This window comes from Schistocerca americana, chromosome 5 (assembly GCF_021461395.2).
Source record: "Schistocerca americana isolate TAMUIC-IGC-003095 chromosome 5, iqSchAmer2.1, whole genome shotgun sequence".
In the NCBI taxonomy this organism is placed as follows: Eukaryota; Metazoa; Arthropoda; class Insecta; order Orthoptera; family Acrididae; genus Schistocerca; species Schistocerca americana.
Genome location: NC_060123.1, coordinates 554,729,273 through 554,801,361, shown reverse-complemented (window position 1 = coordinate 554,801,361; position 72,089 = coordinate 554,729,273). Strand labels below are relative to the sequence as shown.

At 42.8% G+C, this 72,089-nt stretch overlaps 1 protein-coding gene across 1 annotated transcript; it reads right to left on the bottom strand.

Annotated features, from left to right (window-relative positions):
• Positions 1 to 28,281: 28,281 nt before the first annotated feature.
• Positions 28,282 to 64,767, bottom strand: LOC124616525 (atherin-like). Its single transcript, XM_047144840.1, has 2 exons — positions 64,524 to 64,767; positions 28,282 to 28,415 (listed from the first exon to the last, which is right to left on the bottom strand). The coding sequence occupies exons 1-2, from the start codon at positions 64,765 to 64,767 to the stop codon at positions 28,282 to 28,284; spliced, it is 378 nt and encodes a 125-aa protein (XP_047000796.1).
• Between the last annotated feature and the right edge of the window lie 7,322 nt (positions 64,768 to 72,089).

Genomic DNA, 72,089 nt, shown 5'->3' with positions numbered 1-72,089 from the left:
TTGTACAACTAAGCTCTAACAGCGGATGTTCGACGTGGTGACGGAAACCTTCTGTATTGTAGGAAAAAAGCACACGATACACGTGGGACGAACCGCATTCAGCACCATCCGTAACATGGCGGCCTGCAAAGTTAGTTTACTCCTATGTGAGGAGACAATGGAAATATGGAACTGAACCTGATGTAAGGCTGTGATAAGCCGAAAGGTGCCACAACAAATAAATATCATATCCATATTACACCAGGACTATACACCCTTTCTAGCAACAGAAAACGAGAATCAAACGTTGATTATTGCACACTGTATTTCCTACGCGATAGAAGCGCACATTTCAACAGAAGGCAACTGAATGGAGCTGAATCCATTTTCGAAATCTACGTAATGATCGTAATTAGAAAATGGGACGAAATTCCACAAAAGATGATCACACGTTCGCGACATCGCAATTCCGAAAGGAAAAAGGCTGGAATGTGGCATAGCCTGGCCATTCGGTGTAAACCATCTGTACTCTTCTGGCTGTTTAATTCTGACACAGGAAGTCAGGTATAAGGTGCCTGCTACTGCATTATTACAGTTTATCAACTCTTAAGTGTTAATTTTTGAACATTTATTTGCGCAAAAGATATTTATAATGTTCATAAGATGTAACACTGAGTACTATGCGAGTTTCATGAAAGAATGAGCTACATGAAAATTTAAATCCGGGTAACTGAAATTCCTGAGTTAAACGTTGTTCTCCTACACATACACTACCGGTATGTCATCAAAACTATCCTGCCGACAGTTGATGAGATTCGTAATGTGTAATAGGCAGACATCCATCCAGACTATCACGCAGGAATTCCAAACTGCATCAGGATACACTGTAAGTAGTATGAAAGTTAGGCGGGAGTTGAGAAAACTTGGATTTCAAGGTCGAGCGGCTGCTCCTAAGCCACACATCACGCCGGTAAATGCGAAACGACGCCTCGCTTGGTGTAAGGAGCGTAAACATTGGACGATTGAACAGTTGAGAAACGTTGTGTGGAATAACGAATCACGACACACAATGTGGCGATCCGATTTCAGGGTGTGGGTACTACGAATGACCGGTGAACTTCATCTGCCAGCGTGTGTAGTGCCAAGGGTAAAATTCGGAGGCGGTAGTGTTATAGCGTGGTCATGTTTTTCATTAAGGGCGCTTGCACCCCTTGATGTTTTGCGTGACACTATCACAGCACAGGCTTAAATTGATGTTTTAAGCACCTTCTTGCTTCCCACTGTTTAAGAGAAATTGGGGGATGGCGATTGCATCTTTCAACACGATCGAGCTCCTGTTCATAATTCACGGACTGTGGCCGAGTGGTTACACAACAATAACATCTCTGTAATGGACTGATCGGCACAGAGTCCTGATCTGAATCCTATGTAACGCCTTTGGGATGTTTTATAACGCCAAATTTGTGCCAGGCCCTTACCGACCGACATCGATACCTCTCCTCAGTGCAGCACTCCGTGAAGAATGGGCTGCCATTCCACAAGAAACCCTCCAGCACCTGACTGAACGTATGCCTGCGAGAGTGGAGGCTGTCATGAACGCTAAGGGCCATACTGAATTCCAGCATTATCTATGGAGGGTGCCACGAACCTGTAAGTCATTTTCAGCCAGGTGACCGGATATTTATGATCACAAAGTGTACATATAACCTGCTCTGTGTTAACTTCAGCCGGCCGGAGTGGCCGTGCGGTTCTAGGCGCTACAGTCTGGAGCCGAACGACCGCTACGGTCGCAGGTTCGAATCCTGCCTCGGGCATGGATGTGTGTGGAGTCCTTAGGTTAGTTAGGTTTAATTAGTTCTAAGTTCTAGGCGACTGATGACCTCAGAAGTTAAGTCGCATAGTCCTCAGAGCCATTTTTTGTTAACTTCAGGGTGATGGTGAGCTCAGCTCGAGGGCACCGAACTTTTTTTGATTTATTCATAGGTAAATGGCGAAATGAAACCATAAACTTTCAATTATTCCTTTTGAGTTATCACTTATTATTCACAATTTCTGTTTGGTATCAACTGTTATCAGGCAAAGTTACCATCGATTGCACCGCATCATTTCACTGTGTTCATCATTTTGTTAAAATAAAACTTCCTCGATAAGTTTCACTTCTGCAACACTGCTTTATAATTCGTAAACCTCACTCTCACGATCGACCCTCTCGCCTGCCTGTTCTTGCGTCCGCACTCCAGCGTTTAGTGCCCTGGAAAGGTATAATCTACTTGCACTGCATGGGTTCGTATGATCTGGCGAAGAGTACAATATTGTTTCAAAAAATTTCCTTTCCTTGCGACTGCTTTTCCTTATCAGATTTCTACGTAATAATGGGATTGGGTTGAGGATGGGTTTATTTGCCTATCCAACAGCTTTAGTTATTCGTTAGTTAACAAACTGTAGTGTGGCATCGACGTTTTCCGAAGATATAGCCATTTACGTATCCACTCCCCCCCCCCCCCCCCAAAAAAAAAAAAGAGAAAAGTTCTTGCTCCCTGACCCTACATAACGCAATAAAGAACATATAACTTGAATCACTTTAACCTCAAAGAATATTGTTTAAAGACATAACTACTATCCACACTTCCCAGGCTCATTGTAACGAGTAACGATCCTATGGAATCCCACTTATTTTATAAGCCTGTTATTTTGTATTAACCACATTGTGTATAGTTTTCTTCTGTCGTCCATTTTATGTAAAAAACCTTAATCTGTGTATAGGGAAGAAATTTTCTTCTTTATACTGCTTTTTGCCTAACAAATTGAGATGCATAGAAATTAAAATTTATAGATAGATATTTATTTCATATGTAATTTTTAACATTAACTTTTATTATGAACGAACGTATAGGTAACGGTAAAGACTAACTGACGTGCCTAGCAGGCACAGGACGCCGTTCCTATCACTCCACTGTAAGTTTTGCAAGTGTTAGGTTGTTGTTTCTGGTCTATGCTCCTATGTTGTTTAACCTCTTGGTTTTCCTGGCGATTTTTGACGTACTTGTCAGAGTTATGTTTAACCTTTACTTCAGATGGTATGTATTCGTCTTTCAAAAATAATTGTTATGCAGATGTATTGCAACTGATACGTTGCAGTTACAGTCCCACAATGTAACTCTAACATTTTGCAAAGATAAATGAAAACTATATCTATTCAAAAAGGCAGATAAAAATTCACTTCGTGCCTTCCTGAGAGACAGTCTCCAATCCTTCCAAATTAACAATGTAAATATAGACCAGATATGACTTGAATTCAAAGAAATAGAGAGATTTACACCAAATAAACTATCAAACGACGGAGCTGATCCACCCTGGTAATCAAAACGAGTCAGAATACTGTTGTAGAAACAACGAAAAACCCATACCAATTTTAAACGAACGCTAAATCTGCAAGACTGCCGATGTTTCACAGAAGCACGAAATTCAGGCCAGACTTCAACGCCAGACGCTCATAATAGTTTCCACAGCAAAACTTTGTCTCTAAACCTAGCAGAAAATCCAAATCGATCCTGATCATATTTAAAATATGCTAGCGGCAAGAAAGAGTCAATGCCTTCTCTGTGCGATAGCAATGAACTTACTATCGAGGACAGTGCTGCCAAAGCAGAGTTACTAAACACAACCTTCCCAAATTCCTTCACCAAAGAAGAAGTAAATATTCCAGAATCGGAATCAAGAACAGCCGCAACCATGAGTAACTTAAAAGCAGATATCCCCGGAGCAGTGAAGGAAATTAGATTACTATATAAAAGAAAGTCTTCCATTCCAGATTGTATACCAATTAAGGTCCTTTCAGAGTATGCTGATGCAATAGCTAAATACGTAACAATCAAATACAACCACTCGCTCGACGAAAGATGGACTGAAAAGTTGCACAGGTCACACCAATAGTCAAGAAAGGGTGATCCACTAAATTACAGGCCCATATCATTAACGTCGATATGCAGCAAGATGTTCGCATATTCTGAATTGCCTCGACGAGAACAGTCCATTGATACACAGTCATCACGGATTAGGAAATATCGTTCTTGTGAAACACAGCTGCCTCTTTAGTCTCACGAAGTTTTGAGTACTATTAACAACAAATTTGGAATTGATACTACACTCCTGGAAATGGAAAAAAGAACACATTGACACCGGTGTGTCAGACCCACCATACTTGCTCCGGACACTGCGATAGGGCTGTACAAGCAATGATCACACGCACGGCACAGCGGACACACCAGGGACCGCGGTGTTGGCCGTCGAATGGCGCTAGCTGCGCAGCAGTTGTGCACCGCCGCCGTCAGTGTCAGCCAGTTTGCCATGGCATACGGAGCTCCATCGCAGTCTTTAACACTGGTAGCATGCCGCGACAGCGTGGACGTGAACCGTATGTGCAGTTGACGGACTTTGAGCGAGGGCGTATAGTGGGCATGCGGGAGGCCGGGTGGACGTACCGCCGAATTGCTCAACACGTGGGGCGTGAGGTCTCCACAGTACATCGATGTTGTCGCCAGTGGTCGGCGGAAGGTGCACGTGCCCGTCGACCTGGGACCGGACCGCAGCGACGCACGGATGCACGCCAAGACCGTAGGATCCTACGCAGTGTCGTAGGGGACCGCACCGCCACTTCCCAGCAAATTAGGGACACTGTTGCTCCTGGGGTATCGGCGAGGACCATTCGCAACCGTCTCCATGAAGCTGGGCTACGGTCCCGCACACCGTTAGGCCGTCTTCCGCTCACGCCCCAACATCGTGCAGCCCGCCTCCAGTGGTGTCGCGACAGGCGTGAATGGAGGGACGAATGGAGACGTGTCGTCTTCAGCGATGAGAGTCGCTTCTGCCTTGGTGCCAATGATGGTCGTATGCGTGTTTGGCGCCGTGCAGGTGAGCGCCACAATCAGGACTGCATAAGACCGAGGCACACAGGGCCAACACCCGGCATCATGGTGTGGGGAGCGATCTCCTACACTAGCCGTACACCACTGGTGATCGTCGAGGGGACACTGAATAGTGCACGGTACATCCAAACCGTCATCGAACCCATCGTTCTACCATTCCTAGACCGGCAATGGAACTTGCTGTTCCAACAGGACAATGCACGTCCGCATGTATCCCGTGCCACCCAACGTGCTCTAGAAGGTGTAAGTCAACTACCCTGGCCAGCAAGATCTCCGGATCTGTCCCCCATTGAGCATGTTTGGGACTGGATGAAGCGTCGTCTCACGCGGTCTGCACGTCCAGCACGAACGCTGGTCCAACTGAGGCGCCAGGTGGAAATGGCATGGCAAGCCGTTCCACAGGACTACATCCAGCATCTCCACGATCGTCTCCATGGGAGAATAGCAGTCTGCATTGCTGCGAAAGGTGGATATACACTGTACTAGTGCCGACATTGTGCATGCTCTGTTGCCTGTGTCTATGTGCCTGTGGTTCTGTCAGTGTGATCATGTGATGTATCTGACCCCAGGAATGTGTCAATAAAGTTTCCCCTTCCTGGGACAATGAATTCACGGTGTTCTTATTTCAATTTCCAGGAGTGTATATTTATAGATTTTCATCAGGCTTTTGACACTGTACCTCACAAACGGCTCGTAGTCAAATTGCGTGCTTGTAGATTATCGTTTCCGTTATGTGACTGGTTTCGTGGTTTTTGTGTCAGAGAGGTCACAGTTAGTAGTAATTGACAGAAAGTCTTCGGGTAAAACAGAAGTGATTTCTGGCGTTCCCTGAAGTAATATTGTAAGCCTTCTACTTTTCTTTATCTATACAAACGATTTAGGAAACAGCCTGGGAGTAGTTGGTCAAAGATGGTACGACCCCACTCCCCATTGTTGCGAAATTTAGTCAAGATGGCGGATCCAAGTTGGCGGCGATAGATACAGTAACATCGCAATGACATCACGGTTGGAAGTTTAAATTTTGGCGGAAAGATAGGTCAATTGTGCTACCTCCACTAACCTAACCCCCTCCCCTCCCCCTACCCTCCCCTCTCCTCTCCAATCCCCCAGAAAATGGCAGGAAGTTCAAATTCCATCACGACAATGCAACACACCATGACTACCTCCACTAACCTAAGAAAATAGCGGGAAAATAGGTCACTTTGGCTACATCCAATAACCAAAGTCATCTGACCACCAGCTCTTCCTAGGAATTGGTGGCAAAAGCACTCAGCCTGTGCTGGATAGGATGGATGTAAGTCTTCATTTTGCAGGCAGTCTTTAAGCAATTTGTGGCAATACCACCATCCAGTGTGTCCACCATGAGGTCTGGAGTCCAACTGACCTAGTGCGCAGTACTGCCACCTGAGGGCACTGTCGTCCCATTGCGGTCTAGTGAATCATATTTCTGGCACTCTCATATCTCGAAAAGTGTCACCTTTCTCAAATCTATTTGCTACAGTAAGGTTCCAACGTCGGTTTAGGTAGTACCTATGCATCTTGCCAGTACCGCCATTTCCACAGCTTTATGCATGTGATCATTACAATTTAAGAGAAAGCTGTATCTACCACCTTCTGCAACCCGTGTAGAAAAAGGCTATGCTGAGTTAGTGCGACAGGACTATATTTTGACCATTTGATGGAAATGGTAACATGTGTGTAAAAAGCAAGCAAGCAAGCATATAGGTCGGGGCTAGAAGCAGTGATGCTCTTGTGCCAAGGGGAACCAACCCAGCCTTTGTATAACAGTCTTTGTGCTATATGTGCGAGTGTCTGGTGGTTGCTACTGCGTGTCCTGTCGTGAGGGATATATAGATTCAGCACATCAATAGGCTTATGGGGAATGAAAAAAAATTTTTACATTGAAAATTATTTATGCTATAGATATTGAGATTCGTTCCAGACCCACTGCTGTAAAGAGGTGACATATCCAGTACATTGGTCTGTGTCAGACTGCGGCAGCAATCCTAATATTTAATTGCAGTTACACTGATAAATATATGTCTGGTTCCCAGTATTCTTCTGGATCTGGATATGACCGTAGAAAGTGTAGCAGCAAGCAAGCATGCCATCCTTTGTACAGCAGTTCAGAGAGTCCTAGAAAGCTTATGGCTTAAGACGATTTAGCTCATGGCTTGCCCTGGGAGGGTGAATAGTTTTGCATTGAGTTGCCTTCAGGACCGTGGTTACATGTATACTCTGTCGAAATTTGAGAATCTTCAATACAACGAGTGTTTGTGCTGGGAGTATTGGTAGTGTTCTCCCGGGTTGTGCAGTCGTCCACAGCCAGCTGGCCTCTCCCTATGGTTGACACACTCTTCTGCAGCTGCGGTCATGGGCCACGCTTATAGTGGTAGTTTCCTCCATTGGTGCTGTACAGCAGCATGGTGAATACATGGGACGTATGTGACGTTCTGTAGATCACTTTATCAAGTTTTAACTGTAAGTGCAATATGGTGATCTGTACAAAATAATGTTTTGCCACTGAAAGTCTCATCTGCAGAAAAAAAAGTCGGACAGAGCTTCGACACCAGCAGCATCAGTAATTTGGCAGATAAATTCTTTAAGAGCCAATAAGAATGCTCCATTCATTCGAAAGACATCTACACCTACATCTACATCTACATTTATACTCCGCAAGCCACCCAACGGTGTGTGGCGGAGGGCACTTTACGTGCCACTGTCATTACCTCCCTTTCCTGTTCCAGTCGCGTATGGTTCGCGGGAAGAACGACTGTCTGAAAGCCTCCGTGCGCGCTCTAATCTCTCTAATTTTTGTGCTGGGGCATATGAGCCTCTACATGACGGTGAGAATGTTTGTATTTCAGAGATGTTTATTGAAAGCAGGAAGGGTAACACGTGATGGATGGGGTGCCACGATAGGACTGCAAGGAAGAATGCAATTGGTGTTATTCTAGGCTATTTTCGTAAAGAGGTTCTGTTAGGACTAGAATTTCCATGCAGACAAACTAAGACATCACGAAAACCTCTACAAAAAGCGACCGTTAACTACTTCTGCAACACTTTAAAATTTCCGAGAGGTCGACATCTCTTATTTTACATAGCCATGTGACGTCCGTATAACATTGAGAACCGTTTAGATGGTGAGTCACCACACGAGGATTTCGTGGCAAAGCATCAGCCATGCTTGGCTGGTAAACAAGTGCATGGCTAGATGCAGTTTGCATGTCCAGTTAGGATCGCTAGGAACATTGCACGCTGTGCTATTCTGGGAAGCATTGGAACAGATTTCTATAGCGTGACCTGTGATGTCAGTGTCCATAGTTAGACAGGTTTCACGCCAGAAGCGGTAAACATGCGCTTGCGGCTCAGAGGTTCACTTGGCTCTCACTGACATAGACATGTGACATTAGTATAACACTCGAAGAACTCTAACTGTAGACACGACTTTCACCTGCTTGCTATAAGCAGAATTGACGTCACAGTGATGACTCACGCTCTGGTGCTGGCTTGCATCCAGCGGTGGCTTGTAGCAGTGTCAACGCGTGATTGCGTTGGAGCAGTTCATGGTTGACAGTAGTTAGAAAGCGTTTTTTATGTGCGATGAGTGTTTGTGCGGTGCATTATTTTTGGCTGCTTAAGCATTATGAGCATGTTTGCATAGCATTACACATGCATTATCTTTTGGCAATTTACGTTTTCGTGCCTGCACATGAGTGTACTGAATTATTTCGGTGATTTACAAGTAGTTTGCAGATCTGTATGCTGTGTAGTGCATAATTTCGGTAATTTAGAAGTTGTTTGAGTGTCTGTACATCAGTGTACTGCACTATTTCGGTGATTTACGAGTAGTGTGCAAGTCTGGATGCTGTGTACTATATTATTTCGGTAATTTACAAGTTGTTTGCGTGTTTTTACATCAGTGTACTGCATTATTTCGACAGTTTATGAGTAACTTCCTGGCAGATTAAAACTGTGTGCCGGACTGGGACTCGAACTCGGGACCTTTAGCCTTTCGCGGGCAAGTGCTCTAACGACTGAGCTACCCAAGCATGACTCACCCCCGTCCTCACAGCTTTACTTCCGTCAGTACCTCGTCTCCTGCCTTCCAAACTTTACAGAAGCTCTCCTGCGAAACTTTCAGAACTACCACTCCTGAAAGAAAGGAGTGGTAATTCTGAAAGTTTCGCAGGAGAGCTTCTGTAAAGTTTGGAAGGCAGGAGACGAGGTACTGACAGAAGTAAAGCTGTGAGGACGGGGCGTGAGTCGTGCTTGGGTAGCTCAGTCGTTAGAGCACTTGCCCGCGAAAGGCAAATGGTCTCGGGTTCGAGTCCCAGTCCGGCACACAGTTTTAATCTGCCAGGAAGTTTCATATCAGCGCGCACTCTGCTGCAGAGTGAAAATCTCATTCTGGAGTTTATGAGTAGTTTTGCAGGTCTGTAAACTGTATATTGGGACCCCAAGTATGTCAGAGTGAGTGTTTCGTATTGGTATAATAAATAAACTATGTGAAATTCATCCCTAAATAAAATGTTCCAAAAATAAATAAACTACATTCCTTCCTCTATCCAGCAGCCCAACGCTGGCTGAGTCCTTCTCCTGCCGTTTTCCCCCAGACCGCCATCTTGGATTACGTCATGGGAGGGATGACAGCGCCCTCTAGTGTACTGTGTACTACATCAGTTGGACTCCAGGCCTCATGGTGGACACACTAGATGGTTGTGCTGCCTCAAATTGTTTAAATAAACACTGCATGCTAAAAAAGACTAATGTCGATCCTATCTAGCAGCCCAGCACAGGCAGAGTCCTTTTCCCAACAATTTCCCTATCCCAGACTGCCATTGGATGACAGTGCCCTCTGGGAACAGTACTGTGCAGTAGGTCAGTTGGACTCCAGACCTCATGGTGGACACGTTGGATGGCGGTACTGCCTCAAATTGTTTAAATAAAGACTGCATGGAAAATAAAGACTTATGCCCAACCTATCCAGCACAGTCTGAGTCCCTTTCCCACCAATTCCCAGGAATAGATGGCGGTCGGATGACTTAGGTTAGTGGAGGCAGCCCAAGTGGCCTATTTTCCCGACATTTTCTTAGGTTAGTGGAGGTAGATGTGGTCTGTTGTATTGTCCTGATTATATTTGAACTTCCCACCATTTTCTGGGCGAGGGGAGGAGAGGGGGATGTTAGGGGGTTAGGTTATCGGAGGTAGCCCAATTGACCTATCTTCCTGCCAAAATTTGAGCTTCCAGCAATTACATCATTGCGACGTTGCCACATCTATCACCGCCATCTTGGATTGGCCATCATGAATAAATTTGGCAACAATGGAGAGTGGGGCTGTATGAACTTCGTCCCACTAATTCTGGGCAGGCGTCTTAGGTCGTTTGTAGATGATGCTGTCATCATAAATTGCAAAATGATTTAGAAAAGGTGCATGTGGTGTGAAAATTGGTAAATGACCCTAAATAATGAGAAGTTTTGTAAATTGACTACATAACGATAACAGAGAGCAGATTTTAATCTGTGAGATATTTCCACAGGCAGATGTGGACCTTGACCATAATTAATTGGTTGTGGACTGCAGATTAAAAAGGAATAAATTTCAGAGTAATAGAAAATTAAGGATTTAAGACCTGGGTGAATTGATGGAACTAAACGTGTTGACAGTTTCATATCGACCAGTATGCAAGTATTTATTTAGGCAGGGGAAACCAGTAGTATGGAAGATGAATGGGTTGCTTTGAGAAATGAAGAACTGAAAGCAGCAGTGATGCGAAAAACAAGGCCCGCTAGAAATCCCTGGCTAATACAAGAGACTGTGAATTTAAATAACAAAGGGAGTAGATATAAACATGTAGCAAATGAATCAGGCAAAAACGAATACAGATGTCTGAAATATGGCGTAGCAGAAAGGTGGAGTGGGATTGACTAGAGGAGACGTGCAAAGCAGAAGAAACATGCTTGACGATGAGAAACACAGCTGCCACCTTTAGTAAAATTAAAAAGACTTTTGGAGATATAAGAGTCTACCGTATGAACATTAAGAGTTCAGTTGATAAGCCAGTAATAAGAAGAGTACCGAAGGCTTAATATGAGAAGAATATACGAGTATAGACAGACTATTCAAAGGAAACAAATGTGATGACAGTATTATAGTAAGAGTGGTGGAAGTATTTGAAGATACGAGTAAAATGGGAGAGATCACACTGTGAGCAGGATTTGACAGATCATGAAAGAAAATACCTACGTCGAAACAAAGCCTCTGGCGTAGACGACACTCCGTGAGACTATTGACATCCTTGGGAGAGCAAGCTATGAAAAGACTTTTCCACATGGTATACAGGGCAAATAAGACAGGCGTAAGAATATCAACTTTCAAAAGAAAGTGACACCACACATTCCTAAAAGACAAGTGTTAATAGGTGTGAACGCACCGATACTATCGATTTAATAAGCCATGGTGAGAGATTACTGACATGAGTTAGCTACAGAAAGAACTGGGTGAAGTTGAGAAGATACTACCATAATACGATACTTAAAAAAACTATTAGTTTTGATTTTGTGCTGTTGTGCACTTACCCGTGCTTTGCATTTGAACAAAATATTTCTATGTACATGAAGATTGTGTATTCGTGTAAGAAGTTTAAAACACCTACAGATATCAACATCTACATTTATACTCTGCAAACCACTGTGAAGTGCGTGAGAGACGGTGCTTCCCATTGCGTAAGTTATTAGGGGATTATCCGTTCCACTCACGCATAGAGCGCGGGAAGAATGATTGCTTACACGCCTCATATTGCACTGTAATAGGTCTTAGCGATCCCTAATGAACCCACACTCCTAGACTGGAGTATATTTCTAGATTCATCGTCTAAATTTGGTTGTAGAAACTTTATAAGCACTTTCTGTAGGGATACTTTGCGTCCATTTTTAAGCGTCTGCAAGTTCTCTTCATTGAGCATGTCCGTGACGTTCCCCATCGGTCAAACAAACCTGTGATCATCCTTGGTGCGCTTCTCTGAATATGGTCAATATCCAATATCCCCTTTTAGTCATATTTGGAAAGGGTACTACATACCTTAAAAATATTCTTGTGTGGATTGCAAGAGTGGTTTGTAAGCAGTCTCCTTTGTAGACTGTTTGTACTTCCCTAGTATTCTCTCAACGAACCGCACTGCGCCACCGGCTTTACCTGCTGCTGAGTCTACGTGATCGTTCCATTTCATATGCCTTCAAACTGTTACGACCAGACATCTGTATAGTTGATCGTAGTTGTCCAATTCCAACCGTGACTCACTGATATATTAATCATAGGATACCAGCTTTTTTCTTTTTGTGACGTGCTAAATTTTATATTACCGAATATTTAAATCCAGTTATTAGCCTTCGAAAAATTAAAAAAAATTCATCAAGATCTGACTACGCCTTCAGAGCTTTTCTCAGACAGTACATTGTTATGATTTACCGTATTATATGCAAAGGGCATGAAGTTACCATTAATGTTGTATGCGGAGACACTCCATTCAAGATAACATGCCATGTGCTCCCCAGCAAGAAATCCTCAATCAAGTCATATGTCTCACTTCATACTCTATACGGCCTTCCTTTCTATAATAGGCGTATATGTGGTACTGAGTGCAATGCCTTCCGTCAATCAAGAAACACTGCAAATACGTGACCCATAGGATTATGAATGTCATGTAAGAAAGTCGCAAGTTGAGTTTCACATGGTCGATGTTTTCGGAATCCATGCTGCTTGACATGGAGGAGGTCTTTCAGTTCAAGATGCCTCATTACATTTGAGCTTCTTAATATGTAGCACTGTAACCTACGTATCACTGTAAACTATGTAATACTCTGCGACAGAGAAAAACTTCGAAATATGTGTAAATATATATATATATAAGTCACTATGTGAAGCGGTAGGAAAGCAGTCTAGTGTGTGTTGTGACCAGGAGAGACTACTTACGTTTGGCTGTGGGACAAGGCTCATCAACCTAGTTCACTTTATTATACAAAAGAATAGAATATTTATTAACTTCGACACACGTTTTTGCCACAGGAATACAGTACAACTACAGCTGTCGTTGACAGAAAATATTACTTCAAGCGATAATTATCAAGAGTTCTCCTGAAGTGCAATGTTCATGATTTTCAACTCTGCAAGTTCATCTGAAACTTTAACTACTTGTTTTCCCTAGGTGATGATGTAGACTGCTGTGGCTGAGGTGTCAAACTGGGCAGAGCTCTTGCAGGCTCATCATTATATGGACCTGGCTGTGAGGGCGCTGCTATTGTAGAGGGGGAGGCTGGGTCTTCTGGAGCATCTCCCATCCATAGCTGCGGATTGCAGCGAGGCCTCGCTAATGTCCGTAGTATCGATTTACGTTACTGGCTTTGGTGTGTCATCTAGGTTCCCAGGACAATATCACAGAGTGAGGTGAAGAAAGTGATTATTGTCATATGTAAATAAGAGAATTGTAGTGCATTGTAGCAACTAGAATACTTTAGGAGGGGTCGAGCAGATACTACAACACACACACACACACACACACACACACACACATTATTAGTAATTTATTAATACTTGAAGATGGTAAATATTTAACTTTGGAAACAATTAGTGTCCAAACAGGTGACATGTTTTTAATCCTAATGTGAAATCTGCAACACTGGAACAGTGAAGAGACACGTTTGCTAAGTTGAGTATATTTGATGCATAGAACACATTATGTAGTTAAAGTATAGATGTACTGAATTGTTTAAAGTCGTGCCCTATCTTATCACAAAGTAATTCTGATAGTTATTATGGGTGGACAGTAAATGTAGTGTGACTAGGGCCTCCATTCGCGTAGACCGTTCGACAGGTGAAAGTCTTTCAATTTGACGCCACTTCGACGACTTCACTCACATTTAAGAATTCATCATTGAGAACAACATTTTCACATCAGACTACAAGTGTGTTCAACGTGACACAAAGTTCTGAATACGAAACTAGATCTCTGCTAAGACGGTACTGTCGTCATTAACTATGATTACTAGTGGGGCTATTACATAGAGACTGGCTGGTTGTACAGGGACTGGGATGAGAAGCACTGTGCTCGGACATAAATAACTTCACGGATGCAGCAGCATGAACAAACACTTGGGGGCTTGTCTACGCCAATGTCTCCGATTCGTTACCATTATCAGCCACCATTCTTTGCTTGAGACCTTGTTATGTGGATAACACAACAGGAATGACATGTTTACGGTAGCAGATTTGTGGGCTGGGTTTTCAGGGCATGGTGCACACTGTGAAATTAAAGGCCGCAGAGATCACAGTGGTTCTCTTTATGAATTATCTCCGAAAACAATAATGTGATAGCTACAGCACTGGAACAGTGAACAGACAGGTCTGCTAAGTTGACTATTTTTGATCCGTAGAACAGATTGTGTAGTTAAAGAATAAATTTACTGGAGTGCATAAAGTCGTGGCCTATCTTATCACATAGTAATTCTGACAGCTAAGATGGCTAGACAGTGAAGTAAAGGGTTTGCTGAGTGACACACATGTGGTTTACATTGCTAACTGCTATGGGCTGCCAACATGAGATGATGATGCACCATTACCCACAGCTAAGTGTACCTTCACAGAACAATGCGCCTCTTAGGAAGTTCTCCTCTCGTACATTGGTTTGAGAAAGACTTGTTGTATCGTTAATAGTAGTTCAGTAACAAACTAAGACCACACATTATACTCCCACAATTCACCATCTGTAATCAGACTGTCAATCATTCACAGTTCTCTAAGTCGTCTACATATTAATGAACTTTGAAACAAAGATAGCAAACACATATGTGTCGACATGCAACTATTGTACAACAGATATGACATATTAATGAACTTTGAGACAAAGATAGCAAACACGCAATAGCTAGACAAAAACTGTCAGATCTGCTGTACAATAGTTGCATATGTCGACAAGTATATAATATTTACCGACATGTATAACTACTTATTCCTTTATAATGAGTACAATGCCGAAAGTAGTGGCGGTGATATTACAGAGAACCAAGTAATAATTTGATTTAATATTTTCAGGTAACAGTAAAATTAACGAAGTTCAGTGTACTCTTTTTATTAATGTAATGTATATATTCACAGGGATTTATTAAGTTTCATGCAAATTTACCAGGGTCATTAGTTTCATAATTTGTTTTAAATCTTACATAACACATTATCTCATTAAGGAAATTTATTTTCTCTCTTACTCAAGTTGTTAATTGGACAGAGAGGAATTAGAGAACTGAGTGAGCAATATCACTACGGAAATAAATTGCTATTAGAAATAAACTGTTTAGCATATATTTTTCTGAGCACATAATTTCTGAATATAGTGCATTGCAGATTTAGCTTAAAAGAAATTGTTTCATGATGAACCCAGCATACCACTGAAACCAGTGTAGAACCAAGAAGGTACCGAGTAACGTATTTTACTGATATATTGTCTAATTAAAATCACTGATATTTGAAGTGAATACCTCCTGTATATCAGAGAGAAGATAAAAATAGTTACCCAAGAACTGTCGAAAATGTATTTATTCCACTTTGCAACATATGAAGTGGAAACCTGGGATACCAAAGAAATTTTTTGAGCCTAACTTAGAGATAAGCAAACACTTTGGGAAATGGAAATATGAAATTTCAGAAATAGACCAAAATGTTAAACACAAGATATCTGCAAAATAATGTAAGTTAGAAAATGGTGTAAATGAAACGTTACGACATGTGAATAAAATACAGAATCCCAAGCTGTTGAACCCATATAAGGAAAAAAAATGAAATAAAAACTTATCGTGATCAGATTTAGTAGGAACAATGAGACAGAAGCGGAGGAAATTAAAGAGATTACCTCTAAGATGGAGAACAGGGTCAGAAATTTAGTAAAGATATTTTGAAACAAAAATATCGCAGACTCATCTGTGGTAATTCATGTAAGAGTTGTCAGTGACTTTAATAGTATTATTTTTGACCCAAAGGGATAAGTGCACCCACTCTCTTTTATACACAATTCAAGACGCAATTTTACTTCAGAAGGAAATCAGAAAGATAAATTTAGGATTGCACGTGCTTGCTCAAACGAGAGAGAGTTTGAATTGGGGAGAATGTGCATCAGAAAGACTTGAGTCTTTTCAGGATTTTGCCTCAGGGTTTCTAGATGAGAACTGGTCTACATAAAATCAAAGTGATGCAATAGAATCATTTAAGAAGGAACTTCGGTATGATAAGAGAATTGAAAAGGCTATGGAAGATTACTGTGAATGGACAACAAGTAAATTAAAAATATTTGGGCAGCCTATATGGTGAAAGGGATGATATAGAGTAGCTACTAGGAAAACTGTCTTCCAGTAAGAGATTTGGGTTAATAGGACATGATTATTGTATTAAATATTTCCTAAATAGGGAGCTGGATGTAGGTGGGTGGCAAACATATTGTTCACTTCATTAAAATAGTAATTCTAAATGGTGTCAAGAGAACAGGGATCTGACAAATAGAGTGAATCAAATAAACATGAGAGGTAGAGAAGGAATAGGTAAAACAAATTTTAGAGATAATATTGGAGGGCATTACAGAAGTAAGAGGCTCAAGTTGTAAACAGACAGCTGGAACAGTAAAGGCCAGTGCTCAGGATGATCAAATTTTCAGCTCAGTCAATGCTAAAAGTTTCCATGATGAAATAGGAAACCTAGTTAATTGTAGTAGTGATGTTACTTCTGGTGGTAGAGTATGCAGAAGTCAGGACCTAATGCCTGAAGGTGATGTGCCTGAATTTAGTCGTAGAAGTAATGTGGAATCATGTGAGTCACACACGGAAATGTTTTCTCAAATGTATGATAGTGCTAGAGAATATGAGGAGCAGCAAGGTATGGGCAAAAGGGAAAGATAAATCGTAAAGATCGTAAAGTAAAAAGGATAACAGTAATGTAGGAAAAAGGTAGATTGAAAAGTAAAAGTGATAACAGTAATTAAAGGTATTAATTACAACAACTTTGATAAAGACGATGAAGGCAGAACCCAATGATTGCATTTTTTACAGTTTGGAGGTAAAATTTAGGAAGAAGAAGAAAAATTTTGAAAATGGTTAAGAGGACAACTACCACAAAGTCTCTGAAAATGAAATAGCTGTGAAGAAGAAAGATAACGTTTTCATCATTGGTATAGAAGAGTTGTGACAAATTGCAAGGAGAGAGAAATAGGTTTACATGCAATTCTAACAGACTCAGAAAGAGATATTTATCCAGGAATGGGTAGTACCAATTGGACCTAGTACCAATTGGACCCAAAGTGACACTGAGCAAGAAATATAAATGAAAGTAGATGGGTTTGATGAGACTGGAACTGGATAACTTCTTGTGAAAACTAGCATATACGGTGGAAATACCGCTAGTGAAATTGCTGAATTTTCACATTTTTTGTGGAGTTATGTGAAGGAATGTAATGATGTAAGGGACTTACCAGTACCTGAAATAGTGTACTGGGTGTTACTGGCAAACTGAGTAAAATCATTAAGTGTTAGATACTCTCAGAATCTGAATGTAGGGGCATACGTTTTGTACATAATTTTTGTCGTCGTTGGGTTAGTGTGAATGTCATTCTGGGTATGATTTAGTCAAGCCAGAGGTTAATTGTAAGGATATTTTTGTAAATATTGAGTGAAAAAAGACAAATGTGATTGTAAATTTTGATGATTTGTAGTGGATAATGGTCACTTATTGAGACATTTCCATGTAAATGTAATGCCAGTAGGAACTTATTTCTAGGTTTTAGGGATGAAATTGGAATATTACTGTGATAAAGATGAGATTAGCTTTGTAGAAGGGGTTACGAATCAATTGTCTAAGGTTTACAGATCAAGCAGGCACCAGGAAGAAGAAATGAAAGAAGGATTTGGGGTAAGTAGCGAAATATTTTCTGACATGGTGGATAAAGTTAAGTATTTAGAGTGTAAAATGCATGTAAAGGAATATAAGTGTTTCTTAGTGAATCCTAAAGTTGTACTGCTTGTACAAAGAAAGACAGTGTACAAATAAATTGAGAGTATTGTGGAATGTGGAGTTATAGAGAGAAGTAAGAATGAATCTGACAACCCTTTGATTTTTGTAGGTAAATCAAGTTGTAATGTAAGAGTCGTCATAGTTGCTATGATGTTGCATATGAAAGTGAAGAAAGAAAATGAACGCCCAGAAGAAATATTGGAAAAGTACTACAAAGTGGATCACGTCACGTCTCTTGATCTGACAGCTGGCTATTGGAAGGTGCTGCTTGCCAAATAAGATCGAAATTACGCATTATTTTTAATAAACACGAAGTGCTACAGGAATATTGTTGTCCATTTTGGTTTCGATATTGATGAGTCAGTATGTATTCCAGCACAAGACCATGTTTACAGCCAGAGTTGAGCTAAAAATATATATGTCTTCCAATTACCACATAATCTTCAATTTTAAGAAAAACAGGTGTTACATTTATACTCAAAAAGTCTGAGTTTGTTAAAAATGAGATAAAATTTCTGGTTGAAACTGTCTCCACAGCTGGTATGAAAGCTGATCCTGAGAAGAAGAAAAAGCAGTAAAGGTGGTTTATACAACAAAAATTGAAATCAGTCGAAATCCCTTTTAGGTTTGTGTATTTTTATAGGAACTTGGAGTCTGGAAAAGTTTTTAAGAACGAGTTATTGAGTCCTTAAGTAGTTTTCGCCTGGCCAGACAAAAGACAAGAAGCTTTGGACAAATTATGGGAGGATTTAAGATAAGAGAGAATTCTACATTACTCTGTCTTCAGCTGACCATTTTGTTGCAGGAGACATTCAACAATGGGTGGACTACAGTAATGTGGCGGAACTGTAGCAGACTTTTAAGGATGAAAAGAAAGTAGATCATACAATAATAGCTTCGCTAGCGGATCTATATTATGTGTGGCTTAGCAAGAAATATTTGTGATAGTTTGAAGAATCCAGAAATTCAGAATTTACCTATGGTGAAATGACCATGGAGTCCATACGTATCAGAAAGAAAATTAGACTCATAGTGGACAGTTAATGAGATGGGTGTTGTTTTTACAGCAATTTCAATTTGAAATCAAACATGTTAAGCGTGCAGAGAAGAAAGTACCACATGAATTATCTGGGCTGATAATAGGAGAACATGATACAGCAGGACATCACAGTGACAAGGAGCAAATAAAATTGTTTTATGTCAAAGAAGTTAAGGGAGAGAAGAAAATTGACATTATGTGTATAAACTTTAGAAATCATAAGAATCAGGGTGAAGTATAGAACATGATAAAAGAGAACTTGAGTAGAAGAAATAGTGATAAGAGATTGATAAAATATTACAGAATCTATGATGGGATATTCTTATGCATACCAATGGAAATTCAGGAGACAGGTTAGTGTGTCAGCAAAAGGAATGCACAGATCAAAGAACTGATTACATTTATTTAATTTTATGTATGGGTCTGAAGCAGTAAGTGAAAATTGTACCGAGGGTGGGAGCTGAACCCAGCTCTCCTGCTTACAAGGCAGATGCGTTAGCCACTAAGCTACCTTGGCACAGTTGTTCACACAACTGCACGGATTACCCTGGCATGTCTACCTCCTCAATCCAAAATCTCACTGCCGAATTTAAAGTAGAAATTCCCCCTTACACATGAGCAGATTTAACGAGGCTCTACATATTCAGGGGCAGCACCTCAGCATCGACGTAAATGGAGGATCTAGCATGAAACACAGGTGCAAATGAAATGGCACAATTTTATAGACTTTACTGGTCTCATACAGATACGATTTTAGTATATATGTCTTATTACAGAACATGGAGAGCCTTGTTAAGTCTAAGAATTTGGATCGAGGAAGGACGCATGCCAAGGTAATCCATGCAGTTGGGGAAACGTCCCTACCATGGTGGCTTAATGGCTAACGTACATACCTAGTAAGCAGGAAACCTGCATTGAATTTCTGGCTTTTGTACAAATTTTCACTCGCCGCTTCAGTCTATGTACATAAAATCGTATCTGTATGAGGCCAGTAAAGCCTCTGAAATTGTGTCATTCTATTCTTTTGAGTTTTGGAGTTGCAGATACAAAAAAATGTGTGCAGAAATTGACATAACACATAGTTTTTGATAACACGGTAAAGAAGGTGAATGACCATAAGAAATGTGTAATAAATATGGAAGAGTTAATAAAGTCAATGGACTTTTCACACAGAATTATAGGTTAAATGATTTGATGGAATTACTGGCTGTTGACTTTTGCTCCTTTCATCAAACACCTCAGGAGGATTTGTCTACATTTTTGTAGTGTTGGAGGTATTTTCCAAACCTACAAAGTTTTAATATTTCCAGAAGGTAACTGATAAAGCAGTTCTGAATAATCTAGAAAGTTTGGAAAACCTAAACCCATTATGTACTTAGCTGGATCGCAATTCACATATAAAAACGAAAGATCAGTCCTGCCAATCAGACAGTAAAATGATATGTATTTCAACTAATCATCCAGTAGAGAATCGAGTAGCACGTAATTAGATGGAAACTGGTAAACTGTGTCACTCATAGTTCATGTCGAAATGCTGTAGAAAACACTGAGGGCGTCATGAACGACGTAGTTCATCATGTAGCATGGTTTATCCTTACCAAATTATAAAAGATGAGTGACCTTCAAGTTTTGTCGAAGAGAAAATATCTTTCCCACAAAGAAGGGAGTTAAGCTGGGATGAGAAAATGAAAACAACGTTAGAGATGGGAGAAAAGAAACTGCTGGAGAAGAAGAAACGATGTGACAATAAAATAAAATACACTGACACTATGGTGGGACAGTTATTATTTCGGTAAAGACACATAGAATTTCAAAGAAATCAGTGTTAGGAAATCAGAGTTTTGTAAGTGTACAATGGTTCTTTTGAGATTACTCGTGTACCTCACGAGAATTCGTACCTTCTACTCTATCCTAAATTTGCCCTTAAACTGTGCGTGACCTAAACCCATATAAGTTGAACATAGAATGAAGAATAACTAAATATGATGAGTGGGATATAGATTGCCTACCAGAGTTGGAATCAAGGAGGAGGAACAAACAGAGGTACTGCATTTTGTTTTGAAGGTATAAATGTAAAAATTTTTATATAAAGTTTGCAAGGTAACTGAGGCCAGATGATGAGTCGATAAGTATGTAATGTGTTAACATTTCCTTTTTTAAATATTTCTGAAATCTTCAAATGGAGGACTAATTCTGGAAAAGTAACAGTAAAAGTAAAGTAATTATATTTTAGATGAAATTAGGATTAGTAAGAAGCTGCAATATACAATTAATTATGTAGGTTAGTCATAAGGAACAAGCCAAGAAACTGACTGTTGTTTTTGTTTTATAATTCAAACAGGACCAGACAGAAAGAGAAAGGTGGTATATGAGACTACACAGATACGTAGGAAGAAAGTTATACGTGAAGACTAAAAAATGTAAAAATTGTGGCCATATGTACAATCTTAATTAAGTTATTTTCCTTATGCTAGTGTAATGTAAATGAAGTTGTTGTTTTCTTTCTCCGTTTCATAGCCTAGAATATTTGATTTGCATTGTTGCTACAACAATTTTGGAATTTAATACATATGAGAAGTTTATCCTTCTGCTTGCTCACCGTAATGATTTTTGTAAATAATTCTGTGTGAAAGTTCTGTTGGTGACTACAATATCGAAGATATGTTGGAATGCAAGATCACGTGAAGTTAGCAAAAAAAAAAAATATTTCTCTTGTGCTGGTGACATTTTCTTATGAGAGTTTCTCGAGAAAACCACATGATAAAATTGGTGTACATGTGAAGATACTACAATCCCATACATCTTTTTTCAATTTTTTCCTTTTTCTTTTTGTGAATTGCAATAGTGCAGATTTTGTGTTTCTTTGTAATTATGTTCTGTAAATGTCATGACGGAAATATAATTTTTATTTTGTGCTGTAGTATGTTTACACATTCATTAATGTATTGTCAATGCTTAACAAAATACATTTATGTGAAAAAGGGTGTATTCATAAAAAGTTTAAAAGTTTGATATACCGTAAGTCAGACGAGCTTTGAAATGGATCGATATTTTGCTATGTGAGCGGTAACAGAGCAGTCTGGAGTTTAGCAGAGGGACCAATATTTGTTTTGTGTAAGCTAAGAGATGACGTGCTTATATTGTTATAGTAGCTTTGTAGACTGTGTTTTCGGTGTATAGTGCAGACTGTGACGTTAAATGCCTCATAAATCAGAGTGATTCACGTTATAAATTATTATCTTAGTAAATAACAGAATGAAAGCTACGACACTGGATCAGTAAAGAGATGGGTTTGCTAAGATGACTGTTTTCAGTGAGTAGCACGGACAATGAAGTTGAGCTATAAATGTAAAGAAGTGTTTCTGTCCAGGCCTATCATTTTACGAAGTAAATTTGAAAGCGATGTTGACTGGCCAGAGGGGTAAGGGTTCTCTAATTGGTCTACTTTTTGACAGTGTGCATGTATTGTGCTTTTCATCATAAACGAATTGCCAGGAAAATAATCTGAGAGCCTACAACGTTCTATCAGTAGTGACAAATTTTTATTAAGTGCTTTGATGACAGTAGTCATTATTTATTTCTGTGTAAAGCGATTTGGTATACACAGCTAGCTACAGATAATTCTATCACCGAGGGGGTTGTAAATAGCGGACTTGCTACTGCATCGCTGTACAAGAGGACAGTTACTGAGGTCGTTCTTGTGTTTCTTCACCGGACACTGCGACTGTTGGGATGCTCTCCAGGTCTCCTCCAGCACAAAAAAAACCGTAGTTTGATAGATTTACACGACCTCTTATTGTTGTTTCCTACGCTACGTAAATTAAATTCCAGATATTTTGAACCTTCTTTCAAGTATCTCAAAAAGATAAACCTGGAAGATAATGTCTTTTATTAAAAGATGTTTCGTAGCAATGCATTATAAATTTCTGATTATTTTAATTTTTGACACTGCTTTCACTCTTGTAATATTTACGTGCGTTACATATTTATCTGTAAGGTAACACACTTTTCATTCTACGTATTCTTCCTCTTTTATTACAAATAAGCTTGTATTTGCAGGTCATAATCAATTTTTTATCCCTCATCGAAGCGTGCGCTGACGTCAAGTTTCCTGGCAGATTAATACTGTTTGACGGTCCGGGACTCGAAACTGGTACCTTTGCCATTCACAGGCAAGTTCTTTGTCAACTGAGGTATCGATGCATGACTCGTGACCCGTCCTCACAGCTTCACTTTCGTCAGTGCCTCATCTCCTACCTTCCAAACTTCACGGAAGTTCTCCTGCGGAACTTGCATGACTAGTACATCCGGAACAACGGATATTACGGAGATATGGGTTAGCCACAGTCAGAGGGATGTTCCCAGAATGAATTTGGCATCCTGCAGCTGAGTGTGTGCTGATAAAAGCCTTTGTGGCAGACTAAAACTGTGTGTCCGTCGCGACTCGAACCCAGAACCTTTGAGATTCGTGGTAAAACGCAGTTTTGAAAACAGGGACTACAGAAGAATGCTGAAGGTTGGTTGGGTTATCGAATAGTTAATCAGGTAGTACCGAATGAACTTGAGAGAAAATAACTTTACGGCGTAACTGGACTAAGAGAAGGGCTAGTACAATAGCACACATCCTCTGATATCATCGACTTGACAAGGGAAGTAAGTCTGGGGAAAAAATTAGAGAAAGATCCCGAGACTTGACAAAACTAAGCATGTTGAATTGATTTAGGCTGCAGCAGTGGATCAAACCTGTCTCTGGAATGAAAACTAAGGCAACAAAGTATGTCACACCACATTAGACAGCATCCATAAAATAAACTTTTATAGAACATATGCTCAACACGAAGTAACTTATTAATGAACTTTAATGCAACACTGATGTATCTAATACTTAGCGTATTTGTAAAAATCAAGATCAGTTGGTAAAAATTCGAATTTACGTCTACAGCATAAAAAGAGTTAAGTCATTCCTCACTGAACAATTAGATTTAGCCAGTCACGAATATTACCAATTCGAAACACTACCTGTGACAAGACAGCACTACATAATGGAACTCCGAAACAATAAAATTGAAAGAATGACCTTAATTTTGTGATGGAAGAACAAGTTATATTTTTAGCTAATTATTGGTACACTATGTATATGAACGCTGTGAAGAAACTAATGTGCCATAGTGATGTGCAGTGGTTCATACATTTTGGTAAGATAATAAGCTCGAGAAATGCTACTTTCATTTGTCTGACACCTTTTTTTTATATTTTTGTACATTGTATCTGTTTTTATGTCGTGCTCTTTCTATGTCGTTTTGCAAAGTTTGACACGTATTTTTTGAAATCCGAACGCATTGTTCCGTGAACACTGCTATCTGTTGATGAAGCGAAATACGTAAACAATCATGAACAGGTATTAGGTCGATTGTGGCGTAAATACCTCTTGCGATACAACAAAGTACAAATAAATGGTGCTGAGGGTGTTAATTATACTGCGAATTCTACATCTACATTGATATTTCGCAAGTAGTACTCGGAGCATGGTGGAGGTTACCTTGTCCAACTACTAGTCATTTCCTCTTCTGTTTAACTCGGAAATGGAGCGAGAGAAAGACGACTGTCTGTAAACGTCTGTACGACACCCAGTTCCTGTTCTCTTGTATTACCGGTTTCTGAGCGATGTGTACGATTGTGGCAATAAAACCGTTTTGGAGACTTTCGAAAATGCCGGTTCCCGTAACTTTTTCAACAGTGTTTCGCGTTCCCTCCAGGAATTCCCATTTCAGTTGACGGATCATTTGCGGTATAGTCGCGTGTTGATCGAATCTACTTGTACCAAATCTAACAACACGCTCCTGAATTGCCTCAATATCCACATTTAATATTACCTAGAGGGAAAACCTAGCACTCAAGCAATACTAAAGAATGAACGGCACAGTATTCTAAGTGTTTTATACGTGGTCTCCGTTATAGGCAACTACACCTTCCTAGAATTCTCGCAATAAACAGACGTCAGCTATCCGCCTTCACTACTACCGGACATATAAGATCGCTACATTTCATAAAATAGTTTGACTCTTACATAGAAGATTACAGCAACCAGCCCCTTTTCACAATGCTATTTATTTACTTCAACTGCGCCGTTACCGGTTTCGAACCGAAGCATTAATCTTCAGACGACTATATCACGTTTTTCATTAGCTTTCGTCTTTCGTTTCCCCAACTGACGAAATTTCCTTGGGGTGGTGGCGCCCTACACCAAAACATGTTTATTTACTTCCACAATGCGTTTCGAAGATTTAAACTCCATCACGATGTGGATTATATGCATTAATGTGTACGTGTTGGGATGCGACTTCGGGATAGCTTGCGCCAATGTCCAGTGCATATAAAAAAAGAGGCACAATTTCAGAATGTTACGGCGTAAAACGAAGCGCCGGCACGCCAGTCAGAAGCGATAGCGCAGAGAGGGCTCTAAAGAAGACGTCAGCCAGTTTGCACGCTGACCGACACCTCTCCAGGCCGGCCGGTGTGGCCAAGCGGTTAAAGGCGCTACAGTCTGGAACCGCGTGGCCGCTACGGTCGCAGGTTCGAATCCTGCCTCGTGCATGGATGTGTGTGATGTCCTTAGGTTAGTTAGGTTTAAGTAGTTCTAAGTTCTAGGGGACTGATGACCTTAGAAGTTAAGTCCCATAGTGCTCAGAGCCATTTGAACCATTTGACCCCTCTCCAGGACGACAACGCGACGGCAGCGACCTCTATGCGAAGACGATATAAGGGCCGCTCCAATTGGTCGCGGGCCCAGTTCTAGAAGCATCAACATTAGGCATTTCAAGACGAGCGTATTACGAATTGTATACACTGAATACAAGTCGTCCTTTGCTTGCGACACCTCTATGTTATTGCCAGAGTTAAGTATTGTCGTTGTTCATTTTGTAATAAAACTCTTGAATGCGATTTGCTTGAATTGCTCTCTAGCGATCCGAGAAAGCAGGTTTCTTAGACACTCCAAGTTCGACGAGTAGGCAGGATTCAACACTGAATACGGCTCTTTGGTGAGTGTTTCAATAAAGATTCAAAATGGTTCAAATGACTCTGAGCACTATGGGACTGAACTTCTGAGGTCATCACTCCCCTAGAACTTAGAACTACTTAAACCTAACTAACCTAAGGACATCACACACATCCATGCGTGAGGCAGGATTCGAACCTGCAGCCGTAGTGGCAGCGCGGTTCCGGACTGAAGAGCCTAGAACCGCTCGACCACAGCGGCCTGCAATAAAGATTGAATGTAAATGGAGATATTAAAGTAAAATTTTTAGAATAGAATGTTTCCAGCGTTCACAGGCTACTTTATAATACATCACAACAGAGCAAGGAGCCTGGGACCACTAGAGATATTCTATTTTAGTTATTTTACTTTCATATTTACCTTCACTTTCAGTCTTCATTGAAGAGCCACGTTCTGAAATAGTGTTTTGTATTTCTCCATTAGATAGTGCAACAGGCTACCCCAACTTGTCACACACGCATGTGGTACACTACTGGCCATGAAAATTGCTACACCAAGAAGAAATGCAGATGATAAACGGGTATTCATTGGACAAATATATTATACTAGAACTGACATGTGATTACATCTTCATGCAATTTTGGCGCATAGATCCTGAAAAATCAGTACCCAGAACAACTACCTCTGGCCGTAATAACGGCCTTGATACGCCTGGGCATTGAGTCAAACAGAGCTTGGCTGGCGTGTACAGGTACAGCTGCCCATGCAGCTTCAACACGATACTACAGTTCATCAAGAGTAGTGACTGGCGTATTGTGACGAGCCAGTTGCTCGGCCACCAGTAACCAGACGTTTTCAATTGTTGAGAGATCTGGAGAATGAGCTGGCCAGGGCAGCACTCGAACATTTTCATCATCCAGAAAGACCCGTACAGGACCTGCAACATACGGTCGTGCATTATCCTGCTGAAATGTAGGGTTTTGCAGGGATCGAATGAAGGGTAGAGGCACGGTCGTAACACATCTGAAATGTAACGTTCTCCGTTCAAAGTGCCGTCAATGCAAACAAGAGGTGACACAGACGTGTAACCAATGGCACCCCATACCATCACGCCGGGTGATACGCCAGTATGGTAATGAGAAATACACGCTTCCAATGTGCGTTCACCGCGATGTCGCCAAACACGGGTGCTACCATTATGATGATGTAAACAGAACCTGGATTCATCCGAAAAAATGACGTTTTGACATTCGTACACCCAGGTTCGTCGTTGAGTACACCATCGCAGGCGCTCTTGTCTGTGATGCAGCGTCAAGGGTAACCGCAGCCATGGTCTCCGATCTGATAGTCCATGCTGCTGCAAATGTCGTCGAACTGTTCGTGCAGATGGTTGTTGTCTTGCAAACGTCCCCATCTGTTGACTCAGGGATCGAGACGTGGCTAAACGATCCATTACAGCCATGTGGATAAGATGCCTGTCATCTCAGCTGCTAGTGCTACGAGGCCGTTGGGATCCAGCACGGCGTTCCGTATTAGCCTCATGAACCCACTGATACTACATTCTGCTAACAGTCATTGGATCTCGACCAACGCGAGCAGGAATGTCGCGATACGATAAACCGCAATCGAGATTGGCTACAATTCGACCTTTATCAAAGTCGGAAACGTGATGGTACGCATTTCTCCTCCTTACACGAGGCATCACAATAACGTTTACCAGGCAACGCCGGTCAACTGCTGTTTGAGTATGAGGAATCGGTTGGAAGCTTTCCTCATGTCAGTACGTTGTAGGTGTCGCCACCGGAGCCAACCTTGTGTGAATGCTCTGAAAAGCTAACCATTTGATTATCACAGTATCTTCTTCGTGTCAGTTAAATTTCGCGCCTGTAGCACGTCATCTTCGTGGTGTAGCAATATTAATGGCCAGTAGTGTATATTAATACAGATATCTGTAGCCGATGATGGACGTTTAAACTTTCGAAACGCGTTCAGGATATATACTGTGAATGGTAAAAGTAAATTTATTGTTTCATTTGATATTAATGATACGATGAAAATGGAAGTTTAAGCAGCGGAACAGTACTAATCAGACTCAAATAATCGGCGCTGAACAATTCCGGGACACGTTGCGCGCCCACGCAACCTGGAAGAGCAGCCGGTGTTGTGCGAAGTCCATTCGACTCTCTGGCGGCGCACTTTGCACTGAATAGGTGTGGGAGTGCCGGCAGAGACAGGCATTAGTGCATTAGTTACTAAATAGCGACTGAAAAGTGTACGCGTCCGTTACCAGACAGTGATCAAGGGCGCGGTGGAGGGGTGCGGGCGGCGGCGGCGGCGGCGGCGGCGGCAGCGGCGGCGGATGGCGTCGACCGCGCAACCCAATCAGCGGCGCGAGTTTGGCGCGGCGACACGGGTTCTCCATCAGGTGCGGCTGTATGCAGCCTCGCGCTAATTATTTCAGTCGGGCTGGCCCGGCACGGCCCCATCCGAACGCCGTTCCCGGCCGCGTGGGTGCAGCCGGCAGCGCCGCCCTCTGCGGGCGGTCGCCGCTCGGCGGCGCGACCCGCCGGCCGACACAAATCACCCATCGCTGGCCCGCATTATTTAGGGCCGCTGGACGAGGTGCTCCGGCTGGCCGTCACAGTCACAGCTTCGTATTATTCTTGATTTTTCCGTACTCAAAACTGCTACAGCGACTACGCCATCGATCGTTTCTACATCCATCACCATACATCTACATCTACATCTACATCTACATGGATACTCTGCGAATCACATGTAAGTGCCTGGCAGAGGGTTTATCGAACCATCTTCACAATTCTCTATTATTCCAATCTCCTATAGCGCGCGGAAAGAATGAACACCTGTATCTTTCCCTACGAGCTCAGATTTCCCTTGTTTTATCGTGCTGATCGTTCCTCCCTATGTAGGTCGGTCTCAACAAAATATTGTCGCATTCCGACGAGAAAGTTGCTGAATGCAATTTCGTGAGAAGATTCCGTCGCAAAGGAAAACGCGTTTCTTTTAATGATGTCCAGCCCAAATCGTGTATCATTTCTCTGACACTCTCACCCATATTTCGCGATAATACAAAACGTGCTGCCCTTCTGGTAAGGATAGCACACAGCGCAGCAGTATTCTAAAAGAGAGCGGACAAGCGTAGAGTAGGCAGTCTCCTTAGTAGGTATGTTACATTTTCTAAGTGTCCTGCCAATAAAACGCAGTCTTTGGTTAGCCTTCCCTACAACATTTTCTGTGTGTTCCTTCCAATTTAAGTTGTTCGTAATTGTAATCCCCAGGTGTAACTCTTCAGGCTTTCCCGGCGATCTAATGACATCTTGGGTTGTCGGGTGTTCTGCCGGATATCAGCGTCGTACTTGCACGATATTTCGGTCACGTAGCTCGAGACCTTCATCAGGTCGCACCTGATGAAGGTCTCGAGCTACGTGACCGAAATATCGTGCAAGTACGACGCTGATATCCGGCAGAACACCCGACAACCCAAGATGTAACACCCAGGTATTTAGTTGAATTTACCGCTTTTAGATTACACTGATCTATCGTGTAACGGAAGTTTAACGAGTTCCTTTTACCGCTCATGCGGATGGCCTAACACTTTTCGTTATTTACAGTCAACTTCCAACTTTCGCACCATTCACATATCTTTTCTAAATCGGTTTGCAATTTGTTTTGATCTTCTGATGACTTTATTAGTCGATAAACGACAGTGTCATCTGCAAACAGCCTAAGACGGCTGCTCAGATTGTCTCAGAAATAGTTTATACCGGGTGTTACAAAAAGGTACGGCCAAACATTATGGAAATATACCTCACACACAAAGAAAGAAAATATGTTAAGTGGACATGCGTCCGGAAACGCTTACTTTCCATGTTAGAGCTCATTTTATTACTTCTCTTCAAATCACATTAATCATGGAGTGGAAACACACAGCAACAGAACGTACCAGCGTGACTTCAAACACTTTGTTACAGGAATTGTTCGAAATGTCCTCCGTTAGCGAGGATACATGCATCCATCCTCCGTCGCATGGAATCCCTGATGCGCTGATGCAGCCCTGGAGAATGGCGTATTGTATCACAGCCGTCCACAATACGAGCACGAAGAGTGTCTACGTTTGGTACCGGGATTGCGTAGACAATAGCTTTCAAACGCCCCCATAAATGAAAGTCAAGAGGGTTTCGGTCAGGAGAGCGTGGAGGCCATGGAATTGTTCCGCCTCTACCAATCCATCGATCACCCAATCTGTTGTTGAGAAGCGTACGAACACTTCGACCGAAATGTGCAGGAGCTCCATCGTGCATGAACCACATATTGTGTCGTACTTGTAAAGGCACATGTTCTAGCAGCACAGGTAGAGTATCCCGTATGAAGTCATGGCGGTGAATCGAGGAAGTACAGTACATACTGACGAAACTAAAATGGGCTCTAACATGGAAATTAAGCGTTTCCGGACACATGTCCACATAACATCTTTTCTTTATTTGTGTGTGAGGAATGTTTCCTGAAAGTTTGGCCGTAGCTTTTTGTAACACCCTGTATAGATAAGGAACAGCAAAGGGCCTATAACACTACCTTGGGAAACGCCAGAAATCGCTTTTGTTTTACTCGATGACTTTCCATCAATTACTACGAACTGTGGCCTCTCTGACAGGAAATCGCAAATCCAGTCACATAACTGACACGATATTCCATAAGCACGCAATTTCGCTACGAGCCGCTTGTGTGGTACAGGGTCAAAAGCCTTCCGGAAATCCAGGAATACGGTATCGATCTGAAATCCCTTGTCTAAAGCACTCAGCACTTCATGTGAATGAAGAGCTAGTTGTGTTTAAGAGGAACGATGTTTTCTAAACCCACGTTTGACTGTGTGTCAATAGACCGTTTACTTCGAGGTAATTCATAACGTTCGAACACAATATATGTTCTAAAATCCTGCTGGATATCGACGTTAACGATATTGGCCTGTAATTTAGTGGATTACTCCTACTACCTTTCTTGAATATTGGTGTGACCTGTGCAACTTTCCAATCTTTGGGTTCGGATCTTTCGTCGAGCGAACGGTTGTATATGATTGTTAAGTTTGGGACTAATGCATCAGCATACTCCGAAAGGAATCTAATTGGTACACACTGAAATCTTGTTGCTGTGATGTGGTCTTCAGTGCGAAAATAGTTTTATGCCGTTCTACAACCAGTTGAATCGTACACAAGACTGCGTATCCTAATGACTACTGTACTCTCTATCCACCTAATCTTCATCACTCTCCCGCAGTATTACATTTCAAAAGCTTCAGTTCTCCTATTGTCTTAAATGATGATCATGGACGTATCATTTCCATACCAGACTACACTCCAGACAAGCACCATCAGAATAGTCTTCGTGACAATTAAATTTATAAATTAAATTATATTGCTCCAGAAACCTTTACAAGTCCCAGACATGTATGAAGTATAGCTATAGACTAAAGCGACGAATGAAAATTTGTGCTAGGACCGGAATTCGAGGCCAGGTGTCATGCTCACTAGGGAGATGCGCGAACCGCTACGCCACCCTGCACGGACTACCCTACCATGCCTCCCTCCTCAATCCAAATTCCCGTTGACGCATCAGCCCACTTGGTATTCCGCCTAACCAGAACAACACGGCAGAAGCTCTCCAGCTGTATTGAAATAGCACCTCAACATCGAACTAAATGGACGAACCAGCCTGAGGTCCTGGCATTTATCCATAACATATATTTGGGACTTGAAAAGGTAACCGCGCTGCCGCTACGGTCGCTGGCTCGAATCCTGCCTGGAGCGCGGATGTGTGTGGTGTCCTTAGGTTAGTTAGGTTTAAGTAGTTCTGAGTCTAGGGGACTGATGACCTCAGATGTCCCATAGTGCTTAGAGCCATTTAAATTTTTGAACATCGGTCTCCACCATCATCCACGAACCCTAGCTACAACTATACTTTACAGCATTATTAGTCTGCACTGTATATTACACTACTGGCTATTAAAATTGCTACACCACGAAGATGACGTGCTACAGGGGCGAAATTTAACCGACAGGAAGAAGATGCTGTGATATGCAAATGGTTAGCTTTTCAGAGCATTCACACAAGGTCTGCGCCGGTGGCGACACCTACAACTTGCTGGCATGAGGAAAGTTTCCAACCGATTTCTCATACACAAACAGCAGTTGATCGGCGTTGCCTGGTGAAACGGTGTTGTGATGCCTCGTGTATGGAGGAGAAATGCGTACCATCACGTTTCCGACTTTGATAAAGGTCGAATTATAGCCTATCGCGATTGCGGTATATCGTATCGCGACATTGCTGCTCGCATTGGTCGAGATCCAATGACTGTTGGCAGAATATGGAGCCGATGGGTTCAGGAGGGTAATAGGGAACGCCGTACTGGATCGCAACGTTCTCGTATAACTAGCAGTCGAGATGACAGGCATCTTATCCACATGGCTGTAACGGATCGTGCAGCCACGTCTCGATCCCTGAGTCAACAGATGGGGAAGTTTGCAAGACAACAACCGTCTGCATGAACAGTTCGACGACGTTTGCAGCAGCATGGACTATCAGCTCGGAGACCATGGCTGCGGTTACCCTTGACGCTGCATTACAGACAGGAGCGCCTGCGATGGTGTACTCAACGAGGAGCCTGGGTGCACAAACGGCAAAACGTCATTTTTTCGGATGAACCCATGTTCTGTTTACAGCATCATGATGGTCGCATCCGTGTTTGGCGACATCGCGGTGAACGCACATTGGAAGCGTGTATTCGTCATCGCCATACTGGCGTATCACCCGGCGTGATGGTATGGGGTGCCACTGGTTACACGTCCCGGTCACCTCTCGTTCGCATTGACGGCACTTTGAACGTTACATTTCAGATGTGTCACGACCCATGATTCTACCTTTCATTCGATCCCTGCGAAACCCTTCATTTCAGCAGGATAATGCACGACCGCATGTTGCAGGTCCTGTACGGGCCTTTCTGGATACAGAAAATGTTCGACTGCTGCCCTGGCCAGCACATTCTCCAGATCTCACACCAACTGAAAACGTCTGGTCTATGGTGGCCGAGCAACTGGCTCGTCACAATACGCCAGTCACTACTCTTGATGGACTGTAGTATCGTGTTGAAGCTGCATGTGCAGCTGTACCTGTACACGCCATCCAAGCTCTGTTTGACTCAATGCCCAGAGGTGGTTATTCTTGGTACTGATTTTTCAGGATCTATGCACCAAAATTGCGTGAAAATGTAATCACATGTCAGTTCTAGTATAATATGTTTGTCCAATGAATACCCGTTTATCATCTGCATCTCTGCTGGGTGTAGCAATTTTAATGGTCAGTAGTGTAGTTCTAAGTCTTGGGGATTGATGACCTCAGATGTTAAGTCCCATAGTGCTTAGAGCGATTTGAATTTTTGAACATCGGTCTCCACCATCATCCACGAATACAAGCTAGAACTACACTTTACAGCGTTATTAGTCTGCACTGTATATTACTTACAGTATGCAGCTCTAGAGAGACGTGTGTACTCACCGCATAACGAACTTCTCTCCAGCTGCTATCGTTACGAAAGTCTCTAGATCTGCGTCGGCAAGGGAATACCAACATTAGGGAATATTTGTCTCTTTCTCGCCGTGTTTCGTGAGCAACAGTTTTATTTTAATGGCTCCGTGTTCAGAGGCGGAAGATGTCGCACTCGACACACATGTATTTTCATAGACACAAAACGTATTTGAAGTTATAAGTTATATTTCATTTCACGGAGGTAGTGGTGTCAAAACCGACGAGGATTTTCCAGCCAGAAAGGTTCGTAATTGGGTTCTTAATCGCCCTGTTAATAATTTCAGAGCCCTCATCAGGATCAGCGTCATCCACAAGCTGAAAAAAAACCTCCAATTTAATTATTCCCGATTACATTCCTTGTCTGTAGATGCTTTGCAGCATGTGGATTTTGTAGCTGTTTCGTTATTATGCACTGATATTCAGAACTGCCTGAAACATCTATAACCAAACTTTTGTCCAATAACCCCACATCACTGTCATTTTGTGTTGCTGTGACTAGGCAGTTAAAGTGGCCTTGTTTGCAGATGTTAAAGATAATTGCTGAAGCGATGCAGCTACATTTGAAAACACAAATCCAGATTTGACGTTAATGGTATCTTGCCTTAAGTTACATAAACTGTTATTCAATTTTTTCGTGTAGTATGTCACATTATCTTTCTCTGAGTCTACTTTCAATGTATCATTTTCACAGAACACGCCTAAGTCTGTGAGCTGTAAGGAAATACTGAGCCACTGCAGGCGCTTCAGTCCGGACCGCACGACGGCTACAGTCGCAGGTTCGAATCCTGCCTCGGGCATGGATGTGTGTGATGTCGTTAGGTTAGTTAGGTTTAAGTAGTTCTAAGTTCAAGGAGACTGATGACCTCAGATGTTATGTTCCATAGTGCTCAGAGCCATTTGAACTTTTTTTTTTTTTTTTTTTTTTGTTGAGCCATTGCTTCTTCTGATTTTCCATAACGTTTTTTTTTTTTTTTCATTATTTATCTGTGTTAACCGGATGATCTTCCCCGACGCCATAGTGGTGAAGACAGCCTAAGGAAATCTCACATCAAATGTGTGGGACTATTTGAAACACGGGGTAAAACATAATAATAAGCCTCCATGGAATGTGGCAACTGTACATCTACAACTGCATCCACATGCCTCTTCGGAAAACCACTGTGAAGTACATAGCAGAGGGTACTTTCGATTTTTCTACTTAATAGGTCATATTCCCTTTCCATTCAAGTACGGAGCGCAGGAGAAACAAAAACGTAAACGCCTGTGAGCGCGCTATAATTAGTTTAATCTTATTTTCATGACCCCTACGCGAGTGATATGTACGTTGATGCGACATATCGTAGATTCGTCACTTAAAGTTGATTCTATAAATTTTGTAAGCAGACATTCACGAACTGGTAGCGTATATCTTTATGCGGTTGCCAGTTCAGTTCTTTCAGCGTAGCCATGACGCTCATCCAGTGATCAGACATCTACATCTAGCTCTACTGTAAATCAATGTCAGTGATATGCGGCCGTAGTTCAGCGGATCACTCTTTTCTCGTTTCTCGGATATTGATGTGACTTGCGCAACTTTCCAGTGTGTGAGAACGGATTTTTCGACGAGCGAGTGGTTTTATATGTTGCTAAGTGTGGAGCTATTGTATCGGCAAACTGTGAAAGGAACCCAATTTGTATACAGCCTTGGCCGGAGGCCTTGTCTTTATTAAGTGGTTTAAGCTGCTTCGCCGCACCAAGTGTATATACTTCTAACTTACTAATTTTGACAGTTGTTCTTGATTCGAATTCTGGAACATTTATACCGTCTCCTTTGATGAAAGACTTTCGGAAAACGAGAATTTAGTAACTCTGCTTTAGTGGAATAGTCGTCACTAAAATAACCATTGTTTTCGCGCAGTGAAGGTATTGATTGCGTCTTGCCGTTGATGTACTTTACGTATGACCAGAATCTGTTTGGGTTTTATGCCAAATTTCGAGACTGAGTTTTGTTGTGAAAATCATTAAAATCATTTCGCATTGAAGTTCATGCTAAGTTTCAAGCTTGTGTAAATTTAAGGCACTCTTAGGTGTTTCGCGTTCTTTTAAATTTGGCATGCTTTTTTTCGTTACTTCTGCAACAGTGTCCTGACTTATTTTGTGTACCATGCGACATCAGCACCATCTGTTACTAATTTAAAAAATAGCTCTGACCACTATGGGACTTAACACCTGAGGTTATCAGTCCCCTAGAACTTAGAACTACTTAAACCTAACTAACCTAAGGATATCACACGCATCCATGCCCGAGTCAGGATTCGAACCTGCGACCGTAGCAGGCGCGCGGTTCCAGACTGAAGCGCCTAGAACTTCTCGGACACCGCGGCCGGCGTTATTAATTTATTTGGTATATACCTTTCTATTGTCGTCGATACTATTTCTTCGGATTCAGGCCACATTTCGTCTATCCTTATATTCTTGCATAGTCAGATTGAAAGGAGTGGAGACTGTCTCTTAAGGATGCACCAGTCAAATGTTTTTCTGCTTCTTAAATAGAGGTATTATCGATTATTTTTGGATGTTACGGTGTTTACTCGCTACAATAACCATGAAGTCACTAATCCCTTATCCGTCATGAGTCTCTATATTTGCTCAGGACTGCTAAGAGGCCAAGTTTGTTGTCGCAACCATTTCACTTCGAGTGGGCTCAATAATTAACAGTTCATAGTAACATCCTAAGAGAGCATTCAGTACGATTTCGGAAGACGTTTTTTTGCCTACAACCGACTTGAAACATGCATTTCCGCCAACATACCGATGGAAGACTGGTCCATGAACTACTGTTGGATGACTGACTTTTTTATATGAGACAAGTTTTCTTTGAGCTGTTCAGCAACTGTATCATCTGAGTTGGGGTGCCGGTAAAAGAAACCAATTATTAGTTTTTTCTGGTTGTCAAGTCTGTACCTGTACTAGCTCAAAGGAAATATGTACGTCAATTTAACTACAAGGTAAACCACTTCCGACAGCAGTAAACACTCCACTACCAATTGTATTTAATTTATCCTTACTGAAGGTCGTTCTGTCTCTTATCAAAATTTCAGCTGAACTTTTTTTTTGGCATTACCGAGCTTTCCGTACCTGTAAGATTTGAGCTACAGTGCTTTCCATTAGTGTCTGGAGCTCTGGTTCTTTCCCAACACAGCTACAACAATTTACAACCACAATTGTTGCTATACTCAGCTTCCTGTGTTTCCCTTCATCCTTTTAGACTGAAGCGCTGTCTGTAGTTTCCTGGGATTCTCTAACATAAGAAACTGTCCAGCTTCCTCCACACAACTCCCACTACCCCTGTAGTCACTTGCTATGTGTGGCTGACCCCTGACCTATTAAGTGGAACCGCAAAACCCACCACCACATGGCTCAAGTCAAGGAATTTGCAGCCCTCACGGTCGCAGAGCCATCTAAGCCTCTGATTCCACTTGTCTCTGCACCAAGGGACGACAGTCGAATCTGCTACAGACGGTGAGCTTCACCTTCATCTCCGAAGCAAGACAGGAAGTCCTTACATGAGCTTGCAACCTGAAAGCAGGGAGACTCCCTTAGACCCAAAGGAACACACGTTGTTAGCACCAACATGAACCATCGCCTGCAGTTCCCTGCGCCCCCTCCATGGCATCCGGAAGTAGCGTTTCCCAGTACGCACACGGAGTTCGCGCTCGATTCCTTCGTCTCTTTCGTAGCAGCATCCCTAAATGGCCCCCTTACGCTCTTAGCGTTGGAGCTCTTAACTACCAGTAATCTAGCCATTTGTAAACGCCCGGGCCCTACTGACCGAGGGGCTTCCGCTGGAACAGGGCTAGGGACTGCATCTCGCTCAGGGCCTTTGTCAAAAGCGCCCGAAACCTCTCTGTCAGAGGAACTCTGGAGGTCCTCTGATCGTCCCCCTGGGAAGTATTTCGCTGCCTGCCACTCTTCGGAGCGCCCTTCCACTCGACCACAAGCGAGAGGTGAACCTCAGTGTGGGCAGTAGCCAGGGCGATGACAGTAGTGGACCGATCAGGGAACATGTCGGACGTTTTGGACGTCCCTCAGATCCCCAAGTCCAGTCCCCCACAGCGGGTCCATTGGCAAAAGTCTCAAGCTGTATGACCAGAGCCAACACTGTCTGCAGCTGTGAGCGAAGCGCCACCATCTCAACTAGCATATGACAAAAACAGCAATCACTGTCCCATACATAGTCTAGACAGTAACCTTAAAAATAAACTACGTTGCTCCTGTCTGAAGTTCGCAAAAGTAAGTCACAAACGAATGGAGTACTCGTCTGATCTGCTACAGGAACGTAAGCAGCTGTCTCACTGATCGTCTAGCAGTCACTGAGCTGTTCTAACCAAAATAAAGAAACAAAAACCTGTACAATACGATGGTCGATACAAGTTTCGGTACTTTACCCTAATTAAAAACTAAACTAAAATCCGTCCGAACAGGCCTTGGAAGACCTGACAGTGCCAAATGAAATGAGTGTACGGCACTGTGGGCCGGGAGTCCCCCATTCGGGGAACTTCGGCCGCCGAGGGCAAATACCTATTGTATTCGACGCGACATTGGGCGACTTGCACGTCGGAGATGGGTATGAAATGATGATGAGGACAATACAACACCCAGTTCCTAAGCGGAGAAAATCTCCTGCCCAGCCGGGAATCGAACCCGGGCCCCTTACCGAGGCGTTCCGCCGCGCTAACCACTCAGCTAACGGTGGCGGACCGACAGTAAGAGTCGTCCCCCATGTCATCCACAGCCGATAGGCGTCAGTGGATGCAGATATGGAGGGACAATTGGTGAGGACACCGCTGTTCCAATCGTTATCACTTTTCGTGACCAGAACTGCTACCTCTCAATCCAATAGTTCATCAACTGATGTAATTTGTCCAGTGTACTTGTTGTTATTGTTGTGGTCTTCAGTCCAAAGACTTGCTTGATGCATCTACTTTATCCTGGGCAAGCCTCGTCGTCTTCAAATAAGTACTGCAACCTACATCCCTCTGATTCTGCGTACTGAATTTGTCTCCCTCTATGATTTTTAACCCACACGCTTCTCTCCAGTACTAAATTGGTAATCTACTTTGGGTCTTCGGATCAATACCTCAATGCCACGTCTTGTAGGCGATGACATCTCGATCGGCGAATGATTCAAGTCCAGGAAGGGAAGCGTTTTCACAACGAACGATGGCTACGGTAAACCAAGAACTACCAGAATTTCCAGTAGCGACGTCCAAAGTAAAATTAATTCTGCAGCCACGGAAGGAAATAGGTCCATTTAATATAACAGCTTGAGCTGTTCCGTTACCCCCAAGTTAATTCTCGACACTAATAATAAGTTTGTAGACAGGCATGCGGTGGCGGCGTTGACGATACACTCGTCGACGAGGCATAGTGCTTCAATGCTGTTGCAGATAGAGCTCACAGCGGAATGGTTCCGCTGGCGTGCACTGCCCGCTTATACAGGGTGTTACAAAAAGGTACGGCCAAACTTTCAGCAAACATTCCTCACACACAAAGAAAGAAAATATGTTATGTGGATATGTGTCCGGAAACGCTTAGTTTACATGTTAGAGCTCATTTTATTACTTCTCTTCAAATCACATTAATCATGGAATGGAAACACACAGCAACAGAACGTACCAGCGTGACTTCAAACACTTTGTTACAGGAATTGTTCGAAATTTCCTCCGTTAGCGAGGATACATGCATCTACCCTCCGTCGCATTGAATCCCTCATGCGCTGATGCAGCCCTGGAGAATGGCATATTGTATCACAGCCGTCCACAATACAAGCACGAAGAGTCTCTACATTTGGTACCTGGGCCGCGTAAACAAGAGCTTTCAAATGCCCCCATAAATGAAAGTCAAGAGGGTTTCGGTCAGGAGAGCGTGGAGGCCATGGAATTGGTCCGCCTCTACCAATCCATCGATCACCCAAACTGTTGTTGAGAAGCGTACGAACACTTCGACTGAAATGTGCAGGAGCTCCATCGAGCATGAACCACATATGTGTCGTACTTGTAAAGGCACATGTTCTAGCAGCACAGGTAGAGTATCCCGTATGAAATCATGATAACGTGCTCCATTGAGCGTAGGTGGAAGAACATGGGGCACAATCAAGACATCACCAACAATACCTGCCCAAACGTTCACAGAAAATCTATGTTGATGACGTGTTTGCACAATTGCGTGCGGATTCTCGTCAGCCCACACATGTTGATTGTGAAAATTTTCAATTTGATCACGTTAGAATGAAGCTTCATCCGTAAAGAGAACATTTGCACTGAAATGAGGATTGACACATTGTTGGATGAACCATTCGCAGAAGTGTACCCGTGGAGGCCAATCAGCTGCTGATAGTGCCTGCACACGCTGTACATGGTACGGAAACAACTGGTTCTCCCGTAGTACTCTCCATACAGTGACGTGGTCAACGTTACCTTGTACAGCAGCAAATTCTCTGACCCTGACATTAGGGTTATCGTCAACTACACGAAGAATTGCCTCGTCCATTGCAGGTGTCCTCGTCGTTCTAGGTCTTCCCTAGTCGCGGGTCATAGGCTGGAATGTTCGTGCTCCCTAAGACGCCGATCAATTGCTTCGAACGTCTTCCTGTCGGGACACCTTCATTCTGGAAATCTGTCTCGATACAAACGTACCGCCCCACGGCTATTGCCCCGTGCTAATCCATACATCAAATTGGTATCTGCCAACTCCGCATTTGTAAACATGGCACTGACTGCAAAACCACGTTCGTGATGAACACTAACCTGTTGATGTTACGTACTGATGTGCTTGATGCTAGTACTGTAGAGCAATGAGTCGCATGTCAACACAAGCACCGAAGTCAACATTACCTTCCTTCAATTGGGCCAACTGGCGGTGAATCGAGGAAGTACAGTACGTAATGACGAAACTAAAATGAGCTCTAACATGGAAATTAAGCGTTTCCGGACACATGTCCACATAACACCTTTTCTTTATTTGTGTGTGAGGAATGTTTCCTGAAAGTTTGGCCGTACCTTTTTGTAACACCCTGTATAGGAGACGAATCTGTGTTACAAACCGATCCCTTCTTTTAGTTAGGATGTACTACAAATTTCTCATCTCCTCAATTCTATTCAGACCCTCCTCATTAGTTACGTGATCTACCCATCTAATCTTCAGAATTCTTCTGTAGCAGCCTTATCATTGTCATATTCTATAAGGCAGCGACGGAAAATACAGTTAACATTATAATATTCAATATTTAGTGGCTAGCGCATGTGGAGAAAGCCCAGGTAGTAACACAGTAATGAGCTTCGCGTCGCTGTACGTGAATCACGGGCCCGAGAGACGGCGTGTCCGCTTCCGCGTAGCGATTATTTACTCGTCAGGCCAGGCAGGGGTCCTCCTTGGCTGGGATCGCCTCCATGGCAACGAACGCGGCCCCGGCTGCTCCCTCCTACTCCTCCTCCTCCTCCTCCTACAGTCGCCCACCTGCTGCAGTCCCCGCAGCCACTGTGCGCCGGGCTGGCGGAAGCGGACGCGGACGGACGCAGACGCGGTAACGAGCCCGCTGGACGCGCCGCCAAGGCCGCACTCGGCCGAGCAGAAAATAATAGGCGTCTGTCTCCGGCGGGGCCCCTAAGAGGTAATATTTAAACTAGCTGCCCGCTGCCCGCTGCTCGCGGATCGAGAGCGCCGCGCTGCGCTCGTCCCAGGCCTGCCGGCCGGCCCACCGCCTCTTGTGCCTCCCTCGTCTGGAGGAAATAATAATGTTTGTTGTTATCTGGCGTGTGTGCGCGTGTGTGAGCGGGAGCGCCGCCGGACGCTGGCCGGCCGAGTAAATTGGCTGTGTCGTCTCGTCTCTTCCCGTCTCTTCCGTCTCTTCCCGTCTCTCCTCGGCCCTTCTCGTCCGGACGGCTGCCCGGCTTGCGACCTCACCTGCGAGATGCTACGACCTGTACAGTCGCGCACTGGCAACCTGTGGCACACCGATTCTCTCTTCTCGTATCTCCACCTGAGTGTACGTGTAACGTCACACTCGCACCTCCACAAAATTTGTGTTGATGAATATAATACGTTCGTCACGATATTATACACTATCTTATTCAAATGGTTCAAATGGCTCTGAGAACTATGGGACTTAACTTCTAAGGTCATCAGTCCCCTAGAACTTAGAACCACTTAAACCTAACTAACCTAAGGGCATCACACACATCCATGCCCGAGGCAGGATTCGAACCTGCGACCGTAGCGGTCGCGCGGTTCCAGACTGAAGCGCCTAGAACCGCTCGGCTACTCCGGCCGTCCACTAACTTATTGAAAATATCCTTACAGCGCTTGGTGGACATTACGCTGGAGAGCCAAAGAAAGAGGTACATCTTCCTATTACAGTGTAGGACACCCGTGAGCACGCAGAAGTGCCCAACATGACGTGACATGGACTCGACTGATGTCTGAAGTAGTGCTTGAGGCAGCTACCGGCACCATGAATCCTGTAGGACTGTCCATAAATCTGTAAGAATACGAGGGTGGAGATCTCTTCCCAGCAGCACGTTGCAAGGCATCCTAGATATGCTCAATAATGTTCATGTATGGGGAGTTCGGTGGGCTGGCCTTGGTGGCCGAGCGGTTCTAGGCGCTACAGTCTGGTACCGCGCGACCACTACGGCCGCAGGTTCGAATCCTGCCTCGGGCATGGATGTGTGTGATGTCCTTAGGTTACTTAGGTTTAAGTAGTTCTAAGTTATGGGGGACTGATGACCTCAGCAGTGGTCAGAGCCATTTGGACCGTTGGAGTTTGGTGGCCAGCGGAGGTGGTTAATCTCAGAAGATTGTTCCCGGAGCCCCTCTATAGCAATTTTAGGAGTATGGGGGCCACTCTGTAGCAATTCTAGACATGTGGGGTGTCGCATTATCCTGCTGGAATCGCCCAAGTCAGTCGGAATGCACAATGGGCATGAATGGATGCAACTGATCAGACATGACGATTACGAATTTGTTACCTGTCAGAGTCGTACCTAGATGTCTCAGGGGTTATATATCACGTTAACTGTCCACGTCCCACACCATTACAGAGCCTTAACCAGCTTGAACAGTTCCCTGCTGATATGCTGGGTCCATGGATTCATGAGGTTGTCTCCATACTCGTACACATTCATCCACTGGATATAATTTGAAACGAGACTCGTCCGACCAGGCAACACGTTTTCAGTCATCAACAGTCCAGTGTCGGTGTTGACGAGCGAGGCGTAAAGCTTTGTGCTATGCAGTCATCAAGAGTACACGAGTGGGCCTTCTCCAAAAGCCCATATCGATGATGTATCATTGAATGGTTCGCACGCTGACACTAACTGATGGCCCAACGTTGTAATCTGCAGTAATTTACGGAAGGGTTGCATTTCTGTCAGACTGAACGATTCTCTTCAGTCATCGCTGGTCCCGTTCTTGCAGAATCTTTTTCCGGTCGCAGCGTTATCGTGGATTTGATGTTTTACCGGATTCCTGATATTCACGGTATACTCGTGAAACTGGTCCGCAGCACGTGGTCTCGCGGTTGCGTTCTCGCTTCCCGAGCACGGAGTCCCGGGTTCGATTCCCGGCGGGGTCAGGCATTTTCACCTGCCTCGAGATGACTGGGTGTTTGTGTTGTCCTCATCATTTCATCATCATTCATGAAAGTGGCGAGATTGGACTGAGCAAAGATCGGGAATTTGTACGGCCGCTGATAACCGCGCTGTTGAGCCCACCACGAACCAATCATCATCATCGTGAAACGGTCGTACTTCATTTCTACCTCGGAGGTGCTGTGTCCCATCGCTCGTGCGCCGACTGTAACACCACGTTCAAACTCATTAAATCTTGATAACCTGCCATTGTAACAACAGTAACCGATCTAACAACTGCGCCAGTCAATCGTTGTCCTATATAGGCTTCGCCGACTGCAGCGCCGTATTCTATCTGTTTAAATATCTCTGTGTTTGAATGCGCATGATTGTTAACAAACGATTGCCTCACAGATGCTGCCTTACGACAAAGTGCATTGTCATGCTGAAAAGCTCACCGGTCAAAAAATTAGTTATCTCTGAAGAAATCATTACAAACATCATGTAATACTGCGTAATATCGCCCCTGGACTACATAAACGCCTGTTTCGGCTTAGAAAACTGTACTGGTTGTTCACATTACGAACAGTGCAATTAATTAAGACTCCTGAATTAAGATTCTTTAAAGACGTACATAAAAATGTACACAAAATTATTAATCATTCAACGTAATGGTATTTAAAAACAATATCGATTTATTATATATGTATATATATATATATATATATATATATATATATATATATATATATATACTTTGCTCTATGTTAAAAATAATAATAGTTGTGAAACAGTGGCATAATCAACTACTCTGCTCTTGATCTTGAATGAGGATAGACGTGAGACACATTGTATGTGTACTTATGTTCCAGTTTGTTTAAATATATGTGTTTATTCGCTATAAAATTCTTTGTTTGTGTATCTTTAGCGTCCCGGCATGTTAGGAAACAAATAATTTATTTTTGCAGAATATCAGAACGCGCAATGCAGCGCGGCGGTATGAGTGATTTCTGTCGGTCATTTGCGCGGTAGCAACATCTTATTTGAACATTGACAGTATTAAATGGCTCAGAGCCGCTGCAATAACTTACAGAATTTGGATTTTAATTATTTAATTTCAGTGTAATTTTAATTTATTTGCAAAGATTAATAGTGGTTTTCATTAAGTTCTTGTGGTTTACCCATAATGGCTATCTTTTAACTCAACTGCGTAAATTCCCAGTAATTTACTTACTCCGAAACGATAAGTTAGAAATATGCTACACAATAATATTTTTCTACGCGAACACATGACAATAAAGCACTATCAATTTAAACGGAACTGCGGTGCAGGAAGAACTTGAGATGTTTTGTTAACAGACGAGCTAGTACTTTGCTTCACATCGCTCTTTACGTATTTCATACAACGGGCATTAAACGTTGAAATAATATTTTCATGCAAAAGACCGTGTAATATGTCCGTGATAAGTTATATTGTCGCTTCAGTGTATGTTGTGTCTTTTGATATATATGTACATGTGCCTACAAACCACAGAGTTTAATGAACGACACGTCTACACACAATTAAAGCACACCACTTGACATACAGAACGGAACACAACATACCATTTAAAAAACAACATAAAATGAAAACGCAAGGTTGTGCATGTATATCACCTCTGGGTTGACCGTTCGTTGAGAGATTGAACGCACAGTCCCACCAAATCGCGGGGTTGCTGATGTCGCGTTTTACTCTGTGTTCCTGCATGTCCCACAGATTTTATATGAGATTCAAGTCAGATGATTCTTCAGGCCAATCGTAATATAGTGGGGAGTGTTCAGAAAATCAGTCACATGTTCTTCCAGCCCGATGAACTTTGCTGTTGCCGTCTTTATGTGCCTGTGTTAAAAATGGTCTCTTGCGAGGTGACCGACTCAAAATCTTCATTGCATGCGGGTCCCGTCGCAATGTTCTTTGTCTAAAAAGTGAAGATCGACCTTCACTCACTGCGTGCAGTGATTCCTGTCGTGTTTGGAAGCGATTTTGATTCACAAACCGTGAAACGCGTCTCCGGTCCCTCTGTGTCTTAATTTTTTTCCGATTAAATTTCTGACGTTTTGTTTCGTGGCTACGCGTGTTATACCATTGCTTGTAGAAATGTTGGACATTCCGCCGCGAAACGCCACGTAATTCACACACAGTGTTGCCGTGGAGACGGCCGAAAAGGGTTGCCCCTTCTTTGGTACTCTATAAAGACCTCACTTTTATCCGTGTTTCAGTGTACCGTACGGCTGAAAAATATATGTCTCACTGGTCGCTACAGCCTTATGGTCACGTACAAGCAGTGTGCGCTTGGTTGAGCACGTAACTCCATGGCAGCACCAAATGTAAAGACTTAACGATTCATCTATGCGTGCGCACCAGGGTAAATAATCTTTTATCCGGTGAGTTTGTAGTCGTCGTCTCCGAACTGTTTCTCTACTGCAAGCAGTACGCGATGCTGAAATAAGTGCTCATGGCCTCCCGAATTTAGAGTTTTCTTAAGTTTGATAATGAAGCTCAAAGCCGGCCGGGGTGGCCGAGCGTTTCTAGGCGCTACAGTCTGGAAAAGCGCGACCGCTACGGTCGCAGGTTCGAATCCTGCCTCGGGCATGGATGTGTGTGATGTCCTTTTGTTAGTTAGGTTTAAGTAGTTCTAAGTTCTAGGGGACTGATGACAGCAGAAGTTAAGCCCATAGTGCTCAGAGCCATTTGAACCATTTTTGAAGCTCAAAATTAGGAAATAACTGTATACTCACTAACAAATGCTCTCGCTCATCATGATGCACAGTTAGTTAGAATAAATGAGATAGTACCTTCCAGTATAGTTTCTGCTCAGTGGAAATCTCTTTGAGTAGTTAAAGACTCCAGATGAAATGTTTTAAGAATAGTTTGCAAGAAATCACTTGGAATGAAATTTATAAAAACAATATGCTGATATAAAATTTAACCTATTCCATAATGAATCATATCATTATCTTCAGCATTAGTTAATCAGAAAGGACATTAAAAGGCTATATAAAAACCCATGGATAATTACACGGATTAGAGCAGCCTGTGAAAGGAAAAGGGGACTGTATTGATGGTAAGAACAAGTAAAGATCCTGTAATATTCGTATTATAAAAAAACTACTCAACATTGCTAAGGAAAGTTATGGTATAAGGAGGTTATGTCAGAAATCAGTAACTGTCAAAAGCTTTCTCTAGATCTACGAATACTATGAACGTGGGTTTACCTTTCTATACCCGATTTTCTAATATACTGTAAGTCCCTATATTGCCGTATTGTGGGTTCCTATAGACCTGAGGAACACAAACTAATCTTCCTCGAGGTCGGTTTCTATTGGGTGTTTCCATTCTTGTACAAATAATTCTTGTCAGTATATTGTAACCACTACTAATTAAACTTATGGTTCGGCAGCATTCACACCTGCCAGTTGCTTAAACTGGTGGTTCGGTAATATTCGCACCTGTTAGTACCGGCATTCTTAGAAACTGAAATTATTTCCCTCTTACTGAAGTATCAGATATTTCGCATGCCTCCTATGCACACCAGGTGGAGTAATTTTGTTACGGCTGGCTCTCCAAGGATCGCAATAATTCTGAGAGACTGTGGTATACTCCACGAGACTTTTTCCGCTTGGTGTTTTAGCGCTCTGACAAAGTCATCTCGCGGTATCGTATTTCCCATTTATCTTCAGATACTTCCTCTTCTCTTTCTTCAATATTAACCTGAACTTTGACAAAATTCTCTCCAGCTTCTAGCCTCGTAAAGAGAGAATTCTATCTGTACATATCGCCGTGAAACCTCCTGTGTTATCCAGGGTTTTTTGCTACGCCTTATCTGAAACTTTTTCCCTTATGTAGGCTCTCTTCCGCCTTCCATTTTTCCCTTCTTTGCTTTCTTTTGGCTTGCTAGCTGTTGATATGCGTACGTTACTTCTCCATTCGCCAAAAGTATCTTTCATGTTTCCTATAGGCGTCATCCATCTTTCCGCTAGATGATGCATGCTTCTACAGCCTTGCATTTGTCATCTAGCCATTCCTGCTTAGCTTTATTGTACATTCTTTCAGTCTTATTTTCTAGACGTCTGTGTCCACCTTCACGTGCTCCATTTGCTGCATTTTTATATTTCCTCCTTTCCTCAATTGTATTCAGTACCTCCTGTGTTATCCAGGGTTTTTTGCTACGCCTTATCTTCTTATCCCATGGATCCTTCTCTGTTTCCTCTCCCACAGTCCACCCATTCGTCTTCTGTTTTATTCCTTTCATCTACATCAGTCTTACGTTGCCTAATAATTCCCTTACGTCACTGAACAACGTCTCGTTCCTTCAATTTATTCAGATACCATCTTCTTAATTTCCTACCTTTTTGCACTCTGTGTATATTACACGTATAAAGTATCCGTGGAAAATCTTTATGAGCACTAGCTCTAATCACTGTATATATGATATATATAGATTTTTTTCTTTTAACACAGATGAACTGTGGATGGGTTCAAATCGAATGAAACCGATGGTAAAAATAAGGTGACAAGTGCATCATTGCAGTGGATGATGCAGCTCTGCACACACATATTGATCGATACACAAGACTGGGTGGCTATCGATTCCCTCACATGTCAGCATTTCTTGATCCTCTTTATTTTATCTTCGTTTTTATTTTAGTCGAATGTTAAATGGGATGTGTTAAGCTTACATGAGAAATACTTACACTTAATCTTTGGAGTGGCCGAGCGGTTGTAGGCTCTACAGTTTGGAACCGCGCGACGCTACTGTCTCAGGTTCGAACCCTGCCTCGGGGCATGGATGTGCGTGATGTCCTCAGGCTAGTGAGGTTTAAGTAGTTCTAAGTTCTAGGGGACTGATGACCTCAGAAGATAAGTCCCATAGTTGGGGTTGGGTTGTTTGGGGAAGGAGACCAGACAGCGAGGTCATCGGTCTCATCGGATTAGAGAAGGATGGGGAAGGAAGACGGCCATGCCCTTTCAAAGGAACCATCCTGGCATTTGACTGGAGCGATTTAGGGAAATCACGGAAAACCCAAAGTCCCATAGTGCTCAGACCCATTTGAACTTAATCTTTACAGTGGCGATATATGGTTTTATTTACTATTCGCGAATAATATCCGTTTAAGAATAAGCTAGCCATGTAAAGTGAGACAACAGTTAATTTTCAGTGTCCACATTGCGTACTGTAACGTCAGAACATAATGTTTCCGTCACGTATTCTCTGCATTCGATTTAAGCTTGAACTAATATAGTATCAGACGATTAAGCACTTCCTGTCACAAGCTTCCAATATGTCCCCACCGTTTTCTATCAGAAACTAACAACCGCTAATGGAAACTCCATATTTTCCGGAAGATATGATTCCCATTAACTTATTAGCTGTTAAGTAATAAGCCCTTCGCTTTCTTCCACTTCTTACCTGCGTAATTGTTTCTGCAAAAATTATATACTCGTAGTTTAACTATAGTGAAGCACACATGTGTATAGTTATAATTACCATCTCTAATACCTGTCTTTGCAAAATTTTATTTTAAAACTTTGCTTTTTGACATACCTCGATTTTAGAAAAGGACTGCATTTACTTTTACTGAGATGAGTGTTAGATTACGCTAATATTTTTACGAAGCGGAGGTACAACAGATGCACTTTGACATGTCGTGGAACTGAACTTATTGCCTAAGAGCAAACTTTAAGCGTTTTAATTAAAGTTAACACGATAGAAAATCTTAACCATGTCGAAGTCATTGCAACGCTGAATAAAGTGACTTAAAGATTATTTTTTCCTTCAGACCTATGTAGCAAATGTAAGTGACTAACTTTATTCTTCTTTACAAATAAACGCCTGACATTACATGAAATAAACAGAGTAAAATTAGTGAACAGAAAGTCCTGAAAATAGGCAAATGCGAGGAAACCTTTTACTATTACATCTTAAAGAACAGATTCTCAAATAAAACTTCATCATCACTCTGTTACAAATTCAAGTAAACAGGTCGTAGGAAAACAGCTGGTTTTCAGATGCAGAATATATTTGTTTGAAGGGTCAGAAAAGGCTGTGTGTAGTGATCAAGTAGCGTCACTACGGATCAGGAACAGATCATGTACAACAGTGTGAGCTTGGAATATGCTGAATAGTTTAAAACTGAGATAAGCGGAAGGAGCCTTAGGTGCTGGAGAATGTGTTGGACTTTTAGGTAAGTACTCGTCGCTCGTAGCAGTCAATGTGCTTTAATGTGCCCGTTGCTCCATTCGCGTAGTCTGTATAGCCTGCATATATTTTGTTTTTGGTTTTTCTTAAATCGAATTTTTATGTTGTTCATAAATTGCAACAACTTCTAAACTTCTGACGCAAATTAAGGCCACAGAAGTAAAATACCAGTTTTCATAGCTGTAGCATTAACAATGCTTTAGTAGCTCTTTAATAATGATTTACTTCAAAGACAACTTCCACTCACTACTTTAGCGCTTAGTGATTGAATTTCCAAAAGTGCTGAAACACGTATTTCTCCTTTTTTTTCACTTCGAACGTAGACGTCAGATACCAATTTTCATGGAGTTTGCTTTAAAAATACTACAGTTGTTCTTTAATAATGATTTATTTAAAAAAATTTCAATAACGTTCCCCCAGAAGGGCAAAAATTTCCAAAAATGCTGAAGCATGTGTATCTTATTTGAGACCGATGAAACAAATACCAGTTTTCGTAGATCTAGTTTCAAAATTGCCTTAATACCGACATATTTTCAAAAACCTTTCGTCCCACATTTCGCCCTGTAGGGGTGGAATTTGGAAAAATCCTTTCTTAAACAAAGCCTACCTACAGTATAAGGTCAACACGTACTCCGAATTTCAAGTTTCACTTCTTAGGGTTTGCGCTGAGGGATAATGAGTCAATCGGGAGGTTGCCTTATACATATGAAACTTTATTCAATTCAGTAAGTGTAGTTTGTATTTCAGAACAAAATTCAGTCGTTAACAGCAAATATAATTTTATTTAGCTTTAACGGTTCCGATAAATTAATTTGTCATCTTCAGAAGCTTAGTATTGGTTTGGCAGATGTAAGTATCTTCTTCATAGAAGCATAATGCCATTATATGTCCAAAAATATATGTATTGTATGTGATTATTGTAAACTCAGATTGACTGTTTACGGTAGGTGAACAAAATCTATGTACTTGTCAAGCTGTTGTGCTAGTACTGTAAATGGTCAGTCAGAGCTTGCAATAACCACATTCAATATGTATATATTTGGACATGTCATGGCATAATGCTTCTATGAAGAATATATTTACATCTACTAAACCAATACTAAGCTATTGAAGAAAGCAAATTAATTTGTTGAAATAAAATTACATTCGCAATTGAGGACTGAATTTTGTTGTGCAATGTATAACTCTTTTATGATTCAGTCGGTAGAGCGTCATAAACGAAACGCAAAGATACGCTTTCGAGACCCGTCCCAGCTGAGTATTTCAGTATTTCAGGAGGGTCAAAATTTGCCAAGGTTCGGGCAACGAGTTAAAGCTATTTTCGACATGACGACAATATTTTACCTAGATATACAAGGTCTCCCAAATCGTTGGGGTCAACGTTGAGCAGATGGTAGAGAATCCTAAAAATTCTAGTTTGAGATGATGGAACAAATGGTCGGAAACGAATATTTAGTATTTGTTGACAAGAATGTACTACATTTCATGCCATGAGTTCAGTGTTACGACCAATAGTTTCACTGTAAGCATTGCAACGGCTCATAAAATCTTACCACACTCTCTCAGATGTTTCTTTTGGTCGTTGTACGGGACAGGCGCTTAGGACTACAGCAGTCACTTTCTCCACAGTGTCCACTGGGATTTCACACACAAATTACTTAAAGTAACTCTAGAGAATGAGTCTAGTGAGGCATTGCTTGTGATCTGAGACGAGTGTGGTAAACGGATTTTCGTCGCTACGCCCGTAACTACAGCTACACCATTACGTTTGAAAGACGCCACAGCGATTAACGATATAACTTTACTCGTAAGGTCCTCGGTACTGCAGTACTGCGCTGGACAGTCTTGGACACAAAGGAACTCTTCGTTCGAAATCGCTTGATTGTTAGCACTTCTAAAATTCTGCTGGAAAAACAATTTTTTATTCTATGAGAACGTCTGCCAACGGCCTTGTGAAAGAGGGCGAATGAGCGGACAGTGGGTCAGGGCACTCTCTTATGCTAGGGGTGGGAAACTGCCCCTATAGGCATTTTTAAATCTTTCTACGTGACAGAAAACCCAGTATTAAGTTATGTAAAATATAGCTGTTTCCAAATTATTACCTGCACGTCAAAAATTCAGAACGTATTGTTTCAAGAGCATTTCCCAAAATATAAGAACCATGCCAAGATAACAAACATAGACGTATAAGAAAGTGCAAATGAGCAGTTGCAAAGCATATCGATAACTGGCAGTCAGCTCCTCCTGCTGCCGTAAAGAAACGTCGAGAAGTGGGCGCCATATGAGGATATAGGAAATATTTCTTTTTATTTATTACAGTATTCTTGACCTGCCAGGTTAGCCAAGAGTGCTAATGCGCTGCTTCCTGGACTAAGGTAGGCGCGCTGGCCCCAGATCGAATCCACCCGACAGATTAACGACGAGGGGCGGTGTGCCGGCAAGCCTGGATGTGATTTTTAGGCGGTTTTCCACATCCCACTAGGTGAATACTAATACTGGGCTGGTCTCCACGTCTCGCCTCAGTTACACGAGTCGCAGACATCTGAACACGTTCACGCTATTCAATGGATTACACTAGATTTAGACAGGTGGGGTTCACTAATTCCGTCCCAGGGGGGTATGGCGTGGCGGCAGGTAGGGCATTTGGCCACCCCTTCACATTAACCATGCCAAATCCGAACTTAACCATGCCAATCCTGCGGAAACGCGGGATAAAGGCACAAGCAAAAGATTTATTGCTGTATCCTCCAATCATCAAAAATACAATAATTAATACATTAACTGTACAAGACAACAATAAAATTAATACTTATAAAGCTTTTAGCACAGACAGTTAAATACTTAACATCACTGGACAGAAGCGCCACACACGGCATTGTATGACAAAGTTTCATGCCATGCTGGTGCGTAAAAATCAATAAATGTGAACCACAGCATCAGTATGAGAAGAAAACAAATAGTAGGACTTTAAAAAGTAATCACCACTTCCAACCATTTACAAAAGTATAAACTTTACCACGACAAACCGTACAGAGATATATGAAGGTAAATCAATTTTTTTACATTTAACGGGTAAAAATAGACATTAAACCGCATAGATGACTTTCACAAAACACCAAAAATTACCGTCCCTAACAGCACTAGACTCACACGTATCCGTTTAACTAAGAAACAAGAAATGGATGCCAGGTACTAAATGCATTTGAAAGGTTGTAGCCAAATGTTACTTTCCATCCTGGGGGAAGGCAAAGCATAATCACCCTCATGGGCATATAGGAGTGGGTTGGGAATAGGTAGGTGGAGGGGAAGGCTTGAGAGATAGTAGGGTGGATAGAGGGCTGGGAAATACGTGGGAAAACATGAAGATGAAGGACCCGAAACCGGCAGTCACGTGGGAAAACTTGGCAAGAGTGAAAATAATTTATGATCAATAGAAATAAAACTGACTTATCAAAATTGGATCAAAAAAAACATTTACCATTTTTACAAAGAAAAAAAGAAAATAAGAACTACCACAGACTAAAGGGTTCAATAGACATACCATACATATCTGTTACTGAAGAGTATTGCTACAGATAATGAAAAGTAACCAGAAAGGGACCAAAACAATTTTTAAAATAATTTAATGGTGAAGATCACATGATCAACCAGTATAGCGAGCTACAAAATAAATGGGTAAAACATCGACGCTTTTATTTACAACAGGTACAACATAGTAAAATTCCATAGTAATTAATTGTTACTGGTTGTCTCTGTTCCATATCGGCTCGGAAACATCTCTGCATAGTCACGGAATATTAATTACATCGTACAGTGTTCGTAATTTTCTCTCACTGCGAGTCTTCCGAGATTTTGGCAGAGCTCAATGTGTGCCGTAGTAAATAGAAACGCTTACGGATACATTTACTCGAAGTGAGTGGAAGCGAAGAAGGATCACTCCGGTGGCGTCTGTAGGAATACGGCGAGCTCAGTAAACAGCGAGGCTCGCGAAGGCGGTGGGTTTAAATGCCGCTCTTCAGCTGAGATGTGGGTGGGGCGTGGTGTGCCGAGTACAGTGAACATGGACGCCGTCGACACCGAAAACTCCACCTTCGACGCATCACATACGGTTGTGTGTTGTTGTTTAAGGTTGCGTCAACAACGTAGATACGAATCTCGATTACTAAGTATGTAACAAGCAGGTTACAAGCGTTTCTCACGAGCACTGCTCTGCAGGTGGCGACTACTGGGAGCCCTGGCAGATGGATGGTGTGTCAGGACAGGAGGCACTCTCTCATTTCGCCACTTCCCAGTTCCTCAGGGAAGAGGAGGTGGTTGTAAACTGTGTACGCCGGTGCGCGCAGTAAAAGAAGAGTGACTTTTAACCATTTATTTCTGCAAATAAATCACTTCTTTAGCAGGCTACTGCGGTCCTCTGTCGTTGCTTGTTCGGGTGTGCCGCGAGCGCCCGGCAGCTACTGAGGAACTGGATGCTGCGTCTCCACCTTCCGCACTCGAAGAAGGTGGCGCATGCGTATGTCGCTCACAGACGGTGGCCTAGGAGGTCGTCCAGCGCCTCCCGTAACTGTGGCTCATCTTTGCTCTCTGAGCCGCGATGACGGTTGCCGTGTGGTCGAGAAGTGCGCCGACCCTTGCAAGCAGTGCAGGTAGGCCCCGTGGCTTCACTGAAGTGTCAGGAACCCTGGTGTCCAGGCCCAAGTCGACATGGAAGACCCCCAGGCCTGTGTTGGAAGCTGTCACCAGCGCCGAACTCGTTACTGGTGCTGAATGAGAGGAAGACATCTCTCTGGCGGCTGTTGGCGGTGCTGAGTACGAGCAGCAAATCTACAATAGACTTATTGTTGTTGTTGTTGTGGTCTTCAGTCCTGAGACTGGTTTGATGCAGCTCTCCATGCTACTCTATCCTGTGCAAGATTCTTCATCTCCCAGTATCTACTGCAACCTACATCCTTCTGAATCTGCTTAGTGTATTCATCTCTTGGCCTCCCTCTACGATTTTGACCCTCCACGGTGCCCTCCAATGCTAAATTTGTGATCCCTTGATGCCTCAAAACATGTCCTACCAACCGATCCCTTCTTCTAGTCAAGTTGTGCCACAAACTCCTCTTCTCCCCAATCCTATTCAATACCTCCTCATTAGTTACGTGATCTACCCACCTTATCTTCAGCATTCTTCTGTAGCACCACATTTCGAAAGCTTCTATTCTCTTCTTGTCCAAACTAGTTATCGTCCATGTTTCACTTCCATACATGGCTACACTCCATACAAATACTTTTTGAGAAACGACTTCCTGGCACTTAAATCTATACTCAATGTTAACAAATTTCTCTTCTTGAGAAACGCTTTCCTTGCCATTGCCAGTCTACATTTTATATCCTCTCTACTTCGACCATCATCAGTTATTTTACTCCCTAAATAGCAAAACTCCTTTACTACTTTAAGTGTCTCATTTCCTAATCTAATTCCGGCTTTCCTAGTACGAATGTATCAGCTATTCATATCACGCCCTGTTTGCTTAACGCATTAGTTATATCAACAGTCAGGTCCGTAACAATATTCAGTACGCCTCCTTGCGCTGGCGAAGCGGCTTCTTACTTCATGTAACAAGGTGGCGAAATACTTCTCAGTTGTATTGCTTTACCAAGCTCCTGCTGGTGCTAGCTACCCAGTTCGCTCAAAGTGCTGATGTCCTGCTTTCCACCTGACCTGCTAACGTGATGAAACGCTGCCGTTTCGTTTCTCACTTACTAACACTCACACAAGTAACACAAAATGAACGAGGTCTCGCAATTATGAAATTCTGCGGCCAGCTGCATGATACAAGGTTGGTACGCAACAACTCGTTCAAAACCTTGCACAGCTTAAAATTTTTGTATTTACGTACGGATTCAAAATAATAAGTTACTGTTCATATCTGCATAATTTTGGTTCTGAAGGTTGGTGACAGTATGTATGCAAGGGTTGGTGACATTATGTATGCAGAGGAAAAGTTCTAGGAATTGTGTCCCAAATATCTTCAGAGAGTAACAAGTATTACCTTAATTACTGACACTCATAATATGTCATCTAACGTCAGAATAAATTATGTTTAGTCAAACTAACATTTTCCACGAACGGTCCACTGTGTTAAGTGTGATATACAGTTCTTTATTCATTTTTTTCTTCCACACGATACACTTGCACCGTTTCATCAAATCATTGCTCTCCTTGAACGCAAGTAGTGTTTGCTAGTTTGAAATTGTCGCAACGTAGGAAAAGCGATTGGCTCATTGACATTTAAGACGTTTGAAAAACCAGCTCGCTCTGTTCGCTTAAGAGATCCAGGACAGAATACAGGGAGAATAAGAGCTAACCCACAAACTTTGACAGGTGGTATTACGGAGCAGAAAAAAAGGCGCAGGAGATTAGTGGTTAACGTCCCGTCGACAATGAGGTCGTTAGAGAAGGAGCACAAGCTCGGATTAGGGAAGGAAATCGGCCGTGCCCTTTCAAAGGAACCATCCCGGCACTTGCCTGAATCGATTTAGGGAAATCACGGAAAACCTAAATCAGGATAGCCGGAGATAGATTTGAACCGTCGTCCTCCTTTCAAGCGAGTCCAGTGTGGTAACCACTGGGCCACGCCGTCCGGTCCCAGAAAAAGAAAATATAGTAATCAAGGGCTCTAAAATTTTTACCTTGCCCATAGTACACCTGTGAAAGTTTCTCGATGGAGTTCTGGTTTACTCCGTATACCAGCGTCCGGGGTAATGTGGTGTCTTCTTTGCCTTCCGGAGGAAATTAGATACAATGTCGCACTGACGCCTAATGAAGATAGTACGAGTGCAAGGAACATCAGACAAATTTGTTGGACAGAAGAGTTTCTACCAAATATAAAATATAAAGTGGTTCTCAAGCGAGGAAAAACTTCAAACGTAAAATAACTTCAGGTACACTACGAAAGAGTGTGCTGGTAACACGAATATTCTAAATATATTGGGGGGGGGGGGGATGGGAGGTGGAACTTGACTGAAACTGAATATGAGCTGACACCCCTTATCATTACTAGTGGGACTTAGTTCAATACCTTGCTCACAGTGAACGAAATTTCTGTACATCTCGGGAGTCGAGAGGTCTAGGTCCAAAGACAAACTCGAGTCACTGCTACCACCGCCCGATAATGAATAAGTTTGGGGTTTATCAAATTTAACCATCAGATTTACCGTAAGAGGCCTTCAAGAATGCGTCACGAAGACTAAAAAACAAAAAATGTAGCTAAGAATGAAAGCAAGTGGCTCCAAAGGCATGATGGAACGTGAAGAGGTTGAATTCCAGGAGCATGGTTCGAGAAGAGGAAGTGGTTCTGTAAACAGAGCTGGCCGTCTGTCAATCACCTTTGATCGCCGTCAGGTGCCACAAGCTTTCACTGGATCAAAATTCGTCACAGAAGCAAAGAGAAGAAAATATGGCAGAACTGCCGAACTCTTCTCGCCGGTATGATTTCTTTCTAGGTGTACAATGTGTTCGTATAACGTTTCAGTGACGAACAATGTGATGAAACCATGACAGCATCAAAATAATGAGGGTGTCTGAATTTTCTTTTTCTAGTTTGCTACTTCCCTCAGTATCTCTTGACAGTAAATAACAGTTCTGCTTTCTGAGTCAGTCATCAACTTTTATTTAAGCTTATTCCCCTTCCCTAATCATTCTACTACGGCAATAATTTTGAAAGTTTCAATTTTGATGTACTTAAAACTTTCAACAATAAAATTGTATATTATGACAGAAAGTTTAGATTTACTAGTTATTGTCGTGCCCTAATTTACTGAAGAAATGTATAATTAGGACCTGTAAACTTTAATTTCATTCTCCTGAGAAAGTGTAATTTTGGAGATACAGATAACCAGCCCGTATGTAAATGTCGGAAGTTCCTTGAGGCTGTTCCTGGATGATGTGTTATGTACAGAGAAGTGTCAACGCTAAAAAAAAACTGTAGCGAAATGTTAGAATTCATGTCCGCGTAGTTTTTATCCCAAGGGTTCATGTTATTCTGTTTTGAGAGGAAAAGTTTTACCACATCTGTCTCAGATACCTCCACAGAACTACAGGTAGATCTAGATACCTTAATTCTCGACACACAGAGTGTCTTGTCTAACGTTGGTGCTCATAAAATATAAATTATTTTTAGCAAAGCTGATGCTTTCCAAGAACTTCAGTGTGTTAAGTGTGGTACATAGTTTGTAAAGTTCTTCACTATTTTTGTTTTTAATTTGGGCAAATCCTTCAGTACTGTGTCGCGAGCGGAACATGCTGGCAATAACACAGAGAGCGCCGACGGAGGGAGTTGGGTGCGTGCTTAACGGCGTTATCAACGTTTTATGAGTCACCAGTTTGCATCAGCCGGCCTGGGCAGCACTGTGTTTTAAGGGGTGTGTAATGCATCTGGCGCCGTTATTGCTTTACTGCACGTGTGGTCGATGTGTTTTATAGCACCGAGCTCTTTATCTAATGGAACGCTTAGGCACACATCGCGGGACTGCGATCAATATCGCACCGTTTTGCGTTGGAGTGGGCGGGAACTAATTGTCTTTGCCGTTCAGGAAGTCTTCTCTTGCCAGGGAAGGGACAGCTGCTGTACATTCACAGCTAATATCACTGTTTCCCGCAATTGAGAGAGACGTGTATTGTGACAAATCAGTTACGTATGAGTACGCACATTTGGTATGAAAGACTTCCAGATATTCAGTGAATGGAACAAGCTTTTGAAGAACTAGATACCTGGTAAAGTGATGATAAAATGCAATAGTTTCTCATGAGTTCGTTTCTAGCCTATAAACCAGTGTACGTCTTACAAGACAAGTTTCACCACTACCCTCGTTTTAGTATAAAATGACTTTGTGTGGTTTGTCCTAAGATAGGACTCCACTTTATTGCAACATTGTAGAAGTGATCTGCCTCTTCTCTCAACCAATTTACCATTATACGACGGAATTTCAATAAGTGATGAAATAAGTTTTTTTCTTTGGCAATTTAGGTTGAAAACATGCGGAATTTGTTGAAGGACGTCGCGGAATATACCAGTTTCAGCCCGCATAGTTTCATAAAGTTCCGAGAGGTGGTGGTGCTATACGTAGCCATCGAAATGGCGTCTATAGCGGAGTTGCATTCCAAGTAAAGAGCGGTAGTTGAGTTTCTTATGGCGAAAAAACCAAAACATCGAAGATATTGATAGGCTCTTGCAGAATCTACGGAAATCTGGCAGTGAACAAAAGCATGGTGAGTTGTTGGGCGAGGTGTGTGTCATCGCAACAAGGACATGCAACTTGTCTGATCTCTCGCCTGCCGGCCGGTCGCACACAACTGTGAGTACTGCAATGTTGGAACGTGCGGACACTCTCATTCAAGGTGATCGACGGATCACGATCAAACACCTCGTTGCTTAATTGGACTTTTCTGTTGGTAGCGTTCACAAAACTTCATTGGTCTTTCCTTCCTCATCCACCCTACATCCCGGATCTCGCACTTTCGGACTTCCATCAGTTAGGGCCAGCAGCAGTGCGTGGATAATGTGGAGGTTGTTGATGTAGTGAGACTTTGCGTCAACAATTTCTACTTGTTGTCGTTACTGCTTAGCATCTATGTAGTGGAGACAGTAAATGAAGCGGAAAAAGTTCAGAAGTAGAGTAAGAGGAGGTGAAGAAAATACACCAAGCTAAGAACCACAGAATTCGTAACTGTTTATGCTAAAAGGATGGACATTACGACAGAATTTTCGAATAAAATGGTTAAAATAATTTAGAATGAAATATAGGTCAAATGTATATGAAACTATGACGACCACAATGAATAACAGTGGCAAAGAGAGTTAATGGTTTGCTCACCAAGTCACATTACTAGCAGAAATGAGAACAGTATTTTGTTTAGGACGCAAGATTATACAACTTGGTAGAACTGAAGAGGACATCGTATGTTGTGTTTAGTCTCACTATGACAACTACCATCAAAAATGTAGGTTTACTGGTAACAAATTCTGGCATGGAATTGCGGAAGAAGTTCCTGAAACTGTGAATCTGGAAACTAGCACGTTACTGATTGAAACGTGTACCGCAGGGAAACGGGATGTGAAACTGGAATTATGTGTACTTTGGCGATGCACATAGATGTTAAAAGTGCGTAAAAAAAGTACGAAATGAAGGTACACTAGAAAGAACAGATGGCAGAAGACAGTCATCGCTAATTTCCAACAGATAAAGGGAAAATTTTATCGTACGGCCTCCTGAAATAGTAAATAGCACTGGAAGATGAGATTGAGGGAAGAAATTGCAGGGGTACACAATGACTAGAATACACGAAATGAAATTTCGAGAATGTTGGGTGGAGAATGAAGGTACACTGAGACAAACAGAAAATGAGACGCAGGGCTTTGAGATTTTAAAGTTTGTTGTGTTCTTCATTCCGACGACTGGTTGGTTGCAGCCCTCCGCGATATTCTATACCGTACACGTCTCTTCATCTCCGAATAACTACCGCAACCCATATCCATTTGAACTTACTTGCTGTACTCGTCTCTCAGTCACTCTCTACGATTTTTAATCGCCATACTTCCGTCGAATAAAAAATGACGATTCCTTGATGTCTCTGACCGTATCGTATCAATCGATCCCGCCTTTCAGTCAAGTTATGCCACAAATTTCTTTTTTCCCCTATTCCGGTCAGTACCTCTTCATTAGTTGATCAATCGACGTATCTAATCTTCAGAATTCCTTCTGTAGCACCACATTTCGAAAGCTTCCACTCTCTTCTTGTCTGAACTGCTTATCGTCCACATTCCACTCCTGTACAAGGCTACACTCCAGACAAATCCCTTCAGGAAACACTTTCTCACACTTAAATTTATGTTCCATATTAAGAGATTTCTGTTGGTCAGGCAACACTTTTCTTCCCGCTGTCATTCTACCTTTGATATATTCTCAACTTCGGCTGACCCTACGATTTATCTAAGAAGGCAGATTGAAGAAAGGTAGACCTGCGATTACGGGATTTGCAGATCCGCGAAAGCTTTTCAAATGTTGACTGGAAAACACTCTTCAAATTTCTGATATTAGCAGGGGTAAAAATATAGGGAACGAAAGGCTATGTACAACTTGCACAGAAACCGGACGGCAGTTACAGTATAAGAGTCGATGGGAGTGAAATGGTGGCAGTGGTGGAGAAGGGAATGAGACAGCTTGTAGTCTATACCCACTGTTATCCAACCTGCTCATTGAGGAACCTGTGAGGGAAGTAAGGGAAAATTGGGAACGGGAATTAAAATTCGAAGAGAATAAATAAAAACTTTCAGGTTGGTCGAAAATATTTTACTTCTGTCTGAGATTTCAAACGACGTGGAAGATTAATTGAACGGAGTGAGTAATATTTTGAAAGGAGGCTGTAAGATGAAAGTCAACAAAATAAAACATGGATTGTGGCATGCAGTCTAATTAGATTATGCAATTAGATTAGTGGCACATGAGGTTTGCGACATAGGCAGCAAAGTAACGTGACGGATGAAGTAAAGAGGGCTCTAGAGAATGGTAATAGCAGTAGAAGCGTTTCTGAAAAGGAGAAAATCGTTAATATGGAATATTATTCTGAAAAGTATTTGTATGGAGTATAGTCTTGTACGGAAGTGAAACATTAACGATTAACAGCTCAGACGCAGAAAGAAAATAGATGCTCTCAAAAGTGGTGATATAGAAAAATGTTCATGATTATGTGGATAGTTCGTATAATTAATAAAGGGCTAATTAACAGAACTGTAGAAGAATGAAATTTATGCCACAACTCGATGAAAAGAAGGGATCGTTTGATAGGTTATATCCAGAGACATTAACTAGTCGTCAACTTGGTAATAAAGGGAAGTGCAGAGGGTAAAAGCTATAGAAGGAAAGTTAGGATTACGTGCAGTAAGCAGATTCAAGTGAATATAGGCTGCAGTACTTATACACGGTGCTTCAGATATAGATGGCATAAATCGACGTTACTATTGCCCATGTGTAGACGATAAAAATAGTTCATTACAGCACATATCCGGAAATTCCGAGTTATGGCCTTGAGATTATTGATATTGACCAGAACATTTCGCTTTCCACGTTTGGTTGCCGAAACTGAAGATATTTACAGGACAGTTAGTATTGTGTTGGCATTCGAATGTACTCACATCAGGAGGTGGCAGAAGTACACTCCATTTACGGTAAGCGGACGGCAATGCTGCAGTGTCTCGCCTTTTTTAAAAGGAGAGGTACTTACAGCGAAGTTTCCAGATCAGATAACATTTGGACGTTTCCACGGCCGTTTGTGCACTCATTGAGAGTTTCATCTCCTGCTTTGGAAAACCAGCATCTAAAACCCCAGATGCAGAGGAGAACATTCTGAATTCTATGTACAAGTCTCTGTGTATCAGCCCACTAATGTTCCTCATACGACTGTCTAGAAACTGTTATCAGGCCGGAGTGGCCGTGCGGTTCTGGGCGCTACAGTCTGGAACAGCGCGACTGCTACGGTCGCAGGTTCGAATCCTGCCTCGGGCATGGATGTGTGTGATGTCCCTAGGCTAGTTAGGTTTAAGTAGTTCTAAGTTCTAGGAGACTGATGCCCTCAGCAGTTAAGTCCCATAGTGCTCAGAGCCGTTTAGAAACTGTTGCGAACGCAACAGCTGTATCCTCATAATTTACGTGTATAGGTCCTCTCACCAGCAGATTATTCTACATGAGTCATATTCTGCCAGTAGTTATTGCAGCAGTGTGCTGCAAATCCGAGCTCTCCTGCTTTAGTGTTATGCACAGGTCATGCACAGATGAAACGACATGGCGTCAGGAACTGTGGAATTGTCCACAGATCGGGATGCCACAGCAAAGTCAGCAACGCTATTCGATACCACAGACACTAGAGAGCACTCGCTGCAATACGCGAGGACTTATGGGAGGCGTTCCAGAAGACCCCATCCCCCTGTGAACTACAGCAGCGACCTCACACTGAGGTCAATATAGCGCTGAGCATGCAAGAGCTCAGTCCAGTTCAAGACCTTAGCCGCTGCAGTCAGCATCATAGTCTATGACAAAAGAGTAAAGTTCCAGGTGAACTTATGCTTTGACTATGTCGAACATTGTACCTCAAGAGAACAGTTAGTTGATTAGTGCATCAAGTGATGCCTAGCTAGTCAATGTTAAATTGTCCAGAACGTCTGTGGCTAAGAAGTGTGTCAAAATTAAGTAAATCTTTTATTCGTTTACGTAATAAAGTGAACTAATATCTTCCAGTATGGCGAGGCCTCTCCCAAGGAATCAAAGAACTCACAGTTGTACCCAGACGTAAGTAGTTTCACCTTGTCACAACAGAAATATCAGCACATATGGACATACAAAAAACCGCGTCCATTTATTGCATCTCATCACCAAGTGCAGTTCCTCCACAACGTGTGATCTGTTACTGGGACCCGATGCACACGTAAACAGAAAGAGCAAACGTACTCAGAATTCCTGAAAACACTGTACCTCATGTTCTTGATCGCGCTACACTGTCCGTTCAACAACGTCACTTCTTGCATGGTGACTCTCCTGCACACTTCAGGCCTATGGCACGGTGGTTCTTGGTGCGAACGTTTCTTGGTCGATGGACAGGTAGAGGTGGCCCAGCTGCTTTGGCCTCGACGCTCACCCGATCTGAACTTTATCGATTTCCACTTGTGGAGTCTTTTATAATTATTGGTGAATTGGTCTCCGGTGTGCGATGTGGAATCCCTTCAGAATCTAATTTTCGCAGATTGCGAGAAAATATGCAATACTCTGGAATTTGGGATTTCGCGTTAGGAGAGCCAAGATTTCCACTTGTTGAGTCTTTTATAATTATTGGTGAATTTGTCTCTGGTGTGGAATCCCTTCAGAATCTAATTTTCTCAGATTTCGAGAAAATATGCAATACTCTGGATTTTGGGATCGTGTTAGGAGAGCCAGGAGACATCAATGCGAAGCCTGTATTCAACCAGGAGATGGACATTTTGAACGACTTCTGTATGGGCAACTACCAGCGGGGGAAAAATTATGGCTATTATGACTGTTCTGAAGGCCTTAACTAGTAAACCAAGCGTCTACCGACACGTGCTGTAATTGACTTTTTCACTGTCTGTATATGGGGAATAAAAACCTGAAATTATGCCCTCCATTTTTGAAACACCCTATGCTGAGTGTAACGGGTATAAGTGTACATACTTCTAATGGAGATTGAGGACAGTGTACTGAGAACATAAGTGTTTCCTTCAACTGCAAACTAATAATTGTAGCTATTAGGAGTAGTATGTTTTTGGGTTGGTTAGTGCCTCCAAGTACATGCAGCAATTGCAAGCATTAATGCTTATTTTCCCCCAGACGGTAGGTCAGGTGTTGAAGCGTGGACTCGGATGCAAAACGGTTAGTCTTTACTGACCGGCCTAGAGATGCAGTTACGGCCGTGCAGAGTACATCAGGTCGTTAAATTTGTGACGTATTTGCGCGAATACTGTTCAACGCAGGGAAAAACCTACCAAAACACGGACGTGTGTACCACATATAAAAATTACTGCACTTATGCAACCTGTATGGAAATGAAGGGACGTGCACCAGACGGGGTAGCACAAACTAGTGCCGGCAGCGGTGGCCGAGCGGTTCTAGGCGCTTCAGTCCGGAACCGAGCGACTGTTACGGTCGCAGGTTCGAATCCTGCCTCGGGCATGGATGTGTGTGATGTCCTTAGGTTAGTTAGGTTTAAGTAGTTCTAAGTTCTAGGGGGCTGATGACCTCAGATATTAAGTCCCGTAGTGCTCAGAGCCATTTAAACCTTTTTGAACCAAACTAGTCTGTGAAATGAAGACTACATCAACAGCTTCTAGCCATTCAAAGGAGTGTTTAGAAAAATGTGAAATCCATTAATTCTATGGTCAGTAGCTGCACTTCACTGTTAATCTGCAACGGAAACTCGTTGTGCTGCATGTGCTTAAACTACTGCTTGAGCCACAACGCCAAAATAGCGCAATATCGGTCAGAGGTTCTTACAGTGCTTAAGCCGGCAATAGCTTATAGCTTCTTGTTGGCTCCGTGCGTTACACCGTGGTGCAGCAGGAAATGAAGGGCCTGGTAGCACGCCGAGGAACTTGTGCAATAACAACGAGCTCTGGGCGGAGGCAGCGGCATCGGCGCGAGCGTAACGAGGGGCGTGGGCGGCGGCGAGGACAATTAGGGGCCGGTCCGCGGCGGTGGGCGGCGGTGGGGGGCGGTGGGCGGCTCTGGGCGGCGCCCCCGCAGGCTGCCGTATAACGAGCGCACCTGTCCGCCGGCGCCGGGCCGGCATATCGTTTGCCTCGCTGGCCACCGGCCCTTCAACGCTTCTGTCACTGCCTCGGCGTACAGTCGCTGGCGTGATGCACGTCTGCTCTGTAGCTGGGCTCGTCGGTGAGTTAGTGCCCTGAAAGGAAGGAACCGCTTACACTGACATTAGTGTTACATAGTCTTTATGATATATAGTCTTTAATATCTCTTTTTTGTGCGACCATGCATAAGGCACAAAAACAAAAACAAAAATGCAAGAAAGGAAAACTACATAACGCAGTGCGACCAGTTATAAATTATTGCTTGGGTGTTTAAAGTTCTTGTCAAGTACGTATGCGTGAGAACAGACTTTGAAATAAACCAGAATCGCGCTAATGGGTTTTCACAGATCAGCCTATACGGAAGTGAAACAGAAACAGGTGGAACCGTGAATGAGAACTCTGTTGGGGTAAATTCAGAGAACCTGTATTCGGAGGCATTTGTGCGACCACTATCTTACCATTACAGTACTGGATTGGTGCATAAGTACGTAACGTTTTTCTGTAAGTTCAATAAACACAACAACTACACATAACAGTGACCTTAGTCAACGATAATACACTACTGGCCATTGAAATTGCTACACCACGAAGATGACGTGCTACAGACGCGAAATTTCACCGACAGGAAGAAGATGCTGCGATATGCAAATGATTAGCTTTTCAGCATTCACACAAGGTTGGCGCCGGTGGCGAGACCTACAATGTGCTCACATGAGTTAAGTTTCCAACCGATTTCTCATACACAAACAGCAGTTGGCCGGCGTTGCCTGGTGAAACGTTGTTGTGATGCCTCGTGTAAGGAGGAGAAATGCGTACCATCACGTTTCCGACTTTGATAAAGGTCGGGTTGTAGCCTATCGCGACTGCGGTTTATCGTATCGCGACATTGCTGCTCGAGTTGGTCGAGTTCCAATGACTGTTAACAGAATATGGAATCGGTGGATTCAGGAGGGTAATACGGAACGCCGTGCTGGATCCCAAGGGCCTCGTATCACTAGCAGTCGAGATGACAGGCATATTATCCGCATGGCTGTAACGGATAGTGCAGCCACGTCTCATTCCCTGAATCAACAGATGGGGACGTTTGCAAGACAACAACCATCTGCACGAACAGTCGACGACGTTTGCAGCAGCATGGACTATCAGGTCGGAGACCACGACTGCGGTTACCCTTGACGCTGCATCACAGACAGGAGCGCCTGCGATGGTGTACTCAACGACGAACCTGGGTGCACGAATGGCAAAACGTCATTTTTTCGGATGAATCCAGGTTCTGTTTACAGCATCATGATGGTCGCATCCGTGTTTGGCGACATCGTTGTGAATGCATATTGGAAGCGTGTATTCGTCATCGCCATACTGGCGTATCACCCGGCGTGAGGGGGTGGCCATTGATTACACGTCTCGGTCGCTTATTGTTCGCATTGACGGAACTTTGAACAGTGGACGTTACATTTCAGATGTGTTACGACTCGTGGCTCTACCCTTCATTTGATCCCTGCGAAACCCCACATTACAGCAGGATAATGCACGAGCGCATGTTGCAGGTCCTGTACGGACCTTTCTGGATACAGAAAATGTTCGGCTGCTGCCCTGGCCAGCACATTCTCCATATCTCTCAAAAATTAAAAACGTCTGGGAAATGGTGGCCGAGCAACTGGCCCACCACAATACGCCAGTCACTACTCTTGGTGAACTGTGGTATCATGTTGAAGCTGCGTGGGCAGCTGTACCTGTACTCGCCATCCAAGCTCTGTTTGACTCAATGCCCAGGCGTATCAAGGCCGTTATTACGGCCAGAGGTGGTTGTTATGGGTACTGATTTTTCAGGATGTATGCACCCAAATTGCATGAAAATGTAATCACATGTCAGTTCTAGTATAATATATTTGTCCAATGGAGACCTGTTTATCATCTCCATTTCTTCTTGGTGTAGCAATTTTAATGGCCAGTTGTGTATATTCTCGTTAACTATTTACAATAGTCTGACAACGCTAGGTAACTTTTCATTTCCACGACTGTAGAAATTAATTGGTTTTGTGGCAAAGAACTCGTCGAGCTATATCCCGAGCACATTTTTATCCCCTAAAGAAAATTCCTTGAAGATCTGTCGATGGTGAGCGGAAAAGGCTCAAGATCGTGTGAATTATTGTGGGTACAGAATGATTTCCCAACTCAACCCATGTTTAGTATGTTTTGTCAGTCGAGTAAATGTGGCCGGGCGTTATCGTGGTGTAGCATCACTTCACACAGTCTTCCTGGTCGTTGTTCTTCGACAGCGTCTACAAGACGTCTCAGTTGTTACAATACATGTCGGTAGTGATGGCTACACCTCGGGGAAGAATTCGTAGTACACCACGCCGTCTCTGTTCCACCCGATACATAGCATTATCTTTGGAGGATGCGAGCACGTCTTTTTAGGGAGAATTGCTGCTTTTTTGGACTCAGCCATTCCTTTCTTTTCTCTACGTTAGCATAGAGGGACCATTTACTTTCACCAGAGACGAAAAGGATAGGAATGGTCGGTGTTGTTCACGAGCCAATTGATGATGAGCAAGCAGAGATGCCAATAATGCCACCCGCTGATCTTGTGATTTTGACTTAGAGCATGCAGTACCCATACACCTGATTACTTACGTCGCACGATGGTGGAATGATCGCAGTTCATCAAATTTACCAATTCTAGAGAACTCTGAAATTGATCATTTTAGATTAATGCGTTTAAACGATCTTCATCAATCCCTGAAGGTGCTGCTGAATGTGGAGAGTCGCTAATGTCAAAAAGACCCTCCTTAAAACGAGGAAAATGATTTTCTTGTCGTGCTTTGCCCAGTGACATTATACTTATTCACGGCGCAAATGTTTCTGGCCGCCTCCGTTGCTGTCACCCCTATGCTGGATTCAAACGGAAGAATATGTCGGAAATGATCCGATTTCTCCACTTGTCGCTCCATTTTCTAGCGTCCACAACTTCACTCACCATCTCCAAATGACAGAACGACAGTAGATAGACTCAGATAGCAACAGTGAACTACAAAAAAGAATGACAATCGATAAATAAACGCATAGCAACCGGAATACCAATATGCAAAACAAAAACGATACGGCCTTACGCTTCTACCTAATATATCTCGCGTAGGGATCACTACGAAAAGGGAAGGCTGGTTTGGGCACTTACAGTAGCGTTTAGTCATTTATCCCTCGCGCAATACGCGAGTAGAACACGCGAGAAAAAGGAAAATGTATTACGATGTACAGCCCGATACAGAGTGACCAGTGGCTTGTGGAGTATTTATGCGGACGTAGATATAGGAGTTGAACAAAAATATGGAAACACTGCTTGCAATGCTTGCCTGAAAATAAATGCTGATTGAAGCCATGCCCGTAGGTTATGCTGCTTTGACTGAACACGAACGACATCTGTGAAATGTCCCTAGTGCGTTGCAAGCGTCTGTTGTGATAGGAACAGTGTCCTGTGAAATTGTGAGTGCATTATTTTGGAGCTGACGTACTTAGAACGTGGACAAATTGTAAGTGCTCGTTGTGTGGGTGCTTTAGTAACTAAGGGAACAGAATTATTACATGTTTCGCACCATATCGAAGAACTATACCGCAAACGGAGAAAGCGGTAAAGCATCGTCAACCATGTCACAACGCGGACGAATGTGTGTGTTGTGTTTGTGATGGTCATTGGAGAGGACTGTAACGAATAATAAGATGACGAAAGCTGCAAAACTCACGACAGAAGTGAGTGTCGCATTAGTGAAACCTGTCCAAACTACTACAACAGGAAAGGTGCTTCACAAGCAGCTAATTGTAGATTGAGCTGGAATTCCACAACCACAAATGAATAATGCAGAAATGTGTGGTGCCAGTGGCATAGAACCTGTACCGCAGACCAATGGAAGAATGTCACTATGTCGACTGAGTCTTTTTTTTAGACTGTTTTCAACTTCTGGCCACCCTTACGCCCCAAGAGTGAAAAATGGTGGGGGTTCAGTGAGCCACATCGTGTTATTCGAAAACACTGCATGGTAGCATTGCTATCAAGAACTTTGTGACAATGTTGGGTGATTCAGGACTGGTTTTGTGAGCATGAGTATGAACTGTCGCATTTCGCCCGCCACTACAGTCGTCAATCTCAATATTATTGAACCTTTGTGGTCTACTTTGTGGAGAAAGTTGCGCAATGGCTATCCAACTCTATCATCTTTTTCTGGACTTGCCATTATTTTGCCACAATAATGGTGTAAGATTCCATTGAAAACCATAAACCACCTGTATTTATACATTCCGAGAGGACTGGAAGCGTCTCCAAATTTCTATCGACAGTTTGAATATCTTGCATAGGGGTGACAAAATAAAGGTATAAGGTGCTAGGGCGGTCACTGTGGCATACAGACAGTCATTTTTTTCCAACGTTCATTATGCGAATGGAATGCGAAAGGAAATCATTAGGCCTTATATTGATACGACATACCCTCCGCCCTGCTATCTACTGCCGTTCGCAATTTCCGTCGACGTAGAGAAGCAGAATCTGGGGCAAGGAAAGGGTCCAGTATCGGTCGTCATTTTCTTACTTCGTTGGTGACTTTACTGATTCAAGCGAAGGAACATCCTAAGCAAACGTGTTACCCTTCTTCGTAACGTGTCACGTTTAATACTTCCGACAGTATGCAGTCTTCATTGCGTATTGTTATGTTGTCTCCATATTTACGGAATCATAACGTGGAATTAGCCATCTTTCATCGAATTCAGAATTTTACACATTGATTAACATAATATTAGTTCTTAACATATAGGATTAAAATTATCCAAAAGACAGTTATGTTGGCAGTAATGCTGCTGATGTTGCACTGGAAATGTCAAATGCTGCTAGGTGACGATATCGTTGCGCGATGTGCATGAGAGAAAAAGGGGACGGGGGACAGACATGGATGTTGTCCAAAAATATGACGGGAGTTCTTGGTTGTGCATTAGGGGAATTTAATTTTATGAAGTGCTAAGTCTGCGAACGTAGGAAATTAGAAAGTATAGTTGTATTACCAGAAGTAAGAATAACTTTTTATCAAGGCGCAGAATTTGGTTAAGGGATTCTTGTAATGGAAGCAGAGAGAGGTCTATATAAAATAGGGCTGGAAAAGATGTATAAGATATCGTCGGCTCGAGAGATTTTGAAAAAGTATCTATGTCTGGATCCGTGCCAAATTATTGAGTTGCATAAGTTAAAGTCCGACTTTTGCGTTTTGAGCTCTGATTGAAGTGGAATCAGAACGATCCACTTCTGCGTCAGTCTTAATTGTAAACATTGGCCTGGCCATTTTCATTTGACGCTCCCTGTACGTACCTGTGACGTTAAAGCGTAGGAGTGCTACATCTCAGATGTAGCGAGTGTAATGGAAATAATGAAGTTTTAGAGATCAGGATAATATTTGCATCCGAATGCGAAACGTTTTGGAACTTCCTCTAGGCCTGACCGGGACTCGAACGCGGAACCTTGCCTTTTGTGGGTAATGCTCCTTACCGACCCGACTCAAGACTGGCGCCCTCTGATCTAAAAGCGAGAATACCTTTCCCAAATGCATGTACACCTTTCCTAAACAAGCAGTCATTATTGGGCACTGGCCAGCTATGAGAAACCTGGTGATGGAGTCGCACCTTTTCCTTACTAGAAACCATGACGTGGCGTCCTACCTACGCGCTTCTTTAAGACGCCCGCCCCCGCAGCGCAGACCTGCCACTGTGCCAAATGATCACGTCCCGCACGCCGAAACCTCGTTCCCGCGTCGCGGCTGCCGGAAACACAATATAAGAGGGCGCAGCCTGCCCCTGGCCCCTGCTCCCTGCCCCCCTACCCCATCCCATGCCCGCTGCCCCTCCTCGAGAGATCGCTAAGTGCGTTCGTCACATTAACGAAACCTTGCTCCCTCGGGAGGAACTCTCCGAGGCGTGGCAGCGGTCGCTTCCCGTGTAGTCGCTCACTGCCCGCAGCTCTGTCTTTCCGTGTGTCGAGTGCTGCACGTAAAGTGTTAAGTTCTTTACGTTAAGCGCTTATCGCACACAATTTAGAAGGGAAATGAATGTGACTGTTGACTGGAATACTCTCTTTCGAATTCTAAAGGTGGAAGGGGTAAAATACAGGGAGCGAAACCCTATTTACAATTTGTACAGAAACCAGATGGCAGTCATAAGATTCGAGGGGCAAGAAAGGGAAGCAGTGGTTGGGAAGGGAGTGAGACAGGGTTGTAGCCTCTCCCCGATGTTATTCAATCTGTACATTGAGCAAGCAAAAAAGGAAACAAAAGAAAAATTCGGGGTAGGTATTAAATTCCATGGAGAAGAAATAAAAACCTTAAGGTTCGCCGATGACATTGTAATCCTGTCAGAGACAGCAAAGGACTTGGAAGAGCAGTTGAACGGAATGGACAGTGTCTTCAAAGGACGATATAAGATGAATATCAACAAAAGCAAAACGAGGATAATGGAATGTAGTCGAATTAAGTCGGGGGATGCTGAGGGAATTAGATTAGGAAATGAGACACTTCAAGTAGTAAAGGAGTTTTGCTATTTGGGGAGCAAAGTAACTGATGATGGTCGAATTAGTGAAGATATAAAATGTAGGCTGGCAATGGCAAGAAAAGCGTTTCTGAAGAAGAGAAGTTTGTTAACATCGAGTGTAGATTTAAGTGTCAGGAAGTCGTTTCTGAGAGTATTTGTATGGAGTGTAGCCACGTGTGGAAGTGAAACATGGACGATAAATAGTTCGGACAAGAAGAGAATAGAAGCTTTCGAAATGTGGTGCTACACAAGAATGCTGAAGATTAGATGCGTAGATGACATAACTAATGAGGAGGTATTGAATAGAATTGGGGAGAAGAGGAGTTTGTGGCACAACTGGTCTAGAAGAAGGGGTCGGTTGGTAGGACATGTTCTGAGGCATCAAGGGATCAGCAATTTAGTATTGGAGGGCAGCGTGGAGGGTAAAAATCGTAGAGGGAGACGAAGAGAGGAATGCACTAAGCAGATTCAGAAGGATGTAACCTGCAGTACGTACTGGGAGGTGAAGCAGCTTGCGCAGGATAGAGTAGCATGGAGAGCTGCATCAAACCAGTCTCAGGACTGAAGACCACAACAACAACAACATGAGGGTGACGATCAATACTTAAAGGGTGCAAATGCGTGCACAATCCCCCCCCCCCCCCCCCCCCCCACACACACACACACACATACTATTACCCGCTCGCTATCAGTGTGCAGTGACAATTTCCGACTGAAGGACGCACCTTCTTACGAACGGTTTAAA

Bases quoted from the DNA above. Each gene is read 5' to 3' on its own strand.
- LOC124616525 (XM_047144840.1), bottom strand. From the start codon at position 64,767: ATGCCGGCCCGGCGCCGGCGGACAGGTGCGCTCGTTATACGGCAGCCT. The intron at 28,416-64,523 runs GTAACGCACGGA...GGCTGCATACAG, and splicing joins ATTTCCTGCTGCACCACGGT to CCGCACCTGATGGAGAACCC.